This window comes from Paramisgurnus dabryanus, chromosome 8 (genome assembly GCF_030506205.2).
Source record: "Paramisgurnus dabryanus chromosome 8, PD_genome_1.1, whole genome shotgun sequence".
Taxonomy (NCBI): domain Eukaryota; kingdom Metazoa; phylum Chordata; class Actinopteri; order Cypriniformes; family Cobitidae; genus Paramisgurnus; species Paramisgurnus dabryanus.
This window is the reverse complement of record NC_133344.1, coordinates 19,973,236-20,045,108: the sequence shown is the minus strand read 5'-3', so window position 1 is coordinate 20,045,108 and position 71,873 is coordinate 19,973,236. Positions and strand designations below refer to the sequence as shown.

General features: G+C 38.9%; 3 protein-coding genes and 4 long non-coding RNA genes across 10 annotated transcripts; 3 read left to right on the top strand and 4 right to left on the bottom strand.

The window, feature by feature from the left end:
- Window positions 1–12,304: 12,304 nt before the first annotated feature.
- LOC135770436 (galectin-5-like) lies at window positions 12,305–15,065 on the top strand. The gene is made up of 4 exons (XM_065280129.2): window positions 12,305–12,423; window positions 13,485–13,573; window positions 14,238–14,391; window positions 14,687–15,065. The coding sequence occupies exons 1-4, from the start codon at window positions 12,418–12,420 to the stop codon at window positions 14,831–14,833; spliced, it is 396 nt and encodes a 131-aa protein (XP_065136201.1). The 5' UTR covers window positions 12,305–12,417; the 3' UTR covers window positions 14,834–15,065.
- A 956-nt stretch (window positions 15,066–16,021) lies between these two features.
- LOC135770435 (uncharacterized) lies at window positions 16,022–18,043 on the top strand. Of its 2 annotated transcripts, XR_012337157.1 has the most exons (5): window positions 16,022–16,583; window positions 17,125–17,218; window positions 17,317–17,450; window positions 17,533–17,636; window positions 17,747–18,043. It is a non-coding gene; the product is annotated as an uncharacterized lncRNA (long non-coding RNA). The 2 variants fall into 2 exon arrangements; XR_010542622.2 differs by having other exon boundaries at window positions 16,022–17,218.
- A 10,168-nt stretch (window positions 18,044–28,211) lies between these two features.
- On the bottom strand, window positions 28,212–30,514 carry LOC135770433 (uncharacterized). 2 transcript variants are annotated; one of them, XR_010542621.2, is made up of 5 exons: window positions 29,953–30,514; window positions 29,318–29,411; window positions 29,085–29,219; window positions 28,899–29,002; window positions 28,212–28,788 (listed from the first exon to the last, which is right to left on the bottom strand). It is a non-coding gene; the product is annotated as an uncharacterized lncRNA (long non-coding RNA). The 2 variants fall into 2 exon arrangements; XR_010542620.2 differs by having other exon boundaries at window positions 28,213–28,788; window positions 29,318–30,514.
- Window positions 30,515–47,555: 17,041 nt separating this feature from the next.
- LOC135770432 (galectin-5-like) lies at window positions 47,556–55,745 on the bottom strand. The gene is made up of 4 exons (XM_065280128.1): window positions 55,551–55,745; window positions 55,147–55,235; window positions 47,932–48,085; window positions 47,556–47,716 (listed from the first exon to the last, which is right to left on the bottom strand). Exons 1-4 carry the CDS (start codon window positions 55,554–55,556, stop codon window positions 47,570–47,572), a joined length of 396 nt encoding a protein of 131 aa, XP_065136200.1. The 5' UTR covers window positions 55,557–55,745; the 3' UTR covers window positions 47,556–47,569.
- LOC135770939 (uncharacterized) lies at window positions 49,108–52,703 on the top strand. Its single transcript, XR_010542803.2, has 2 exons — window positions 49,108–49,187; window positions 52,079–52,703. It is a non-coding gene; the product is annotated as an uncharacterized lncRNA (long non-coding RNA).
- Window positions 52,909–54,606, bottom strand: LOC135770938 (uncharacterized). Its single transcript, XR_010542802.2, has 3 exons — window positions 54,484–54,606; window positions 54,197–54,332; window positions 52,909–53,274 (listed from the first exon to the last, which is right to left on the bottom strand). It is a non-coding gene; the product is annotated as an uncharacterized lncRNA (long non-coding RNA).
- Window positions 55,746–64,813: 9,068 nt separating the features above from the next.
- LOC135770937 (galectin-9C-like) lies at window positions 64,814–71,501 on the bottom strand. 2 transcript variants are annotated; one of them, XM_065280878.1, is made up of 12 exons: window positions 71,335–71,501; window positions 70,571–70,659; window positions 70,113–70,320; window positions 69,578–69,694; window positions 68,510–68,539; window positions 68,338–68,364; window positions 68,169–68,195; window positions 67,942–67,971; window positions 66,944–66,973; window positions 66,191–66,279; window positions 65,949–66,105; window positions 64,814–65,451 (listed from the first exon to the last, which is right to left on the bottom strand). In XM_065280878.1, the coding sequence occupies exons 1-12, from the start codon at window positions 71,368–71,370 to the stop codon at window positions 65,305–65,307; spliced, it is 987 nt and encodes a 328-aa protein (XP_065136950.1). In that variant the 5' UTR covers window positions 71,371–71,501; the 3' UTR covers window positions 64,814–65,304. The 2 variants fall into 2 exon arrangements, with proteins under 2 accessions (XP_065136950.1, XP_065136951.1); XM_065280879.1 differs by lacking the exon at window positions 68,169–68,195.
- Window positions 71,502–71,873: the final 372 nt, after the last annotated feature.

Below are 71,873 nucleotides of genomic sequence, written 5' to 3'. Positions count from 1 at the left end.
TGGCAATCAATACACCCCCCCAAAAAATAAAACTATGGTTATAACTATGGTCATTTTTTGTAAGAAATATAAAGCTCTGAACCGCAGCATTTACACTTCTTTCTGTTTCTTTAAAAAGCTTGTGGTTTTCGCAGGTTGTGTGGTAATTGCCAGCTCCTCCAGCATAGAGGAAACAAACCATACCTATAAAGGGACTTATTTTTAAGTGTAGGGGTCTAGGGGTGGGACTTTAATTATTTCTATTTAAACCACTTGACACTGTGCAATACTAGTTACCCCAGGTGAAAAAGTAGTACTTTAATACAGTACAAAATTAGTGCGTGAAAAAGAACTCTTTTTGAAACTACAAATTCTTCTTTAAGCCGGGTACACACTAGGGGTGGGCAATACAGCCTCAAAATAATATGATGATATTTTAAGAATTTTTGCGGTAATGATATTTATGATGGTATAAAAAATTATGGAATAGAAATGGCATTTTCCATCCAATGAGCTGTCATTGATGACAGACCTAATTCGAAGTGTAAATCCATTGTCATAAGGCGGCCGAAGCATTAAATAGTAGTGACACAATCACACAGCATGAGTCAAATTTATACAAAGTACAAACTAGAGATAAAATGGTATGAAAATTTTACATCACTATGACACTACCACATATTTTCACAGATCCCGTAACTTGTCATTAGCTAACAATTTAAAATGTTTAAATATTAAAATGATTGTACATGTACATGCACTTTTGTTCGCATAAACATCAAATAAATAACATTAATTATGGCACATTTGGGGTCGTGAGATAAATGTTCAGATAAAACAAGTAAATAAATCTGATTTTCAACACAGGAGAAATCAGCAAGTCATCTGTGTCTATGTCTGTATGTTGTGAAAAATAGGGTGTACTTTAGGATCCAGTAGCGGACACAATGCAGTCGCTGAAGAAACAAACAGGGTAAAATGGAGCTTTAAACTCATCAGATTACATATTTTTATGGAAAATGAACAGAAAAGATGGATCTGTCTAATTAAATATTAATTAAACGTGCGTCAGAAAAATTAGAATGTGAACATTTGTGAATATTGTTTGGATTTAAATTCAGTCAGTAACGTAAGTTACTGATGGTACGCGGTGCGGTAAGAGCGTCTGAATCTGCTTGGAAGCACGTCGGGCCACTCCAATCGCAAATTGTAAATATTCAACATGTTGAATATTTACGATCAGAAATCCTGTTGTGTGGGGGAGCCCCAAGGACAAACGCACACACATGCTGTAGATTGTCATGTTAAACTAAACGATACCCAATCAGAAAGCGAGCAGTTGAAAGATAAAACCATAACAACTACATGGCGCAGCATGCACAGTCCAAAATGAACAGTATAAAAGCAGTCCATTGTATTAATGACATTTCTTTATGCCCGTATGTTTGTTTACTGTGAAGTCACTTTTGGACTCAGGAATTTCCCAGAATTTCAACCAAGGACTAAGTCCTTCGTTCGAGAAATATCCCATATACAGGAAAGGATGCATATTCACGCTCTAAAATCACCCAAAAACCTATGCGCGCAGCGCTGAAAGCACACCTTTTCACTGACGTAATGACGCAGTGACGTGGACTTGCTAGCCTGATCTATTTACGTGTTCTCCGCATGCTAAAGAGGAGCCTCGCCTAGCCTTTGAAGGGAGTGACTTAAAAGGACCAGTCCTGCCAAGGAAGTATCATTGACATTGAGAAAAAGCTTGTTTCTCAATATGCGTTCATCAGCAAACTTGCGTCCTTGTGACCTCGCACTACGTCATCATTAACCGTCGAAGTTCAATTCCAATTCTCAAGACCACAAGTACAGAGGACGCATGAAAATACCTGTATGTGTTCTGGATATCAAGGATGCATCAAGTGCAGACTTGCGCGCTGAAATCGTTTTACGTCCCAGAAGTGTCATGATTCTGCCCTCTTGTCCTTTGGTTAATCTAGTCTTGAGGCAGAATCATGACAGACCCATGTTTTGTGTGGGATCACGTGGTCTCAGTATAGTTTTTATTAGACCATGTGTTTCCCTTGTCCTGTCACTTTTACCCCGCTCCCTTGTCATCCTCTCATCCTGATTGTTTTATCATGGTCACCTGTCGTCCTCATTATTTTCTCCCCTATTTATAGTCCTTGTGATTTTGTGTTCATTGCGTGATCGTCTTGCCTTGTTCCTGTCTGTTGCTGTCATTATTCAGTATAGTTAAGTCAGGTACTGCCTGTATTCTCAAGTCAAGTTTGTATTCTATATTTTGCTTAGTGTTTATTCTAGTCCTGCTTTTGTTTTGTTACTTCAGTTTATTGTTCAGTCGCTCTTGCGTACTCTGCCTTGTTAAGTGCTGTTTTGCCCCCTTGTGGGTTTTGTTTTTCTGTTTTATGTAAATAAAGTTTTATCCTCTAAGAGTTATCCTCACCTGTGTCTGTGCTAATTTTTTTATAGGCACACATTATATTATTGTAAAATAACCCCAGATTATGGTTTTCTGTCATCTGATCTCGCTTAATAGATGAAATCCCCTTGAATTTCTCACCTTTCTTGCCCAGACCCCTCCCTTTAATTATTCTCACAGTTGTCCACACTCATACATGCTAAGTTTTTGAAGGTTATCCATTACGAAAATTAATCATGGTTTTATTACAAATTAAACTAAAAACTGTGGATACAAATCTTTTTACAGTAACCATAGTAAATGCTTTTACAATCAATACCCCCCCCAAAAAAACTATGGTTATTTTTTGTAAGGAATATAAAGCGCTGAACCGCAGCATTTACACTTCTTTCTGTTTCTTTAAAGCAGACATATCATGCTTTTAAATCTGTCCTTTTTACATATAAATCATCTATTTGTGGTCTATATAAAGCTAAACTGCAATGCTTGGGTCTGAATTCCTCATTATTATAGCCCCACAGGCCCCCTTTCTACCTCTTTTCTGATGTGCATCTGAGAGCAACTCGTTTTGGTACTGTCTTTTTAAATGCACGTCATACCCTGCCCCCTCTCCAGGTTGCAGAGGTGACACTCGGTTAAACTCCACCCCGTTCGGCCATTTTTGTAGTTTTATAGCAGAGATACGATTACAGAGATACGGCACAGAAACTTTTTATTTACTCGTTATTCACAAAATGTCAACAACGGAAGACTTGTCCATCCAGCCTTACATGTTCGCGCCAGAGTCGGAAATGGAGCGAGATGAAAATGAAGACGACGAACCTGCAGAACAACGTCTTCATATGGAGGTATCGCAATGTGGTGTTAATGCCGGCTGTCTTAATTCAGAATATTAACAATTATATAGTTGACTATCATTCTTAGTTAATTGTAAGTTGTTGTAATATGCTATAACTTAATCCCAGGGTTGATGACCACATGCGACATCCGCAGGCTGCAGCCTTCGGATTGAGAAACAGCACTGCTAAATGACCACCGTGTACTTTACTGTTTTTAAAGTTATTTACAGCTTACAGAAGTGCTTTGCTCGTCGTCTCCAAAGATAGAAGTAACTGACCCCTCAATCAGACGAAGTCTATCGGCAAATCCTACTTTATACTGGTGGAGGTTGGTGAAATAGTTATCCTTGAAGTGCTTCGCGCACTAAAAAATTACATTTCTGTGAAAAATAAAACTCAACCAGGCACAGGTTCAGCAACCGAACATTTTGATTTACTCTCTCGTAACTTCTGCATCCTTGAGCTTGGACTACAATATCGCAGCGAGAAATTGAAAATGGCGGATTGCTCGTAGTGTTGGGCTGGGAGTCGATGTCCTTATTTGGCAGTTCCGCTGCAAATACTGTGACGTAATTGTTCAAAAAACGTAATAGATAATAGAAAAATCAGAACAGGTTGGAAAATATGACCAAAACAGAATATAAAGATATCAACAAAGCACCTGAAGAGACTAATTTCAACTTTTATGTACTTCTTAACACTACAAATACACAACAAAATGCATTTAAGAGCTAAGAAAGTGGATTTAGCATGATATGTCTCCTTTAAAAAGCTTGTGGTTTTTTTATTGGCAGCTCCTCCTGCATAGAGGAAACAAACCATGCCTATAAATGGACTTATTTTTAAGTGTAGGGGTCTAGGGGTAGGACTTTAATTATTTCTATTTAAACCACTTGACATTGTGCATTACTAGTTACCCTAGGTAGAAAAGTAGTACTTTAATAATGTACTTTAAGTGAAAAATAGAACACTTTATGTACTAAAAATTCTTCTTTAAGCCGGATACACACCACAAGATTATCGGGCTGAATTTCGATCTTTACGGCAATCCTAGATAAAGTCCCAATCGTCTTTGTGGTTGCGCCGATTATCTTAACAGATTTTCATGTGGTGCGTTAAGAGCGTCTGAATCTGCTCGGAAGCACGTCGGGGCCACTGCAATCGCAAATTGTAAATATTCAACATGTTTATATATATTGTGAGAGAATTTGGGAGATTCATATCGAATTTATATTCTGTATTTGTTTTAATTCAATTCAATTCAATTTTATTTATATAGTGCTTTTCACAAGTGTTAATTGTTGCAAAGCAGCTTTACATGAGAAGATGTAGAGGAGAACACAGAAAATCAATAGATAGTATAAGAAGTAGAATATAGCGGCTAAGGTTAAAACCGTACAAGCGTGCATATTAATAATGTAACGTATACAGTAAATTGCTAAGATAAGCCAAAGTTGGCTGACTCTCCCTGGGACGAAAACCCCCCCTAGGAAAAAACCCAATGGGAAAAACTCCTAGAAGGACAAAAACCCTTGGGAGGAATTAATAGCTATTTATATATATATATAGATATGGTAGGGATAGGAGGCGGGTAAGCAGATTAAACTGGTTTAGCCGGTGGTCGTTGGTCGGGCATCGGCTGGTCGTCACGTTGAAGGACAGCCAGTAGATCAGTGGTGAGATGACCTTCACATTTTATTATCATATGGCTTTATATACTGAGTGTTTTCATATTTTCAAAGTTGAATATTAATATGTCTTCTGTCACCTGAATAGAACTGTTTTGCTTTTAAGTTTTGGTTTATCAAAAGGACACTGAGTGCACTGCCCTTTTGAACTAAGTTCATTACAAGTGCATCGTTAAGTTTCCAAGAAAAGTGCAGTTGCATTGAAACAAAAATAACTTGCTCTGTAGCAACGAAGAAAACCTAATTGCTGATTGGTGGAAACTAAAAGGTTGAAAACTAAAAACCTGACAATTGGTCAGCTCAAATTAGCAAAAGTGACAGACACAGAATTAGTACCTGATGCTACGGAAAACACAGAGTCTGTTTTTTAAAAAGGTGTTAAAAAACAGGAAATCTGTGCGTTGCAAGCTTGCAATGAAAGTATAAGAAAAGGAGTTGTGGTTTTGGAGAGGCAGTTCAGCTGTCATATCTCTTTGATGATCATCTGGCTGAGCCAGTATTGTGTTTATGCTGTCTAGATACAATTCTTTAAAAAAACAAATTATTTTACATATCTCTCTACTGCATCCATTATTCCATCTGGAAAATCCACGACAATATAGACTGTATGTGTATATATATGTTAACAGATAAGGAGATTAAACAGGTTTTGTCGGTGGTCGTTGGTCAGGCATCGTCTGGGCATCATGTTGAAGGATGGTCAGCAGATCAGTGGTGTGTTAACCTTCACGGCAGCCGGAACTGGATCCGTTTGTCTTAATGTCCTCGGGGTCGAGAACGAGACAGGGAGAAAAAACAAAATCCTCTTAGCGTAGGGGCCGTTCGCATGTAAAGCAAGTGTCACACAGTGTTGTGGTTTAATATCTGCTCGGTTCCAAACAGGCTACCTATTGCGGCATTAGTATATTACCTAGACGAGTTATGTGAATGCTTTGTTCCGTACAGGCTAACTATTGCGAGATAAGTACATTTACTACACAAATTATGTTAATGCTTGGTTAAAGAGAAAAGTCTTAAGTTAAGACCTAAAGTGATCGACTGTGTCTGATTCTCGTACATTGGTTGGCAAATCATTCCAGAGCTTAGGGGCTAAATAGGAAAAGGATCTACCACCTTTAGACAATTTTGATATTCTAGGGATAGTTAACCCTTGTGCATTGTTCTAATTCACTACCCTTTTGTGTTCTTAGTGGCCATAAATCTGTTAATCAACCTCAGGACTAATCAAAACTACCAAATGCTTCCCAAAATGTCATGATTTTAACCACAAGAATCAAGAATGCATGATAATAAGGTGTCATGGCTCTGCAATCAAAAAATTTTGTTATAATGTTGTTAGTGGCCATTTTTGGCCTCTACCAGCATGTAAGGGTAGTAAATTTGCCCACGGTATACTGTTACGTTTTTGAAAAAATTCAAAGAATTTTCTTAAAATATGTGTTAATATAAGATTTGTCACCAAAAATCATTCCATTTGCTGAAACACAGAGAAAGTTGTGGCCAAATTAAGACAAAAAAAAACAAAATTACCAAAAATGGCCCCAACAACACATAAGCGTTAAGAGACCAAAATTTTGCTACCGCAGTATACGTACTGGATTCTGATAGTAATTCTCTAAGATACGAGGGTGCTAGGCCATTTAAGGCTTTGTAGATGATTAGTAGAATTTTAAATTGTATGTGATATTTGACTGGTAGCCAGTGTAAAGATGCCAAAATTGGGCTTGTGTGGTCATACTTCTTAGAATGAGTAAGCACTCTTGCAGTGGAGTTTTGAATTAGTTGAAGCTTGTTTACCTGATTTGCATGGCATCCCCCGAGCAATGAGTTACAATAGTCTATCCTAGAGGTCATAAAAGCGTGAATAAGCTTCTCTGTGTCAGATGTAGACAGTATATGGCATATTTTTTAGATATTTCTAAGATGGTAGAACGCTGTGCGGCAGACTTTGGATATATGACTATCGAAGGATAAATTGCTGTCAAACACCACACCTAAGTTCTTAACACCTAAGATGGCACCACAGTGCAGCAATCTATGGGCAATTTGTAATCTGACATATTTTGTTTTGAGCGATTTGGTTCAATAATAAGTATCTCTTATTGGAGTTTAGCATAAGGAAGTTATGTGCCATCCAATCACTTATATCGCTAATACAGTCTGTTAGTTAACAGGACTGGTGTGTTTTGCTAGGATGAGAGGAGATGTAAAGCTGGGTATCATCTGCATAGCAGTGAAAACTTATGTTATGTTTCCTGATGATGTCTCCTAGAGGTTACATATATAACGAGAACAGGATAGAACCTAAAACTGATCCTTGCGGTACGCCATATTTAACCCGGGAGTGATATGACTCTTTCTCATCTACATAAACAAAATTATAGCGATTGGTTAGATACAATCTAAACCAGGCTAACGCCTGACCACTGATGCCAACATAGTTTTCTAGTCTATTGAGTAAGATTCTGTGATCTATTGTGTCAAAGGCTGCAATAAGGTCTAGTAATATAAGGATTGAGATTTCAACACGATCGAATGTTAATAGGAGGTCATTTGTAACTCTAAGCAGTGCTGTCCCTGTGCTATGGTGGGGCCTGAATCCTGATTGGAACTTTTCATATGTACTAATATTCACTAAGAATATGCATAGCTGACTTGCCACTACCTTTTCTAATATTTTAGAAAGAAAAGGGAGATTTGAGGTCTAAAGTTATTAAGATCTCCCTGGTCAAGATGTGGTTTTTAATGAGCGGTCTAATAACTAAGCTTGTTGAACATACCCTAGTTTTAGTGATGAGTTAAAGATAATTAATACTGGGTCTGACACTACATGTTATGGTTGTGGGGAACCCAAGTGCAGAGGTGGGTGAACACTAAAGACTTTATTAATTAACAAAAACAGAAAACAAAACCCACGAGGGGGCAAAACAACACTTGACTAGGGCTATGTTTACACGTGGGCGGTTATTTTCATAAACGGACATTTCAACCTCTCCGGTTTCAAAAATAATATCGTGCACACATGTCAGTTTTCAGAAAAGTGTTTATTTTCACGTACCCGTGCATATTTGCCGTCAAGAGACGCTCAAGCCCACGTAAGCCAATCACCGGCAGCGCTGGTGGTGACGTGAACTGGTTCTTCATGTTGGAGGGAGGAGTTGTTGCAGTAGGTGATTGATGACGTCAACGTACAGCGAGTTGAGGAATCACACGTAGAGGTCTAATTTCGAATCGCTCTCGCGGTACTTTGACATCATCCGTTGCAGCGCCGTATGAAGTCAAACACGTGTAAAATTGCTGACCTCAGAGCACTCGTCTCTGCTCCTCGACATAATGGACCAGCTGTATTTGCAAATACAAACACACGAAACGAGTTTGCACGAACATAAATGTGATCTTGGAAGCGTTCAGAGTAGCAGTCACATGTAAACATGGGTCGCACTTTTGACGTAGGTGCGAGCTCTGGCGCATACTCTGTGATGTTGCCTGCTTAAACATCCGTTTGTCTCACTTTACATGCAACCATGCAACCGAAGATTTTCAAGATCTCCACTCTGCCCGGAGTTCTTAGAAACAATCGGTTTCAGAGGGGAGTTCTCCGTTTGCATGTAAACGAGGGGCACAAACGAAGGTAAATCTCTCAGTTTTTAAAAATAACCATGTACGTGTAAACAGACCCTAGACTAGACAAAACTTCTTAACAGCATACTCACAGAAAACAATGCACAAGCACAGGACAATGAATACAAGAGCATTAAATAGGGGAACAAATCAAGAGGGGAGCAGGTGATAAGAATCAAACAATAATGAGGAGGATGACAAGGGAGCAGGGTAAAATAGACAAGACACAGGGAACACGTGGTCTAGTAGACCAATACTGAGACCACGTGAACCCACACAAAACATGTGTTTAACCCACACCTTAAACAAAGGACAAGATGGCAGAACCATGACACTACAGGAAATACTTCTTTAGGTAATTTTGTGGAAACTGGGTCTAATATACAGGATGATGATTTGGATGATGTTACTAATTTGGAGAGCTCTTCTATTGTAGTAGCCTTAAATGACTCAAGATGTTCGTATGTTAATCTAGTATTAAATGTACTACTGGGTTGAGTGGTGGCTGCTTGCGTAGCTACGATGTTTTCCCTAATAACCATAATTTTGTTAGTAAAGAAGTTCATGAGGTCGTTACTACTGTGTTGAAATGTAGTATCGGTTTCTGTTTGTTCTTTGTTTCTAGTCAGTTTCAGAACTCTGCTAAAGAGGAAATGCAGATTATTTTGATTTTCTCTGATGAGCTTTCTGAGATATATATAAATAGATATATATAAAAACAGCCAGATCTACCTGTCTGTAGGGTTGAACACTCTCTTTCCATGCTGCACGCCATACCTCTAACTTTGTGTTTCTATAATTCCGTTCCATTTTTCTAGCTACCTTTTAAGGGCTGCAGTATGATGGTCATAGCATGGAGCTGGCGTTTTTTCTTTAATTCTTTTTTTCCGAATGGGAACAACGGCTTCCAGCGTGCTAGAACAAATGTTGGTCAGGTTTTCTATTACAATATCCAGATCTTCATGGTTATCTGCTACATGTTTCATCTGGGACAGGTCCAGAAGAGTGCTAATAAAGCTATCCTTAGTGGTGGAAATTATTGTTCTGGCTAATCGGTAGCATGTTGTGGACCGAGTGGTCCTATCTAAAAGTATGGTGTACGAGACAAGGCTGTGGTCTGAAACAGCATCGCTCTGAGGTGATATTTTGATTTCATTAATATTGAGTCCAAGTATATTAATAAATCTAATGTGTGTTTATGGGTATGTCACGACTGGGTTACAGGAATCAGGAGTTAGGACGACAATGATCCAACAGTGAGTGTGATACAGGCAGGGGTATAAATACACAGACTAAATGACATACAGGTGTGATGAGGCAGGTAATTAATCAATGAATGTCAGGGTATGCATGGACCCTGACACATTTTGTTTATTGACACAGTCGAAATTTGTTGATACTCTGGTATCCGGTAAATTAAATAGGACTTGGTTTTGCAGCCATATAAAACGAAGAAGAGTATTTTTTGGCAGTAGGAACACATGGTTTTGGTGCACACATGGATTAAAAAGTGCTCCATGTCTATAGTTAAATATACTGCTGGATCTTCATTGTTTTTAATCTACTTTTATACCAGAGGTCCTGGACATCTTCTTCAGACACATGGCTTCATGGATTATATCAAATACCAACAATAAAAAAGTCAAAACCTGACCTGCTCTGCTAGAAATCTTATAATGGGTCATGGTAAAATCTTTCATCAAGACATTGGTTCAAAACAAACATCATAGTAAATAAAAATGGGACCCTGACACAAAATCAAGGTCCTGCCATAGCCATGCAAATGGAGGTAGCAAAGAGGATCAAATAAAGGGGTTCCCATATTTATGCCCAGTGAGTTTTAGAGAAAATGATTTAGTTCGTAAGGTAATTTCCCCTTCACTTTCAATTGTTTGACTTCAATGAAACATTATTTTTGTGATTTTTTTTATTAAAGCTTAAAAGAAGAAACATTATAGATTATTTTTTATAGCTTCCTTTGCTCATATTTACCAAGGGTGCCCAAACTTTCGAGCCCCATTGTATGTGCTTGTATATACAGTAGTAAGCCGTTTTGCACACCACATGCCAATAACTTTGTTTTACAAAGTTCTTTGTATCAAAACTTAATTTTATATCCTTAGTGCATTTTCAGTGCAACCTCTTAACCTAACAGTTTCATTCACAAAACTGCACATAGTTTTAATACAACTATGGTGAGATTTTACTACTTGCCAAGACAGCGGGAACGCACAACCTGCATCAACTTACACTCTGCTTGCACATACAAACCACATTAAAGTGATTGCTGGTTGCGTTCTAGTTTCACCAACAGTTTTTCTCAGGGATTTCTATTAGTTCTTGTTAAGGTGGTGCCTACACAACCATTAAATACAAAATAATAATCCAAATCACATTATTAAACACGGTTACTCAGAGACTTTAAAAATATGCATTTATTTAACCTTTTGCTTAAGTAAGTCTTGCAATAAGCTACCAGTGTCATGATTCTGCCATCTTGTCCTTTGTTTAATCTAGTCTTGTGGCGGGATCATGACAGACCCATGTTTTGTGTGGGATCACGTGGTCTCAGTATTGGTTTTACTAGACCACGTGTTCCCTGTGTCCTGTCACTTTTACCCCACTCCCTTGTCATCCTCATTCTTATTGTTTAACCCATGTCACCTGTTGTCCTCATTAGTTGTCCCCTATTTAAGGTCCTTGTGTTTGTTACTCTGTGCTTGTTTGTTTGTTTCCACCTGTAAGTCAAGTCACTGTCAAGTCAAGTCTAGGTCTTTGTATATTTAGTGTTAAGTCAAGTTTAGTGTTTAAAGGAACAGTATGTAGGATTGTGGCCAGAACTGGTATTGCAATAACAAAACTTGTGGCTAAAACTGGTACTGCAATCACCCAACTGGTGGCCAATACACAACATGACAACATAAACATCAGTTGAGGGCTGCAACTCCACTTTTTAAATGACAATATCCTGGCCAGACCACTGTTGTGAGTGATATACGTATTTGAAATGAAAATGATTTCTTAATGTCTATTGACATATCAGGGCCATTTTATGATTAATTGATATAAATTTCTTACATTCTGTTCCTTTAAGTGTAGTTTTGTGTCTTGCCCTGTTTAGTGTTCTCTCCTTCTGTTTAAGTTATCCTGTTTCTGTTGTTTTGCCCCCTCATGGGTTTTGTTTTCTGTTTTGTTAAAGTATTTCGTGAAGATCTGCTGTCTGCATTTGGGTTCTGTCCTTCCATTTCACACACCACCATAACAACCAGGGTCAAAGCAGTGGTTTCTTCGAAGTGCCTTACAAACACATCGGTCCAGCAGCATGCAATTTGTATTTTAATCATACAATGATTATTTTACCTCAATAAACTCGTTTTTGTTATTGTTTGAATCAAACATTTAAAATTAAAAACAATTTGATGCTTCACAGCCCTAGAAGACCAATTACGGTCCGGCACATGCACAATTAGCCGGGGCAAGCTTCGTCAATCCAGCATCAAAGTTTGTTCACAAAGTTACAAAGTGTAACTGGTTTTACAAATAGTAATCAATACACCCTCCCCCCACAAAAAAACCTGTGGTATAAAACTAAGGGATGAGAGCTCTGAACCGCAGCATTTACACTTTTTTTCAAAACCGTTTCTTTGAATAGCTTGTGGTTTCAGCAGAGTGTGTGAAAATTGGTTCCAGCATAGAGAAAACAAATGATGCCTATAGAAGGACTTAAAAAAAAAAAGATGTTTAGGGGTGGGACTTCAGTTATTTCTATTTAAACAACTAGACATTGCACATAGTCTCAACTGTGCATTGATCAGTCTTGTATACCCATCTATAGATTGTATGAAGTGGCAGAATGATTGTAAGTTACAAATATTTATTTGCTTAAAATCAGTTCTTTTTGTGGCTTTAAACTTCTAGACTGTTTTTACCAGGATGTTTATTTCCAAAGTGCTTCATGATAATGTTTAAGATACCTTTACGATATATATTTTATGTTCTAATTTTCTTAGCTCAGGCTCTTCTGAATGTGAGATATTTCTAGTGTCTTTTCTAATGCTTTTTATTTCACTTTCATAGCTGTGTTTCATAGTTTGAAAATATATTTTTTCTGCAACATGAGGTAAGTCGTGTTATAGTCACAAAAAATGTGATTAATTTATTCTTGTCCATGGCACGAAATTCAGCTTCTTTCTGTGTTTTTTTTTTCGTGTCACTAGAACAAATTTCTATAAATAAGTTTTGTGTCTGTGGTAGGGCTGTAACGATAAATTGCGTGTCCCATTAAAAATGCCTGTCTGAAACCGATTCTGAATCGCAGGGCTTTGATTCTGTGTTTCAGGCACAGCTTGTGCGTGTACTACGGCATTTGGTCAGTAGGAAGTCCTTTTCAATCTAAAATCATTATGAGTCGGAGTCGTTTATAACGTGCATTTAAAAAAGCAACACTCGTAAAAACAAAATCATTCAAAATATTCTTTATTATCATGAAAATACCTGAAACAATCTGAAGAACAGCGATATAAATATTCCTGTAGACATTTCCTGGAATAGCATTTGTAATGCTACTTCTTCTGTGGCACAAAGGGAGTTTCTGCACGAGAGCGCCCCCTGGCTTTGGGATGTGCCGGGATTTCAATGTAATTCATTAAAATTCATTCATTGAGAAAACGTGCATTTGCACAAATAAATCGTTACAGCCCTAGTCCGTGGCCCGACTTTCTTTTTCGACTGTTTATAGAAATTTGTGAGTGTGAGTGACACGAAAAAGACATTCCTGCTCAAGGCATGAAAAAAGCTGAATTCCATGCCATGGACACAAATAATCAAATTTTTCGCAACTATAACACAACTTTCCTTGAGAGCAGTATTTCTTACAGTAGATCTTAAATAATATTTTGAATTTTTTTAAACCATAATCAGCCAGTCCCTTACAGAAGCATTATCAACGGTGGACTGAAACCTGGAAAAAGCTTTACCGTCCGAGGAGTGGTCAGCTGCAACCCTCACAGGTGAAACAACATCAGACACTTGAGAGAATATATGAAGAGCTCAGATGCAAAAGCCTCTAAAAGCCACCTCTGTCAAAAAATAGATAATGATATTAACTGAATCTTCTTGGCACATACATACTGCATGCTTAAAAAATATTTTCAATTCAAATCCACTTAAACCACAGCCTCAGGCCATTCAGAAATACTGATTTGTTTCAAGAATCCATTCCAAAGTCCAACATGGATCACATTCAAACTTGGGTCCCTTGTGACTTAGACCTGAATTCAACCTGAATGTCGCAGTCACCTGCATCACAGTCACATGCATCATGTGTGGTTCAGTTTCTTCATTTTTGCTTTTTGAATGTTGACTTTCAACATTTGCAATGTTCAAGTTGCATCTTTATTGCTCTTGAAACGGTTTACTATGTCTTGTCTAAATACGTGGATACCAATAAAATGACTAAAGTCGCATTTGTAAAAATAAGGAATCTAAGTTATTGACTAATAATTTTTTTATTGCCATACGTGAAATTCTGAACCTAAACATAAGAACTTGGTTACAAGAAAACATGTCAGACGCATTTTTAGGTTTCTGCATCTGAAGTTTTCATATTTTCTGTTTTAAAATATTCTGCTTTTTTACATTGCATTGTCTGAGTTTTCATCTTTTTGCAATTAGGATTGCATTCAACTTCCGCCACCTTTTAGGGATTGCATTTCACTACAATCCACGTTTTGATGAGAATAAGGTAGTGTGCAACTCTTGGGATGGTCAGTGGGGTCCAGAGGAATATCCTGCAGGGATGCCATTTAAAGCAGGTCAACCCTTTGAGGTAAGCAAACTCGCATCTTTATATCATATTAAATGTAGTAGGACAATCTTACAAATTGCATTGTTTTTCATTAAGCAAAAGATGTATGAGATGTTCTCTCTCTCTCTCTCTCTCTCTCTCTCTCTCTCTCTCTCATATATATATAAACTACTCACAGTAAAATTGGGTTATAAATAAATAAATAAATAAATATATTTTTTATAATCCAATTTTACTATGAGTAGTCCAGCACAAGTGTTTTATGAGGTGTTTGTTTTTACATAATACAGCATATAATTTTTCTATGCTTTTTCAGATCTACATTTTTTGTACTGATCACTCCTTCAACGTGTGTGTGAATGGTGTACAAGTACACTCTTACAAGCATCGCTTTTGTTCATTGAATGGAATTGATGTTTTCGAAGTTACTGGAGATGTGCAGATAAATCATGTGGAGGCTTAGCGGAGATTTATTTTAAGGTTCAAGATCATCAAGTCAATGTAGAATATGTTTCTAATGCATTTGCATAGTAATTTAATTAATTACTTTGTCGTCTCTTGGTTTGTATACCAGTAAACTGCATTGACTGATTCTGAATTGACAGAAAAATAAACATAATGCAAAAAATTGTCTCGATTCTGGTAATATTAGCTTATATGTGCCTAATGGGGGTTTTGTTCAGATTGGGGGTGTTATAACAGTATTCTGTGATATATGTAGGGCTTTGCATTAACACCTGCCAACATCCACTAACCTGCCAAATGCAGTTAAAATTCAGGCTAAAGTCTCATCATTTAATTGTAAGATTTGGAGGTTCATTCAATCATTGATTTCACTTTTATTTCAATCTTTGGGATGACCTTACTCAGTCATTAAAGATTTCATTTATATTTTCACTGAATGTTCTTTATGTATGATGACTTTATAGAAAACCAAAAATAACAAAGACTATATCTGGGTTTTTACAGACATGGTTACTTTCAGTGTATACAGTGGGCTATGTTTTTTGTGTGTTTGACTTCATGAGGTGCTGCGCAGACTGATCAGCATCAAAGTACAAATAGAGAAGTTTGACATCAAACAGCTCCATATGCGTTGGGGTTAGAGTTGGGTTTGGGTAGGGATGTCATTTTATGTAAATCTAACCCTAAACCGAAGTGACAATGGTAAGAAAATAGGACAAAACAGTTGAGTAACCAAAACGTGATAATCACACGAAAACAGGAATTAATTATACGATCACGAAAAAATGCGGAAATTCGTAATAATATCACGAAAAAAGAATCAAAAAAATATGTGACTGTACGAAATTTCGTGAGACTGGGCTGCCATGTGCACTTAAAACCCTCTTGTGGAGACTCGCTGTGATTGATTTTAATGTTCAATAATGATACATTTTTTTTTAGATAAAATTATTAGAGGAATGCATTATTGCATCAAATTTTACCTAATGTGTGAACATGTGTGATTCCGCGCCCCCATGAACTCTTTGGCGTTGTACCAAGAAGATGAATCTAGAAATCTACAAATAAAACGTCGCGACTGTCACATTTTAAAACATACATTTTCTACACAGAGGATGTTAACTGCACATTACCGTACTGGGGTTTGGAAAAGTTGTGAGCGTTTCTTCAAGTTTTTAAGAGCACCTATTATGGGATACACGTTTTTAAACATCCTTTTGTGTGTAAGTGTGCATTAGTACATGCTAACGATATTCAAAAAGTACATACCTCAAAGAAAACGATGACGCGAGTTATCGTCTCTAACGTTCGAGGACTACAAAAAACACTCGGATTGTAGGCAACAGTTTACTTCCTGGGATTAGTGACGTAGATAAGACCAACATTATCATAGTTCAGCCCTCTCTGCTTTGCTTGGGTACGCCCTCAAAGACGAGGGTGGGGTGGGGAGCGCCGAGTCAGAAGAGAGCTAAAATGGCGGAGGTTGGGAGTCCCTGCTTTGACTCTGTTTGCAAACTCTTGTTTCATTGTTTAAGCGATTAAATCTCTCGAGTAGACGCTGTCTCTTTAGATGCGAGGGCAAAATAGCACTTTATGGACTTCCACAGAGGACATCATGTTTAATACGGTTCCGGAAAAATCCAGTCAGAAGTTGTTCACGGAGTTTTCACAATAACTGCTTCTCATGAACCGAAGCTGGACGTCTCCTCCTGAAAGTTGGATTACTGTGCACTTCTGGATCACAGACTGTAAGTATTCATGTTTATTATTTGCCTTTTACTGTACATTACGTAACCGGTAACCGGAGATTAACATAATGTGCGTGTAGAGCTAAGCTTGCAAGCTAATTGTTTTGTGTTGTAATACTGTATTTCATAAACAACGTACCATATTTACACACGTGTATGTTGAATTATGCAGGCTTTCGTTTTTTTTATCGATGTTGGTTTAGACATGTTTACAAACTTGCTAAGTTGCTAAGCTAAATACAAATGCCAGCTAACGTTAAACTGTTAACAGTAAAATTTGTTCTCATGATCAAACTCAAGAAACTCTAAGTACAGATGATTTGTTTAAAGTTATATGTATTTTACTGTTGTATTTACTTGAAGCTTTCTTAGATTTTGAAACGAAGTAAACACGTAATGTGTGTTGCTAATGTTGGGCCATGTAATATGTAATACATTTACGTTTTAATGAATAGTCTAACGATTTATAGTCGTTGTACTCTATTGTTATAATATGTATTTTTGACTGAATACATGTTTGTTTTATTTGTCTATATCCTAGATTCGCAGCTGGACACATCCTTCTACACTGTATGCAAACATGCAACATCATTACACACAGTACAAGGAGTCAGACTGGCATATGAGGAGCAAAGGTGTGTAACACAAATGATGTATTTAGCTAGTGAAACCACTACCAGTCTTAAATGTATAACTGATGATGACAAAGTTTTTTTTCTCTGCATAATAATAGGAACCCAGGCAGTAGCATCGTTTCACAATGTTTCCATCATCATCATCAGTGGATGCCTTTGCCGTCCGTAGCCTGAGATTTCAGATTTGCAGCAAAAAAAAAATGATTTTGTCATTTATTGGAATGCTGTGCAGGTATTTAAGTATTTTAGTAACTGTGTTAAATAAAGTAGTATTTACTTTTACAATAAATTAATTGCTTGTTTATATTTTACAGGTATTTGTACCTTGCAGCCATCCATTACAATGTCACCAAGCCGTAACAAAAGCAGGAGAGGGAAAGTACAAGGCTATGTTCCCAAAACACACAAATGACATACCGTAAGCAGTAATGTTTTATTTCAAATACATTCATAATTAAAAACTTAATGTATGAAGCAGGGAAATAAATTATCAAAACAAAAGATTTATTGACTGCAATATTTCTACAGTTATGTGGAGGATGTGATCAGGCTTGTGTTTGATGAGGTATTTGAAGATAAGCTGAAGGAAACCCCGATTCCAATGGACCTGGCATCACAGTTTGAGAGACCTTCAAAGGAGGACGTGATTGCATGCCATCTTCAGTGCAGGGGTCGTCGAAAGCCAAAATTGTGACCGATCTGATCAGGAAGCTCCAAGCGTATCTGGAGAACAACACACGACAGGATGATAACCTTATAGTGTCGTCTTAGATAGCACCAGCTGACAAAGCTTTGATATGCCATTTATCTGAATAGAGACAGAGCGCCGCGCGTCATAACCTGAAAACCACGCCCACCGGGGGGGAAAACAATCCAACCGTCTCCATTGACTTTGTATTGCGAGAAGCCGCCTCCTTGTCATTTCTGGCTTGTAACAAAAAACTGAATAATGCCTAAAAGCTGCTGTGTGACAATATGTACAGCTAACAAGCCAAAGAACCCAGAAATAAGTTTTTATAAGCTGTCGAGCCGTAAAACCCTGTCTTTAAGGAGAATAAAGTGGATCGCCGACTACGTTTCCCCCTATTGGACGCAGTTCTACTAATAGTATTACTATGAAAAGTTGCCTGTATCCATTTCTGTGTCTTTAAACGCTCGTTTTTTGGGGTCGACAGCTTATAAAAACTTATTTACAGATTAAACTTAAAAACAGATTAATACCTAAAAGCTGCTGTGTGACAAGGTGTACATCTAACAACCCCAAAAAACAAATACGTTTTTATAAGCTTTCAACTCCAAAAAAATGAGCGTTTAAAGACACAGAAATGGAAACAGGCAACTTTTCATAGTACTCCTATTAGTAAAACTGCGTCCAATAGGGGAAAACGTAGTCGGCGATCCACTTTATTCTCCTTAAAAGCTGGGTTTTACGGCTCGACAGCTTATAAAAACTTATCTCTGGGTTCTTTGGCTTGTTAGCTGTACATATTGTCACACAGCAGCTTTTAGGCATTATTCAGTTTTTTGTTACAAGCCAGAAATGACAAGGAGGCGGCTTCTCGCAATACAAAGTCAATGGAGACGGTTGGATTGTTTCCCCCCCCCCGGTGGGCGTGGTTTTCAAATTTGCATATCGGCGCTCTGTCTCTATAGATAGCTGTAAGAAATGAATTGAACAATTTTTGAAACAAGAGCACAATATGGTTACTAAAGTATGTTTATTTGTATATTGTTTAACATTTAAATATATATTTGTAATAAATAAAAAAACTTTTGACTGACTTTTATATTTTCTTTAAAGTTGCATCTTTTGTTCTTTTGGGTACTTTGTTACTATTATGATACTTTAGTGTTATTGGTTTAAAAATGTAATAAAACTTACTCTAGTCCTGCACCTCAAAGGCTTATAGTCGGTACAATAAATGTTCTGTGTGTAGGGATTTAGACAATTTGTGCAAAACCTGGATGATGAATCACGCAGGTAAGAGGCCCTGGAACATGTTGCATTCTCCTTAAAACCTAATAAGTAAAAACATAGCACTTATAAGTAAGCAGTTTTTCATAATAAACTTTACCATAGTGAAATAATGTAGAACATTCATTTCAATTAATACTTTTTTGCTACATTTGGTGTTTCCATATAGTTTGCACAGTAATATAGTATGTAACAGTCTTTTATAATAAAGTTTACAATAGTAAAATAATGTTAATAAGTGAAATAGTTTTATAATCATTTCAACAAATACTTTCTATGTGCTACATTTGGTGTTTCCATATAGTTTGCACAGTAATATAGTATGTAATCGGTCTTTTATAATAAAGTTTACTATAGTAAAATAATGTTAATAAGTGAAATAGTTTTATAATCATTTCAAATAAAACCTTCTATGTGCTACATTTGGTGTTTCCATATAGTTTGCAAAGTAATGTAGTACGTTATAATTACCTTTTGGATGTCTTTGCAACACATTTTCGTCTTCGTTTAGCATTCTGGCAGAGCTAAGGACACCTAAAAAAGTTAAATCCAATCGCGTTCATTGACAGAGATCGTTTACATCGTAACAGCCGTCTGAACTCTCTGGATCGAGCTTGAAGTGGTAAGGCAGTACAGACACCATCGTTTATAGAGAAATATAGCGCTTGTTTACGTTGCCTGTGACTCTCAGTCAGAACCGGAAAATCCACGCGTAGTCAGGGGCGTAACCTTTCAAACACACGCCGAACCCAGTTGACCAATAACAGTTGAGTAGTCATCTGACCAATCCGAATACACTAGACATTTTGGGAGGCGGAGACAGGAACTAAACCGAGCGTTTTCCAGACATGCAGAAATCGGTGAGGTATTTAAGCAATTTATAAGACTCACAGTGCATTAGTTCAAGTTTTAATAACATGTATGTACTATGGGATATTACAATAACGTGCTAACGTGCTAATTTATTAGCATAATTGGTGCTCTTTAATGTGTTATTTAAAAAGCAAGAGTTGATGAAGAAGAAACGCCACTGCCTCCATCTACCGAGCCCAGTTCTTCAGACTCATTAACCCACAAGAAGGCTAGTCAGGCGCTGGTGGCGCCGGCTACCGCTTGCTCCCTGGCGGCAGTTCCAGTGCTCTCTCCCGGTCAGTCTGACACAGGTTACCCGCCGATCTAACTGCAATTGATGAACCACCTTCACAACCCAATTTGCATCCATGAGTTACTACCCGCCTCAACAACCTTTTGTTTTTTTGAAAAAGAACTCTGTGACTCTTTGGACTATAATGAGATCATTTCTGTTTTCAACATCAAACCCAGGCGTTTGGGTCTTGTTTTGTAGAATTAAAACAACAAAGGTAGGCATGCTGTTTAACTAATTTCCTTATTTTTGCTCGTGAAGTGATTTAACTAAGTGGTGTGTTGTGTATAGATGTATGCCAGCCTTATAGGTTAAACTTACATTGTTTAATTTAAATGAGTTGCTATTTTTGGCACAAAAGCTTAATTTCCAACAGGCTGATTGCACTGTATATGGTTGATTTAACATAACTTAGGCAGTGTGTTGTTATTTATTTCAAACCGTGCTCTGCTGAGAGTTTTCGTTATTTCAATTTATTTTTAGCCTACTTTATTTCAGGTGAACTGTTTTTGCACTGCTGACTAGCCTGAATAAGCCTGGTTTGTCCAGCCTTTATTGAGCTCTGTTGGTTGAACATGTTTAGACAGTGTTTTATTATTGACTATTGAAAGTAAAGATGTCACTGTTTTTGCAGTTTGTCTATTCTTTTTTTCCACTCTAAGGTTTAATTATTATTTAAGTAATTTTATTCTGATAAACTATAGGCCCACTCACTTTTGCTCCGGCCCGCCCAAAATACAATTTCTGCCTTTTTCAGATTCAGACCCTTTTGCTGACACTCATATTTAACTCACATGCTGTCCATTTCTTCTGATCCTTCTTAAGATGGTTTTACTCATTGGTGTTTTTAATTAAACTGATTGGATTTGATCAGGCACGTGCAGAGGGGGGGGGGGGGGCGGCGGGTGCCCAAGCACCTGCCCCTTTACCCCTGGATGACCAAAGTGCCCTTTTTGACAAGGCATTTTTTTGTAATTAAATGCCCTTTTGTGAAGGCCTGCCCAATCTAACTATTAGTAAAATTAATAAAAAATAATTTAGACGCAAATAAAATTAGTCACATGATGACGTATTGACCTTTCATTGGACAATCTCATTAGGGACGATCATCACTAGCTAGCTCACAGCGCTAGTAGCAGGCAGCGCCCACACGAGCACGACACGGTGCGCAGTACAGGGAGGATCCCCCTCGAGCCGGCATTGAACCGATGCGATATGCTTGTTATATTATTATTATTTTACAAGAACAACGTGAGGAGAGCATGCACAGCTTTTGTTTATTGCTGTCTGTGTGTATTAACATCTCTACAACGTTAGATGCAAACAGGGCTCTCAAGTCTCACGCATTCGGCGGGAGACACACGCATTTCAGCCAGTTTACACGCCAGTGATGCCACACCTTGCATTTCTCACGCTGAAAATAAAACATTCTTCCCATATAAAAACAATGGATGAGGCAAAGGCAGGGACATTCTCTGCTGGGAGTTCATACAGGTAGCTGTCTCGAGTTTTTAGGTGTGCTCAACTTCACGCAGCAATGCAAGAACCGAAACGCATATGACATCAAAGTACCGCGAGAAATATTCGGGAAATCATACGGAGGAGTTTGATTTCAAATCGCTCTCGCGCTGTTCTAATGTCATCCACCTGTCACGCGGAGTTTGTTGGAGGAGCAAGATCCGATGAATACGGTAAAAAAAACTCGTTTAATTTTTGTATCATATTGAATTTACGATTCCTGGACTCGCCTTTGATAAAAGACAATGTGAGCTGATGTTGGGTAATATAGCCATACTCGTGCTAAATTATTAACTCAGTCAAAAACTCTCCAGCTTTGCAACCAGTTTTAGTTTACCTGAAAATAAAGAAAGTACTAGAGGCTTCATAAAATGAATGAAAGGAGAGATGAATGTCATTATTTTATTGCCGTGTCATCAAGGCATCAAAGTGTATATTTTAAATATGACAACAAAAACACAAGACTGTAAACGTAATAATATCTTAATGTCACAATGCAATAATATCATATAATTTCAAAACTGCATATACTGTTGACACACACAAACACAAAATGAAATGCACTGTAAGTCGTTTTGGATAAAAGTGGCTGCCAAATGCATAAATATATAGATATAAAACTCAGTCTATATAGATTTTTCTCTCTCACTCTATTTGCAAGGAAAATAAAGGAAAACGTTAGACTTAAAATCATCTTTCTATTCTGTATTACTTTATTATTTGTTTCAGTTGTGTGCTTGCGTGTCAGCGAGCAAAGTGCCCTTTTTATTTTTTGAGCACCTGCCTCTCCAATTGTCTCTGCACGGCCCTGGATTTGATAAGAAAAGGCACACACCTGCCCAGGAAGGAACTGCCCAAGGAGCTTAGAGACAGAATTGTGGCCAAGCCTCAGCATTATAGCTATTATGTAACACCACTGCTTTGCAGGGCTTATTGCTTTTATAAAACGGTTACTTCATATGCATAGCTGGATTTCATAAACCACAGCAAATAAGTTGCAATTATATTAGTACAAATATTACTCTTTCGCCAAACAAAGTAGTTCCTCAGAATCAAGTGTGGTTGCAACAGAGCGCAGTTTCCAAGCAACACAGACAGAGCAAAGACACAATGTAAATATGATTAAAGACTGTGGTGTTTATGTCACCAGCCAGGGGCTGGCTGCTAATTGTATAGCCACGCCCCTTCTCGACTTCCACCTCGAGGAGGTCCCCAAAACCAACCCAATGACCAGACAACAACGAGGACAGGTAAGTATAAAAATATTCTTTATTTATTTAAATATTTAAAATGTACTGGGATTTGGGGAAAGGGAAATTAAAACTAGTATCGGGCTCTGCCCTCCAGGGGGCCACGGCCGAGTGAGTGACAAGGGGGGGGAGGGAACGTTGAGGAACAGGCTCCCGCCTCTGGTTCCTTCTTCCCGTGGCGCCCTCCTCTTACTTCCTGGAGGCAGAACAAAAGTACAATGAGTGTTGGTATTGGTCTCTCCTGTCTGCGTACCTGTATTGTGCTTGTGGTACTCCACCGCTTGCACTCGCACCACTCCTGGTCGTCGACTCCCTCTCCTCTCCTTTCCTTCTCTCTCCACAGGCAGTGACCGGGACACAGAGGACACGATAATCTGACTGGAGGGCTCTCACCTCTTTTCTGGCCACAACCCTTGATGAATGCAGTTTCTCTCACGGCTCGTTCCCTTAATGCTCACTCCTGTTCTCTCTCTCTCCACAGACGACAGCTGGGACACAGGGACACAGTGAATCTGACTCCAAAAAGGCTCTCTCACCTCTTCGCTGACTACAGCTCTTGGTAAGTGCGGGTTTCTCGACGGTGGCTCCTCTCGGTCAGTATGCACGGCACACTCTTCGTCTCTGTTGAACAACAGTCTTAGCAGGTTAGTATGCACTTTACAAGGTGGCGAACTTACGACAGCTGACGTCCGCAGTGTGTCAGCTGGACAATAGTTCCTATATGACGCCGGGGACAAAACCCTCTCGGCGAGCTCGTTGGTCTGCAGAGGGGCGAGAACGTCACACCGTCACACCGGGTCGAGCGCTGCCCTTTCCTCAGTACCAGTTGGGCGATCGAACACTGGACAGGGGCGCCCTTTTGTAGAGACCTCGGGACGGCGAATCTCCTTCGCCTCTAGCTCTGCGACAATGAAAGTACACAAGTAAGGCAGCAATATTTATTTATCCAACGTCTTACTCACACACCGCCGCTCTACAGTTCTTCACCGCCACTCGATTAAGCCCGCCGAGTGTTTGGCGTAGAAATCACTCCAGGATGCCGCTCCGTTATTTCGACCTGAAGCACACTCACAGCATAATTATTTACAAGTTTTCTCTAGGACCGCTTGCCTCTTCGTCTTCCCTTAATGAAGGAGTGGAGGCGGGGATACGTCTGACAAGACACAGCAATTTCACTGCAATACACAGCATTACACAGCACCACTTCAAAGTGAAAATTTCTACATCCAAAGACTCACCCACCACGCTCAGTGCACACAAAAAGACGCCAGTCTTCCTTCACTTCGCTCTGGGTGGAATGCGGCGGTGATAACACGGCCTAGTGTTTTTTTCGTCACTGTAGCTGCTTCATAAAAGGATCCTTCGGCTCACCCACCACGCTGACTCAGGGGTAGGGCCGCCCTCTCTCTCTTGGAGGCACTCGAAAGAGTTACAAGTCAGACATATGCAATTCGTTCCAATAAAATAGTGTTTGGTTACTCACGGCTGCTGCACTTCCCTCGTCTCACGTTTCTCTACGTAATCCGCACTGTAAACACTCCAACTGCACTGGCAGGGCGGTTTTCAGTCGCCAAAAACACACTTTCCCACGGGTGTCTACTCACAGCAACACGTGTCTTCTTCCTTTGTTTCTCTTCTCTAGATGTCAGCGTTCGGTCGTTCTTCAACCCATAAGGTTTTCAATATCTCCATCAACATACATCCATCGCACAAAGCGAGAGAGAGGCAAGTATATCGATCGATCAGCGTATCGGGTGAGCACAACTCAGCCCTTCAATACACACCAACATCTTCTCTTTGGGGTGCTCCTTGTAAAAGATCCACGGCTTGCCTTCCTTTCGCCTCTTGTGGCTCCGTCCTCTTTCCGCGCGCTTCCTAGCGCAGCCCGGATCAACAGAGCCTTCGGGCTCTTCAAAAGGTGCGTGTCTTTGTTTTGCCTTTGGCAAAGGAGCTCCCCCGTGTCAATCGCCTCTCGTGTCCATCGCTTCTTTCTTTGTGTTCCCACAGAGCTATTTAAATGCTTCATCTTCCCGCAACCTCCAATCATACTTCGTTTCTCTAATTCGTTGCACCTGTAGCGAATTTGGCTCGTTTGTTGCTATGGAGAACCAGGAAGTAAACCGGTGCATTAAAAAAAATCTGTCCGGGCAGAACCTTTCTCCGCCACTTTCGGTTCCGCCCCATCATAGTCACCCGGTGACATCTATTTTCATAAATTAACATTCATCTAATGTATACATTTATATTTATATCGCGCAACTGTTGAAGAGTAGTCAAATATGTTTGAAAGCATGCTTAACTCTTTTAAATTAAAAAAAAGAACAGACCCATCCTACCTTTATTTGTTCTCTTTTTATCACCACTCAAATTCTGACCAAAAAGAGATAATTGCATTTTTGTGAAGGACTTTTGTTAGACATCAGATTCAGATGATTAAATCAGGTTCAGTGTTTCTGAGTGTTTTATAAGTTGTATAAGAGCTTCAGTTGATAATAGCAGAAATATGGATTGGTGTAAAAACTCCTCCGGGAAGCGCTTCTCTTAATTGATGAGATAACTCAACATGATGATGACACAGTGATACTTAAGCTATGTAATGCAGTCTGAACCGTGGGGTTACCGGGTATTTTATCACAGCTTACAGAACGTGTTTCAACCAATCAGAATGGGCCTATTTGTTTGTGGCACACGATGCGTCCAATCTAATGGGAATACAGACTGGATACAGAAGAATGTGGATAGCCGCTCTAAAAAGCCAGTGTAGTAGTGAGGCCAGGTACACAGAGACAGAGTGATAGAGAGAATTAATTAAAGTTGTATTATAACGTTAAATTATAGCAATTGTGTATTTTACATTATACAAAAATTGCATACCAATACACAAACCATTAAGAATTGCTAAATTGGGCTAAGAAAGAAGTCTGCCATATAAAGAGCTGGAGCCCAGAGGCGTTATCCCCATTCAAACTGAGGGTGCAAGTGCCCCTTGTTTTTTTTTTTGCCAAATGGATTTTGCATGCAACCTCAAAATCAAAGAAAAGAAAGTTCATTAATCTGTTTTTTGACTTTTAATCTGTTTAATATGCACAATATTATCAATTCTGTGCTGCATCCTTGTCACTTTTTGGAGATTTCCACCGTTTTGATAGTGTTTTGATCGTGTTACATTACTTTATTCTGGCAGCAGACATTAGTGTCTGAGCGCGCTCACAAGCTTTTTGCTGTTGCTGCTGCATTTTGATGAAGAATTAAAGAGCACCAATTATGCTAATAAATTAGCACGTTAGCACGTTATTGTAATATCCCATAGTACATACATGTTATTAAAACTTGAACTAATGCACTGTGAGTCTTATAAATTGCTTAAATACCTCACCGATTTCTGCATGTCTGGAAAACGCTCGGTTTAGTTCCTGTCTCCGCCTCCCAAAATGTCTAGTGTATTCGGATTGGTCAGATGACTACTCAACTGTTATTGGTCAACTGGGTTCGGCGTGTGTTTGAAAGGTTACGCCCCTGACTACGCGTGGATTTTCCGGTTCTGACTGAGAGTCACAGGCAACGTAAACAAGCGCTATATTTCTCTATAAACGATGGTGTCTGTACTGCCTTACCACTTCAAGCTCGATCCAGAGAGTTCAGACGGCTGTTACGATGTAAACGATCTCTGTCAATGAACGCGATTGGATTTAACTTTTTTAGGTGTCCTTAGCTCTGCCAGAATGCTAAACGAAGACGAAAATGTGTTGCAAAGACATCCAAAAGGTAATTATAACGTACTACATTACTTTGCAAACTATATGGAAACACCAAATGTAGCACATAGAAGGTTTTATTTGAAATGATTATAAAACTATTTCACTTATTAACATTATTTTACTATAGTAAACTTTATTATAAAAGACCGATTACATACTATATTACTGTGCAAACTATATGGAAACACCAAATGTAGCACATAGAAAGTATTTGTTGAAATGATTATAAAACTATTTCACTTATTAACATTATTTTACTATTGTAAACTTTATTATAAAAGACTGTTACATACTATATTACTGTGCAAACTATATGGAAACACCAAATGTAGCAAAAAAGTATTAATTGAAATGAATGTTCTACATTATTTCACTATGGTAAAGTTTATTATGAAAAACTGCTTACTTATAAGTGCTATGTTTTTACTTATTAGGTTTTAAGGAGAATGCAACATGTTCCAGGGCCTCTTACCTGCGTGATTCATCATCCAGGTTTTGCACAAATTGTCTAAATCCCTACACACAGAACATTTATTGTACCGACTATAAGCCTTTGAGGTGCAGGACTAGAGTAAGTTTTATTACATTTTTAAACCAATAACACTAAAGTATCATAATAGTAACAAAGTACCCAAAAGAACAAAAGATGTAACTTTAAAGAAAATATAAAAGTCAGTCAAAAGTTTTTTTATTTATTACAAATATATATTTAAATGTTAAACAATATACAAATAAACATACTTTAGTAACCATATTGTGCTCTTGTTTCAAAAATTGTTCAATTCATTTCTTACAGCTATCTATAGAGACAGAGCGCCGATATGCAAATTTGAAAACCACGCCCACCGGGGGGGGGGAAACAATCCAACCGTCTCCATTGACTTTGTATTGCGAGAAGCCGCCTCCTTGTCATTTCTGGCTTGTAACAAAAAACTGAATAATGCCTAAAAGCTGCTGTGTGACAATATGTACAGCTAACAAGCCAAAGAACCCAGAGATAAGTTTTTATAAGCTGTCGAGCCGTAAAACCCAGCTTTTAAGGAGAATAAAGTGGATCGCCGACTACGTTTTCCCCTATTTGACGCAGTTTTACTAATAGGAGTACTATGAAAAGTTGCCTGTTTCCATTTCTGTGTCTTTAAACGCTCATTTTTTTGGAGTTGAAAGCTTATAAAAACGTATTTGTTTTTTGGGGTTGTTAGATGTACACCTTGTCACACAGCAGCTTTTAGGTATTAATCTGTTTTTAAGTTTAATCTGTAAATAAGTTTTTATAAGCTGTCTACCCCAAAAAACGAGCGTTTAAAGACACAGAAATGGATACAGGCAACTTTTCATAGTAATACTATTAGTAGAACTGCGTCCAATAGGGGGAAACGTAGTCGGCGATCCACTTTATTCTCCTTAAAGACAGGGTTTTACGGCTCGACAGCTTATAAAAACTTATTTCTGGGTTCTTTGGCTTGTTAGCTGTACATATTGTCACACAGCAGCTTTTAGGCATTATTCAGTTTTTTGTTACAAGCCAGAAATGACAAGGAGGCGGCTTCTCGCAATACAAAGTCAATGGAGACGGTTGGATTGTTTTCCCCCCCGGTGGGCGTGGTTTTCAGGTTATGACGCGCGGCGCTCTGTCTCTATTCAGATAAATGGCATATCAAAGCTTTGTCAGCTGGTGCTATCTAAGACGACACTATAAGGTTATCATCCTGTCGTGTGTTGTTCTCCAGATACGCTTGGAGCTTCCTGATCAGATCGGTCACAATTTTGGCTTTCGACGACCCCTGCACTGAAGATGGCATGCAATCACGTCCTCCTTTGAAGGTCTCTCAAACTGTGATGCCAGGTCCATTGGAATCGGGGTTTCCTTCAGCTTATCTTCAAATACCTCATCAAACACAAGCCTGATCACATCCTCCACATAACTGTAGAAATATTGCAGTCAATAAATCTTTTGTTTTGATAATTTATTTCCCTGCTTCATACATTAAGTTTTTAATTATGAATGTATTTGAAATAAAACATTACTGCTTACGGTATGTCATTTGTGTGTTTTGGGAACATAGCCTTGTACTTTCCCTCTCCTGCTTTTGTTACGGCTTGGTGACATTGTAATGGATGGCTGCAAGGTACAAATACCTGTAAAATATAAACAAGCAATTAATTTATTGTAAAAGTAAATACTACTTTATTTAACACAGTTACTAAAATACTTAAATACCTGCACAGCATTCCAATAAATGACAAAATCATTTTTTTTTTTGCTGCAAATCTGAAATCTCAGGCTACGGACGGCAAAGGCATCCACTGATGATGATGATGGAAACATTGTGAAACGATGCTACTGCCTGGGTTCCTATTATTATGCAGAGAAAAAAAACTTTGTCATCATCAGTTATACATTTAAGACTGGTAGTGGTTTCACTAGCTAAATACATCATTTGTGTTACACACCTTTGCTCCTCATATGCCAGTCTGACTCCTTGTACTGTGTGTAATGATGTTGCATGTTTGCATACAGTGTAGAAGGATGTGTCCAGCTGCGAATCTAGGATATAGACAAATAAAACAAACATGTATTCAGTCAAAAATACATATTATAACAATAGAGTACAACGACTATAAATCGTTAGACTATTCATTAAAACGTAAATGTATTACATATTACATGGCCCAACATTAGCAACACACATTACGTGTTTACTTCGTTTCAAAATCTAAGAAAGCTTCAAGTAAATACAACAGTAAAATACATATAACTTTAAACAAATCATCTGTACTTAGAGTTTCTTGAGTTTGATCATGAGAACAAATTTTACTGTTAACAGTTTAACGTTAGCTGGCATTTGTATTTAGCTTAGCAACTTAGCAAGTTTGTAAACATGTCTAAACCAACATCGATAAAAAAAACGAAAGCCTGCATAATTCAACATACACGTGTGTAAATATGGTACGTTGTTTATGAAATACAGTATTACAACACAAAACAATTAGCTTGCAAGCTTAGCTCTACACGCACATTATGTTAATCTCCGGTTACCGGTTACGTAATGTACAGTAAAAGGCAAATAATAAACATGAATACTTACAGTCTGTGATCCAGAAGTGCACAGTAATCCAACTTTCAGGAGGAGACGTCCAGCTTCGGTTCATGAGAAGCAGTTATTGTGAAAACTCCGTGAACAACTTCTGACTGGATTTTTCCGGAACCGTATTAAACATGATGTCCTCTGTGGAAGTCCATAAAGTGCTATTTTGCCCTCGCATCTAAAGAGACAGCGTCTACTCGAGAGATTTAATCGCTTAAACAATGAAACAAGAGTTTGCAAACAGAGTCAAAGCAGGGACTCCCAACCTCCGCCATTTTAGCTCTCTTCTGACTCGGCGCTCCCCACCCCACCCTCGTCTTTGAGGGCGTACCCAAGCAAAGCAGAGAGGGCTGAACTATGATAATGTTGGTCTTATCTACGTCACTAATCCCAGGAAGTAAACTGTTGCCTACAATCCGAGTGTTTTTTGTAGTCCTCGAACGTTAGAGACGATAACTCGCGTCATCGTTTTCTTTGAGGTATGTACTTTTTGAATATCGTTAGCATGTACTAATGCACACTTACACACAAAAGGATGTTTAAAAACGTGTATCCCATAATAGGTGCTCTTAAAAGAAACATTAGCCATTATTGTGGCAATGTTAAAGGAGACATATCATGCTAAATCCACTTTCTTGGCTCTTAAATGCATTTTGTTGTATATTTGTAGTGTTTATAAGTACATAAAAGTTGAAATTAGTCTCTTCAGGTGCTTTGTTGATATCTTTATATTCTGTTTTGGTCATATTTTCCAACCGGTTCTGATTTTTCTATTATCTATTACGTTTTTTGAACAATTACGTCACAGTATTTGCAGCGGAACTGCTAAATAAGGACATCGACTTCCAGCCCAACACTATGAGCAATCCGCCATTTTATATTTCTCGCTGCGATATTGTAGTCCAAGCTCAAGGATGCAGAAGTTACGAGAGCGTAAGAAATGTACTCACATCTGTGGGTAAAGTCATTTTTGTGTGCCCGAGGCACTTTAAGGATAACTACTTCACCAATCTCCGCCAGTATAAAGAAGGATTTGCCGATAGACTTCGTCTGATTGAGGGGTCAATTACTTCTTTCTTTGGAGACGACGAGCAGAGCACTTCGGTAAGCAGTTTATAACTTAAAGTAAAAAAGTAAAGTACACGGTGGTCATGGTTTAGCAGTGCTGTTTCTCACTCCGAAGGCTGCAGCCTGCGGAGATCGCTTTTGGGCATCAAGCCTGGTTTTAGTTAACTGAGCATCACATTTGCAAGTCATGAGCATATTACAACAACTTACGATTAACTAAGAATAATAGTCAACTTTATAATTGTTAATATTCTGAAATAAGACTGTCTTGATGACGTATGCAGCCTAGATATGCGACCTCCGGAGGCTGCAGCCTCACACCATTGCGATACCTCCATATGAAGACGTTGTTCTGCAGGTTCGTCGTCTTCATTTTCCTCTCAGTCCGTTTCCGACTCTGGCGCGAACATATAAGGCTGGATGTCACGGTTTATGAATACATTGTTTCCTTCTGATTCACATGGCTGTGTTGTGTAGTGGTGTCTGTGTGTGTGGGTGTGATTGGCACTTACCTCCAGCGCACCTGATGATCATCATTCGCTCCAGCTGCAGCTCATCAACTCACCTATTTATACTCATTCAGTTCTCGTGTTCTTTGTCAGATCGTTCCGGTTGTCTAGCTGTTGGTGAGGTCTCGTGCTGTGTGTTCCTGTCTTCCGTGTTCCTGCTCTCGTGTTCGTGATCGTGTTTGGATTTGGATTTGGATATCACTCGGGAGTTTCACTGTCTTCACGCTGGCCACCTCAACTGCCTGTGTCACCCGCTCAGCTGCTCGCATTATTCATTTCACTCTGTTTTCAATAAAACTCTTAACTTGCATTTGCTTCCTCTCATGTTTCGTGACAGAACGATCTGACCAAGTCATGGAAGCAGCGAGTTCTAATATTACATCCATGGAGGAGTTCTTCAATCGCAGCAATAGACGAATGGAGTCTCAAGAACGTAATCTTTGTGAGACTGGTCGTGCTGTTCAGGCGTTGGTGGCACAGGTATCGGAGCTCACCCAACAATTTCAACAACTTCAGATGCCCACTGCGCCGCCCACACCGCCTGTTCAACCCATACCACCGGATAACAACACGTCCTCGGAGCCCCGCCTACCGATTCCCGAATCTTACGCTGGTGAGCCGAAATTTTGTAGAGCGTTTCTAACACGTTGCTCAATCCATTTCTCTTTGCAACCTAGAACCTTCAACAACGAACAGACCAAGGTGGCGTTTGTGTTAACCCTTTTGACGGGTAAGGCGGCGCTCTGGGGAACGGCGGTGTGGGAGAACCAGGATCCATGCTGCGCCTCATTCCAGACACTATCCGAAGAGATGAAGCGAGTCTTTGATCGGGCTCTCGCTGGTAGGGAAGCGGCTCGTCTACTGGCGGAGTTGAAGCAAGGAGAGAGGTCAGTTTCTGACTATTCGATTGAGTTCCGTACTCTTGCTGCTGAGTGTCATTGGAATGAGGAGGCGCAGTGGGACATGTTCCTGCATGGGTTGGCTGACCGCGTCCATCGGGAGATCTACACCACGGAGTTACCCACTACACTCAACGGACTCATTGAACTGGCCTTAAGAGTCGACTCCCGGTTGACTCGTTTGAATCGCAGAGTCAAACCCAGCTCCGGTATCAGCAGAACGGAGGAAGTTCGAGTCACTGGTGGAGACGTGGTCAGCCCTGTCTACGATCCCGAGCCCATGCAGGTGGGTCGAGCCCGACTCTCCCGGGAGGAAAAGGAGCGGCGGAGGTCCCAGGGCCTTTGTTTATATTGCGGTGGAACTGGTCACTTTGCCTATAACTGTCCCGTAAAAGGTCCAGCCCGGTAGTAAATTCGAGGCTACTATCGGGCGGGGTCTCAGCCGAAAAGTCCTCATCTACATCAACGTTCCTCCCGGTGAGACTGAGGTGGTCAGCACGTCATCACGATTGTCGAGCACTGGTGGATTCAGGGGCAGAAGGTAATTTCATGGACCGTTCATTTGCTGTCAAACACCAGATTCCCTTCAGACCTCTCTCACGTCAGATTTCAGTTCATGCACTCAACGGACAAGATCTTCCCACCATTTTTTCTGTCACTGAGGAAATCACACTCATCACCTCGGGCAATCACACTGAAGCTATCTCATTTTACATTCTGGATACACCTTTGGCTCCTGTTGTACTCGGACATCCCTGGCTAACATTACACAACCCCAAAGTGGACTGGCAGACTAATTCAGTGTGTGCTTGGAGTGTTAAGTGTCATGAGTCTTGTCTTGTTTCTGCTTGTTCGTCTGTGCCTCTGTCTGTGTTTCAGGAGGAGGCAGTGGATTTATCTAACGTGCCCGCGGAGTACCACGACCTGAAGGAAGTGTTCAGTAAGTCTCGTGCTGCTTCTCTCCCTCCGCACCGTCCCTATGACTGTGCTATTGAGTTAATGTCAGGTAAGTCTCCGCCTAAAGGCAAGTTATATTCACTTTCGATTCCCGAAAGGGAGGCTATGGAGAAATACATTTCTGATTCTCTAGCAAACAGGTTCATCCGCCCTTCCTCTTCTCCGGCGGGGGCGGGGTTCTTTTTTGTGGGGAAGAAGGATGGTACCCTACGACCTTGCATTGACTACCGAGGGTTGAACAACATCACGGTCAAGAATACTTATCCTTTACCGTTGATGTCTTCAGCTTTCGAGAGGTTGCAGGGAGCATCCGTCTTTACAAAATTGGACTTACGTAATGCTTATCATTTGGTCCGCATAAGGGAGGGGGATGAATGGAAAACTGCTTTTAACACCCCTCGCGACCATTTTGAATATTTGGTGATGCCTTTCGGATTATCAAATTCGCCAGCAGTTTTCCAGGCACTCGTCAATGATGTGTTGCGAGATATGGTTGACCAGTTCATATATGTCTACCTGGATGACATATTGATTTTTTCTTCATCTCTCCAGGAACATGTGCAACACGTCAGACGAGTGCTTCAGAGGTTGCTAGAGAATGGGCTTTTTGTCAAGGCGGAGAAATGCGAGTTCCACGCACAGTCGGTACCATTTTTGGGGTACATCATCTCTACTGAGGGAGTGCGTATGGATCCTGAAAGGGTTAAGGCTGTGGTAGATTGGCCAAGTCCAGATTCCCGTAAGGCCCTGCAGAGGTTTCTGGGGTTCGCTAATTTTTACCGGCGTTTTATTCGCAATTTCAGCCAGCTAGCCGCACCTCTGACTGCCTTGACCTCTCCACGAACTACGTTCAGGTGGTCAGACGCAGCTGAGGCTGCGTTTGCCAAACTGAAGGGTTGCTTTGTTTCAGCCCCCATTCTCATTTCCCCTGATCCTTCACGTCAGTTCGTGGTCGAGGTCGACGCGTCAGAGGTGGGGGTAGGAGCAGTGTTATCCCAACGCTCTTCCTCAGATGACAAGATGCACCCATGCGCGTTTTTTTCACATCGATTGTCTCCCGCGGAACGTAATTACGATATTGGTAATAGAGAGTTGCTGGCAGTCAAGTTAGCATTGGAGGAGTGGCGCCACTGGTTAGAAGGTTCCGGGGTACCTTTTATTGTCTGGACCGATCATAAGAACTTGGAATATATTAGAACTGCTAAAAGACTGAATTCCAGGCAGGCTCGGTGGGCACTTTTTTTCGGTCGTTTTGATTTTTCTCTCTCGTATCGTCCGGGTTCCAAAAACATCAAACCCGATTCTTTGTCACGCATTTTTGATCGTTCCGAATGCCTGTCTACTCCCGAGTGTATTTTACCAGAGAGGATAGTTATCTCTGCACTCGTATGGGAGGTCGAAGCGAGAGTCAAAGCGGCTCTAGAAGGGGTAACGCCTCCGGTCGGGTGTCCACCGAATCGCTTATTTGTGCCGGAGAGGTTAAGGTCCAATGTTATTCAGTGGGGTCATTGTTCCAATGTTGCTTGTCATCCCGGAGTAAGTCGAACCAGATTTTTGGTCAAGCAACGATTCTGGTGGCCACGTATGGCTCGGGACATTCACAGTTTTGTTTTGGCTTGTTCGGTTTGTGCCAGCGGTAAGACTTCCAATCGTCCTCCTGATGGGTTACTTCGACCGCTGCCTGTCCCTTCGAGACCCTGGTCCCATATCGCTCTAGATTTTGTTACCGCCCTCCCGCCCTCCCAGGGCAACACGGTTGTTTTGACCGTGGTGGACCGATTCTCGAAGGCGACTCATTTCATTCCCTTGCCCAAATTACCATCAGCCAAGGAGACAGCGGTGATTGTCGTAAACCACGTCTTTCGCTTACATGGCCTCCCGACAGACCTGGTTTCCGACAGGGGTCCCCAGTTCGTGTCCAAATTTTGGCGTGAGTTTTGTAGATTACTAGGGGCGACTGTTAGCCTTTCCTCTGGGTTTCATCCCCAGACCAATGGTCAAACCGAGAGAGCCAACCAAGATTTGGAGAGAGTGTTGCGATGTCTGGTTTCCAAGAATCCTTCATCCTGGAGTCAACAGCTCTCTATGGTGGAGTACGCCCACAATTCTTTACCGGTATCATCTACGGGCCTATCGCCGTTTCAGTGTAGTGTAGGCTACCAACCACCTGTTTTTCCCAGTCTGGAATCCGAAGCTACGGTCCCCTCTGCTCACGCGTTTGTTCAGAGGTGTCGTCGTACCTGGACTAGAACCCGTGAGGTTTTACTCCAGGTGCGGGAGCGCACCAAGGCCAAAGCCGATCGCCACCGGTCTAGGCCTCCGAGATACGTCGTTGGTCAAAGAGTGTGGCTTTCTACCAAGAATATTCCTCTCCGATCCGTTTCTAATAAGTTAGCTCCCAAATTCATTGGCCCGTTCAAGGTCACTAAAATCATTAATCCAGTGACTGTCCGCCTTAGTCTTCCTCCTGCGTACAGGAGAGTTCATCCCGCCTTCCATATTTCCAAAATTAAACCTGTGTTTTTGTCACGCCTTAATCCGCCTGCCCCGGTTCCCCCCCCCGCCTCGTCTCGTAGATGGGGAGACCACGTATTCGGTAAATCGTATTCTGGACTCTAGGCGGAGGGGACGCGGATTTCAGTACTTGGTGGATTGGGAAGGTTACGGTCCGGAGGAGAGAAGTTGGGTTCCTGCTCGGGACATATTGGATCACTCTCTTATCGAGGAATTCAATCGACAGGTAAAGGGGTCTGGGAACGCCAGGCGGCGTTCCTAAGAGGAGGGGTACTGTCACGGTTTATGAATACATTGTTTCCTTCTGATTCACATGGCTGTGTTGTGTAGTGGTGTCTGTGTGTGTGGGTGTGATTGGCACTTACCTCCAGCGCACCTGATGATCATCATTCGCTCCAGCTGCAGCTCATCAACTCACCTATTTATACTCATTCAGTTCTCGTGTTCTTTGTCAGATCGTTCCGGTTGTCTAGCTGTTGGTGAGGTCTCGTGCTGTGTGTTCCTGTCTTCCGTGTTCCTGCTCTCGTGTTCGTGATCGTGTTTGGATTTGGATTTGGATATCACTCGGGAGTTTCACTGTCTTCACGCTGGCCACCTCAACTGCCTGTGTCACCCGCTCAGCTGCTCGCATTATTCATTTCACTCTGTTTTCAATAAAACTCTTAACTTGCATTTGCTTCCTCTCATGTTTCGTGACAGAACGATCTGACCAAGTCATGGAAGCAGCGAGTTCTAATATTACATCCATGGAGGAGTTCTTCAATCGCAGCAATAGACGAATGGAGTCTCAAGAACGTAATCTTTGTGAGACTGGTCGTGCTGTTCAGGCGTTGGTGGCACAGGTATCGGAGCTCACCCAACAATTTCAACAACTTCAGATGCCCACTGCGCCGCCCACACCGCCTGTTCAACCCATACCACCGGATAACAACACGTCCTCGGAGCCCCGCCTACCGATTCCCGAATCTTACGCTGGTGAGCCGAAATTTTGTAGAGCGTTTCTAACACGTTGCTCAATCCATTTCTCTTTGCAACCTAGAACCTTCAACAACGAACAGACCAAGGTGGCGTTTGTGTTAACCCTTTTGACGGGTAAGGCGGCGCTCTGGGGAACGGCGGTGTGGGAGAACCAGGATCCATGCTGCGCCTCATTCCAGACACTATCCGAAGAGATGAAGCGAGTCTTTGATCGGGCTCTCGCTGGTAGGGAAGCGGCTCGTCTACTGGCGGAGTTGAAGCAAGGAGAGAGGTCAGTTTCTGACTATTCGATTGAGTTCCGTACTCTTGCTGCTGAGTGTCATTGGAATGAGGAGGCGCAGTGGGACATGTTCCTGCATGGGTTGGCTGACCGCGTCCATCGGGAGATCTACACCACGGAGTTACCCACTACACTCAACGGACTCATTGAACTGGCCTTAAGAGTCGACTCCCGGTTGACTCGTTTGAATCGCAGAGTCAAACCCAGCTCCGGTATCAGCAGAACGGAGGAAGTTCGAGTCACTGGTGGAGACGTGGTCAGCCCTGTCTACGATCCCGAGCCCATGCAGGTGGGTCGAGCCCGACTCTCCCGGGAGGAAAAGGAGCGGCGGAGGTCCCAGGGCCTTTGTTTATATTGCGGTGGAACTGGTCACTTTGCCTATAACTGTCCCGTAAAAGGTCCAGCCCGGTAGTAAATTCGAGGCTACTATCGGGCGGGGTCTCAGCCGAAAAGTCCTCATCTACATCAACGTTCCTCCCGGTGAGACTGAGGTGGTCAGCACGTCATCACGATTGTCGAGCACTGGTGGATTCAGGGGCAGAAGGTAATTTCATGGACCGTTCATTTGCTGTCAAACACCAGATTCCCTTCAGACCTCTCTCACGTCAGATTTCAGTTCATGCACTCAACGGACAAGATCTTCCCACCATTTTTTCTGTCACTGAGGAAATCACACTCATCACCTCGGGCAATCACACTGAAGCTATCTCATTTTACATTCTGGATACACCTTTGGCTCCTGTTGTACTCGGACATCCCTGGCTAACATTACACAACCCCAAAGTGGACTGGCAGACTAATTCAGTGTGTGCTTGGAGTGTTAAGTGTCATGAGTCTTGTCTTGTTTCTGCTTGTTCGTCTGTGCCTCTGTCTGTGTTTCAGGAGGAGGCAGTGGATTTATCTAACGTGCCCGCGGAGTACCACGACCTGAAGGAAGTGTTCAGTAAGTCTCGTGCTGCTTCTCTCCCTCCGCACCGTCCCTATGACTGTGCTATTGAGTTAATGTCAGGTAAGTCTCCGCCTAAAGGCAAGTTATATTCACTTTCGATTCCTGAAAGGGAGGCTATGGAGAAATACATTTCTGATTCTCTAGCAAACAGGTTCATCCGCCCTTCCTCTTCTCCGGCGGGGGCGGGGTTCTTTTTTGTGGGGAAGAAGGATGGTACCCTACGACCTTGCATTGACTACCGAGGGTTGAACAACATCACGGTCAAGAATACTTATCCTTTACCGTTGATGTCTTCAGCTTTCGAGAGGTTGCAGGGAGCATCCGTCTTTACAAAATTGGACTTACGTAATGCTTATCATTTGGTCCGCATAAGGGAGGGGGATGAATGGAAAACTGCTTTTAACACCCCTCGCGACCATTTTGAATATTTGGTGATGCCTTTCGGATTATCAAATTCGCCAGCAGTTTTCCAGGCACTCGTCAATGATGTGTTGCGAGATATGGTTGACCAGTTCATATATGTCTACCTGGATGACATATTGATTTTTTCTTCATCTCTCCAGGAACATGTGCAACACGTCAGACGAGTGCTTCAGAGGTTGCTAGAGAATGGGCTTTTTGTCAAGGCGGAGAAATGCGAGTTCCACGCACAGTCGGTACCATTTTTGGGGTACATCATCTCTACTGAGGGAGTGCGTATGGATCCTGAAAGGGTTAAGGCTGTGGTAGATTGGCCAAGTCCAGATTCCCGTAAGGCCCTGCAGAGGTTTCTGGGGTTCGCTAATTTTTACCGGCGTTTTATTCGCAATTTCAGCCAGCTAGCCGCACCTCTGACTGCCTTGACCTCTCCACGAACTACGTTCAGGTGGTCAGACGCAGCTGAGGCTGCGTTTGCCAAACTGAAGGGTTGCTTTGTTTCAGCCCCCATTCTCATTTCCCCTGATCCTTCACGTCAGTTCGTGGTCGAGGTCGACGCGTCAGAGGTGGGGGTAGGAGCAGTGTTATCCCAACGCTCTTCCTCAGATGACAAGATGCACCCATGCGCGTTTTTTTCACATCGATTGTCTCCCGCGGAACGTAATTACGATATTGGTAATAGAGAGTTGCTGGCAGTCAAGTTAGCATTGGAGGAGTGGCGCCACTGGTTAGAAGGTTCCGGGGTACCTTTTATTGTCTGGACCGATCATAAGAACTTGGAATATATTAGAACTGCTAAAAGACTGAATTCCAGGCAGGCTCGGTGGGCACTTTTTTTCGGTCGTTTTGATTTTTCTCTCTCGTATCGTCCGGGTTCCAAAAACATCAAACCCGATTCTTTGTCACGCATTTTTGATCGTTCCGAATGCCTGTCTACTCCCGAGTGTATTTTACCAGAGAGGATAGTTATCTCTGCACTCGTATGGGAGGTCGAAGCGAGAGTCAAAGCGGCTCTAGAAGGGGTAACGCCTCCGGTCGGGTGTCCACCGAATCGCTTATTTGTGCCGGAGAGGTTAAGGTCCAATGTTATTCAGTGGGGTCATTGTTCCAATGTTGCTTGTCATCCCGGAGTAAGTCGAACCAGATTTTTGGTCAAGCAACGATTCTGGTGGCCACCACAGTTTTGTTTTGGCTTGTTCGGTTTGTGCCAGCGGTAAGACTTCCAATCGTCCTCCTGATGGGTTACTTCGACCGCTGCCTGTCCCTTCGAGACCCTGGTCCCATATCGCTCTAGATTTTGTTACCGCCCTCCCGCCCTCCCAGGGCAACACGGTTGTTTTGACCGTGGTGGACCGATTCTCGAAGGCGACTCATTTCATTCCCTTGCCCAAATTACCATCAGCCAAGGAGACAGCGGTGATTGTCGTAAACCACGTCTTTCGCTTACATGGCCTCCCGACAGACCTGGTTTCCGACAGGGGTCCCCAGTTCGTGTCCAAATTTTGGCGTGAGTTTTGTAGATTACTAGGGGCGACTGTTAGCCTTTCCTCTGGGTTTCATCCCCAGACCAATGGTCAAACCGAGAGAGCCAACCAAGATTTGGAGAGAGTGTTGCGATGTCTGGTTTCCAAGAATCCTTCATCCTGGAGTCAACAGCTCTCTATGGTGGAGTACGCCCACAATTCTTTACCGGTATCATCTACGGGCCTATCGCCGTTTCAGTGTAGTGTAGGCTACCAACCACCTGTTTTTCCCAGTCTGGAATCCGAAGCTACGGTCCCCTCTGCTCACGCGTTTGTTCAGAGGTGTCGTCGTACCTGGACTAGAACCCGTGAGGTTTTACTCCAGGTGCGGGAGCGCACCAAGGCCAAAGCCGATCGCCACCGGTCTAGGCCTCCGAGATACGTCGTTGGTCAAAGAGTGTGGCTTTCTACCAAGAATATTCCTCTCCGATCCGTTTCTAATAAGTTAGCTCCCAAATTCATTGGCCCGTTCAAGGTCACTAAAATCATTAATCCAGTGACTGTCCGCCTTAGTCTTCCTCCTGCGTACAGGAGAGTTCATCCCGCCTTCCATATTTCCAAAATTAAACCTGTGTTTTTGTCACGCCTTAATCCGCCTGCCCCGGTTCCCCCCCCGCCTCGTCTCGTAGATGGGGAGACCACGTATTCGGTAAATCGTATTCTGGACTCTAGGCGGAGGGGACGCGGATTTCAGTACTTGGTGGATTGGGAAGGTTACGGTCCGGAGGAGAGAAGTTGGGTTCCTGCTCGGGACATATTGGATCACTCTCTTATCGAGGAATTCAATCGACAGGTAAAGGGGTCTGGGAACGCCAGGCGGCGTTCCTAAGAGGAGGGGTACTGTCACGGTTTATGAATACATTGTTTCCTTCTGATTCACATGGCTGTGTTGTGTAGTGGTGTCTGTGTGTGTGGGTGTGATTGGCACTTACCTCCAGCGCACCTGATGATCATCATTCGCTCCAGCTGCAGCTCATCAACTCACCTATTTATACTCATTCAGTTCTCGTGTTCTTTGTCAGATCGTTCCGGTTGTCTAGCTGTTGGTGAGGTCTCGTGCTGTGTGTTCCTGTCTTCCGTGTTCCTGCTCTCGTGTTCGTGATCGTGTTTGGATTTGGATATCACTCGGGAGTTTCACTGTCTTCACGCTGGCCACCTCAACTGCCTGTGTCACCCGCTCAGCTGCTCGCATTATTCATTTCACTCTGTTTTCAATAAAACTCTTAACTTGCATTTGCTTCCTCTCATGTTTCGTGACACTGGATGGACAAGTCTTCCGTTGTTGACATTTTGTGAATAACGAGTAAATAAAAAGTTTCTGTGCAGCTAGATAATCGTATCTCTGCTATAAAACTACAAAAATGGCCGAACGGGGTGGAGTTTAACCGAGTGTCACCTCTGCAACCTGGAGAGGGGGCAGGGTATGACGTGCATTTAAAAAGACAGTACCAAAACGAGTTGCTCTCAGATGCACATCAGAAAAGGGGTAGAAAAGCGGCCTGTGGGGCTATAATAATGAGGAATTCAGACCCAAGCATTGCAGTTTCGCTTTACATAGACCACAAATAGATGATTTATATGTAAAAAGGACAGATTTAAAAGCATGATATGTCTGCTTTAATATTAGCTAAAAAAGCTGTTAGCAAAGTTAGCTGGCAGACTGACAGAGCCCGCCGGCCGCCGCCCCCCACAGAGTCTATAGGTGTGTTCGAGATCATTTGGCGCTGCGCAGACCGATCGGCGAGGTTTGCCGCTTGCAGTCGAGGGAGGAACTGGAGACGGAGCCGTCAAGCCGGACACCTGCTGCTTGCCGTAGTGACGTGTGCGCCGTGTTTCCGTGTTTTTAATCGCAAATGAAGTGAATTAAAAGCTGAATTTCATAAAAACAAACCTTTTAATAAAAAGTTGCAACCAGAAACATTTTATATCGAATATTTTAATTGCTGCTTATACTGTATACCCGAAAATAACGGGAAACAAGCCTATATTATTAAAATACCAATAGAGTTTGTTATATTCATTTTTATTTTATTACACGACACAATATAACATATTTAGGCATATTAAAGTGTTTTTCCTGTTTTAAAACATGAATTTATAATGTTTATAAGTGGAACTAAAGGTTGGATTAAACTTGAAACGCACGTGATCGTTGTCATCAATGAGGCGACCAATCCCGTAAAGCTGTTACGTCATCACAACTCCGGGCAGCCGCTCTGGAGAAGCTGCACCGGCTGAGCTAGCCGGCTACTCTCGAAATGCTCTCGCGGTACTTAAAAATCATATGACACAGTCACGTGCCTGCAGCGCCAGCTGAAGTCGGACAAAAATACTAACTGGAATGCACTGCTTCAAGTCAGCCGCCGATCGGTCTGCGCAGCGCCGCATGAAGTCGAACACACCTTACCTGTCAGAACTATGAAGGTATATTTGGTGCAAAACAACTGCACACCTGTGACAGTGGAATTTGTATTTGTAGAGATTATCCACACATGTGTATCAGTAAACTTGAAGTCACAGAGGACGAGATGCAAACTTGTAGATTTTTTTTCTTTCCCTCAAATACAACAAAACAGTTACACATTCACAAATCCTTCAGTGCAGCTGCACAAATCCCATTTTACAAATCACAGATTAAGAAACTCACAAGTTCAAATTTTTTGCTACAATTGATGCAGAAAATATGGTGCATAACCTACTTGAACGCCTGCATCAAATAATGTGAAGTCACACACAAATTTTGTACATTTGCAAAATCAGTTTGTGCATCTGTGCGATGAGACTTGCATGTGTGTACAATTTATTTTTCACAATTTTTTTTAATTTTTTTAATATTTTCTAGCCCAAACACAAGTACATAAATACAACTGCTTGAATCTGCTGCTACGAGTTTAAAACACTCTTTTTCATGTGCTCTCTCTCTTCTTCACCAAATATCTCGAGATAAATGGTGCGAAAGTGATTTGTATACCTGTAGGCTTTGGCGAGCACTGTTCAGCACTGCCCACCAGGTGGCGCCTGACACTCACTGAAGCAGAGTTTATTAATTACCACCAATGTTTCAGCAAAGTAAATCACCTTTATCAAGGTATTATTTTCACCAAGTGGAGAACAATATAAATGGGAGTGCTAATTATACACACATGAAGGTAATTACATACAATATTCCAATGATTCATTAGTAAACAAAATATAAGTTCCATAAATTTCAAACCATCAATATAAGTAGATTAAAAAATACAAAAAGCAAATACACACATTTTAACTTTAAATAAGATATCAAATGATGTAAGTCTCATTCATTTTTAATATCATAATACCTATAAAAACAACCCAAATCAAAATCTACTTTTAAACCATGTGTGCCAATGTTCACATTTAATATACCTAAAAGGCCTCCTGTCTAAGTAAAAATTGGTCAAACTCACCTCACCTCACCTTCTAGATGGAAATCCCCTCTCAATTCCTATATACAATAATGAAGTAATAGGATGATTAAGTTCAACAAAATGCAGTGCTAATGGCAGGTTCATATTTCTGCATATTATTGCACTCTGATGTTTTGCGATGTGTGTTTTATACTCTCTATTTGTTTTTCCTACATATGACTTACCACAGTGACATGTTATCAAATAAATAAGCTTGTATTTGGGGGTGAATCCCAAAGATATTTCCATATCATTAAGATTCTTAATAAAATCATTTGGTCCCTTATATATTATTTTTAGACTTTATATATTACATTTGACCTTAAGGAAGACTTTTCTTCAATGTTAACGCATGATAACTGTCACAGGAAGGCAAGACATGGCAAGATGAGTGGATCCAAATGCAGTTTTTAAGTGTATTAAATCCAAAAAAGGTACAGGAGCACAGGCAAGAACACGAACAGTAACACATGACAGGAAACAACCAACATAAAACAACGGCTGACAAACAGGCAATCAACAGGCAGGGTAATTAACTCTTTCCCCGCCAGCGTTTTTAAAAAAAGTTGCCAGCCAGCGCCAGCGTTTTTCATGATTTTCACCAAAGTTTAATGCCTTCCAGAAAATGTTCTTCTTTAAATATATAAACATACAATATACCAAATGAAAGAACAGACCCTCTGCTTTCAAAAAAAAAAAAACGTTGCATCCTACCTTGAGTGGTTCTTTTGCAATTAGCTTTTGAATATGGGTAGGTTTCTGCAAAAACACCACATTTTGAGCAAAAAGCAGAGATAATTCCATTTTTGTGACGGACTTTTCATAGAGATCCCATTCAGAGCGATCTTTAAAACAGACACGGACATGCAACCGCTTGCCATAGGGCAATACTTCAGGGTTTAAAAAGTTGCGGAAGGGCGCCACCTGGTGGATAATAGCGGTATTGCGGAAAGACGGAAAATCTCGTCATTGGCGGGGAAGCGTTTTCTCTTAATTGACGAGATATCTCGTCAATGGCGGGGAAAGAGTTAAACGTGACAAGAACCAATGACAGAACAGAAACAATTAATTACTATGGAAACAGATGGGCAGTGGGTGGAGTATGAATTAATGTCCATGGCAACAAAAAAGGGGGCGGGGCAACAAAGGAACAAGAGGGAAATAGGACAGACACAGACAGGGCTCTTGACCTTGGCCGTACCCACCATTGAGGTCCGGACTGTTTTAGTGAGTATCATAGTAAACTACTGATTATGTCTTAATATGTCTTCCGAATGTAAACATTTTATTACATTCTGTCTTAAAGTCTAAAAAACAGTACCTGTTGAAGTCATTAAAGTTACTTAAATAACAAAAGAAGAGAAAAGCACTCACTGGTCCTGACTGTAACTTCGTAAAAAAAGATTAATCCATGTTTAATTTTAAATAAATATATTTTTTTGCCAACAATCCTTAATGTTGAGCTCTGCTCTTTGAAGTAAGTTGGTTTATTGTTGGTTTATTATGCAAGTTCAGCCTTGCATTATGTTTGTATCTTACAGTTAGTATAATGCATGTAATGAATTCAGGGCAAGAAGAATATTTATCTAATATGGGGTAATGTGAAGTATTATAATAATTACATATCGTTTTCTTTCATGGGATATGGACCCCCTAAAGTAGCCTTGGCCACCCCATTTATAAAATTCTAGTTCTGCCACTGCAATATTGATGTTGTATTTCAGCATATTAAGTGTATAATAAGTGTGTGCATATTGTGAATGAATTTAATAAACAAATTCTTGATAGCCTTTGGTTAATTCACTAAACTGATCCTATATTCAGTTAGCCTATGTTTACTTAACTGACAGTGCCCAGGATGGTAACATAATTATTTCAATGTCTTACTAATAAACAACACAAGTCTTGCGCATACTGACATGGTTTGAAATCTATAGTTATTCGATTCTTTGGTTTTCTGATGTGTTATAATTCATATATGTAGAGCAGAGAAATAAGAATTTTTTTCCTGGCGTGCATGCCCTAAAAAAATACATATAGACCTCGGTATTTGTAAAATCCTGCGTACGGCCCTGCTCACGACAATAAGAATCCACTCTCAATAGTGTATTACGAGCTGTAGGTTTTTTAATCGGATCCCTATATAAACAATTACGAGCTATCCACAAGTCTAAAAAGCTGATTTGATTTGGGTTAGCATCCAAAGTAAATGTTAAGAAATCAGAACAACTGTTTATATAATAATAAAAAGAATTTAGTTGTTCAGTAACCCGATTCAATAATCATCCAAATTAGTATATTAGAAGAAAAAGCATGATTTAAATATAAATCACATATTTTTCTTCAAAAAAAGGTTATTTTGCAAAAGAAATCACAAACGTTCTTTCCATGGCCCCACTTCCTGTTTGAATTAAAAATTAGTCTGAAAAATCAAATAATTTGTTTTATGATATTAAAAATGAATGGGACTTACATCATTTGGTATTTTATTTAAATGTAGGCCTATGTGTGTATTTGCTGCTTGTATTTTTTAATCTACTTATATTGATGGTTTGAAATTTATGAAACTTATATTTTGTTTACTAATGAATAATTGGAATATTGTATGTAATTACCTTCATGTGTGTATAATTAGCACTCCCATTTATATTGTTCTCCACTTGGTGAAAATAATACCTTGATAAAGGTGATTTACTTTGCTGAAACATTGGTGGTAATTAATAAACTCTGCTTCAGTGAGTTTCTGGGGCGCCACCTGGTGGGCAGTGCTGAACAGTGCTCGCCAAAGCCTACAGGTATACAAATCACTTTCGCACCATTTATCTCGAGATATTTGGTGCAGAAGAGAGAGCACATGAAAAAGAGTGTTTGAAACTCGTAGCAGCAGATTTAAGCAGTTGTATTTATGTACTTGTGTTTGGGCTAGAAAATATTAAAAAAATAAAAAAATATTTGTGAAAAATAAATTGTACACACATGCAAGTCTCATCGCACAGATGCACAAACTGATTTTGCAAATGTACAAAATTTGTGTGTGACTTCACATTATTTGATGCAGGCGTTCAAGTAGGTTATGCACCATATTTACTGCATCAATTGTAGCAAAAAATGTGAACTTGTGAGTTTCTTAATCTGTGATTTGTAAAATGTGATTTGTGCAGCTGCACTGAAGGATTTGTGAATGTGTAACTGTTGTGTTGTATTTGAGGGAAAGAAAAAAAATCTACAAGTTTGCATCTCGTCCTCTGCGACTTCAAGTTTACTGATACACATGTGTGGATAATCTCTACAAATACAAATTCCACTGTCACAGGTGTGGAGTTGTTTTGCACCAAATATACCTTCATACAGAACTCCTAGCAACCAAGCAACCAATTACGTTTCGGAGGCTTCCTACAACTTTCTTCAACAATTCCATTTTATTTAGAAAGCAAATTAAACACACACCAGTCAACAATAAATCCGGTTTATAGTAATATATTTTCTTAAATACATTTGAATAATAAAAATAAACTAAAAATGTATTTTGGTTAAACTTGCCTGGGCGGGCCAGGGAGTTATGTGGGCGGGCCAGTGCCGCCCTGGCCCATTACTGGCTACGCCCCTGGTCTGAATACTTATGACCATGTGATATTTCCATTTTTATTTTATTTTATTTCCAAAATTTTCCACATGTCTGTTTTTTTCTGTCAAGATGGAGTGTATTAATGAGAAACAAAATGAACTTTTTTGATTTTAGCAAATAGCTGCAATGAATCAAAGAGTGAAAAATGTAAAGGGGTCTGAATACTTTCAGTACCCACTGTAGCTCCTGACAACAGCCTCAGGGTGTCAGAAGCGATCCATTAAGTATCCATCATTAGCAGGCCTGGTCAAAACCATTGAAATCGAGACCAAGACCATAGTTTTGAGACCAAGAAAATAACAAGACGCTTTTGCATAATGTTTATTTTATTTTTCTGTAATATTCAGAATCAGTCAATGCAGTGTACTGGTATACAGTACAAACCAAGAGGAGACAAAGTAATCAATAAAATTACCAAGCAAATGCATTATAACATATTTCTACATTGACTAAAATAGATGAAAACTTCACTAAGCATCCACATGATCTATCTGCAATTCTCCAGTAACTTCAAAAACATCGATGTCATTCAATGACAAAAAGCGATGCTTGAAAGAGCAAACATGTTGACCATTCACAAACACGTTGAAGGAATCATCAGTACAAAAAATGTAGATCTGAAAAAACATAGAAAAATAACATGCAATATTGTTTCAAGGCAACCACGTGATTAAACTCTTGTGCTGGGACTACTCTAATAGTATAAATATATAATTTAAATAATTTATCATTTAAAATAAATATATACATATATACAAAAAACTACTCAATTTTTAGGATGTCCTACTACATTCAATATAGACACTGTCCATTGATATAAAGGTTTTCTTACCTCAAAGGCTTGACCTTCTTTAAATGGCATCCCTGCAGGAAATTCCTCTGTACCCCACAGACCATCCCAACTGTTGCACACTACCTTATTCTCATCAAAACGGATATTGTAGTGAAATGCAATCCCGTATGAGTGGCGCAGGTTGAATGCAATCCTAATTGCAAACAGATGAAAAGTCAGACAACGCAATGAGAAAAATAAAAAGCAGAATATTTTTAAACAGAAGATATGAAGACTTCAGATGCAAAAACCTTAAAGAGATGCAAAAACCAGTAACTTGTAATTTGACTGTCTTTCGCTGCAACCCCTCTTAGTGCTTACAAGCTTTTTTAGCTAAAACCTCCCCATCAAATCCACTTCTTTAGACAAAACATAATAATCAATTAAGATGCAACTAGAAACTTTGGAAATGATAAAAGTCTGCATGCAAAAGCTAAAAACCGAACCCACATAGGGGAAACAGTGATGCATGTGACTGCCACATTCGGGTTGTATTCCTGTCTAAGTACTCACAAGTGACCTAAGTTTGAATGTGGTCCATGTTGGACATTGGAATGGATTCTTTCAACAAATCTGTATTTCTGAATGGCCTGAGGTTGTGGATTAAGTGGATTCGAAGCAAAAGTATTTGTTAAGCATACAGTAGGCTTTATGCCAAAACGTTCGGTTAATACCATTATTATGGGGTGAAAATACTGCCAAAACTTCACACACACACAAAACGTGTTTTACTCGCGCCCAACGATTCACAAACAAACTCAGTGTGGTTTGCAAATACAAAACATCATTCACAAACTAATGCATTTTGTTCCGCAAATAAGAAACGTACCTATCAAACAAATGCAGTATGTTTTACATATACAAAGAAAAGTATTTCTTTTATGACAAAAATATCCTCCAAATACAAACTAAAATCTTTCAAGTACGAAAAAAAATCCTCCAAGTACAAACTAAAATCTTTCATGTACAAAAGAATCCTTCAAGTATAAAAAAAAAAAATCCTACAAGTACAAAACAAAATTCTACAAGTACGAAAACCTGTCACGTGACTTTTGGCACTAATTTTCCGCCTTGCTGATCCACACACACGCCTTCAGATCCACACACATGCTTGTAAAATGGGATGTAATTCGCACTCCACAACAGCAGGTGGCGCTGTTACCGACTTGCTTGCCGCCGCCACGGACATGGAAAGAGAAGAGAAGAAGAAACGCTAGCGTGAGGAGGGTGTTTTGAACACGATGAGCGGTCAACAGGTGAGTTTGCAGTCGTTGGTGAAAAATCAAATGTTAACTTAACTCCAGACATACCTGTCGTGGGTAGAGTTATATATTTAAGCAATGTCGCTCGAGTAGGAGTGTGATATTGGTTTATATTGTCACGGCTGTGATTAGTCCAGAGGCACGAGGCCGATATTGCTTTATACAATAGTTCGACGGCACACGTTTGAAAAAAGAAACTAAAAAACAACAACGGAGTTATTTTATAAGCCTCTTTGTTTGGGAACTACTTTCTTCCACCGCGGATTTGAAGGCCAGAATGACATGTAACACTTTTGGCTGTTTTGAATCTCATAAGTCATAATAATTCAATAGAGCGAATAGCCGTTTCTTAATATTACCATTTGGTCATAAAGTGTAGTTTTAAGATTAACGTTAGTTCAGGGAGAATATATATGTATAATATTCAAATCTGCAGTTGATTAGTAAAGAGCGCCTTTTTTGGTGTCATGAAACTATTACTTGTTTTCTAATTCATATTTAGTGTCTGTTGTGTTGTCATTTTGGCGCGAGGTAAAATTGAATAAAACTTTATTTATATACTATTGCTTTTCCATTTAATCTTAACGCAGTACGAGCACTCGCTTTATTATTGGACTTTGTTCTTGTCAGTACTACATAAAACAGTTTTTTTATAAGTGTCAGAGAGATGTTTTTTGCATGCTTCTTATAAATATATCAGTGGCGATATCTCACAATGTGTTTTAATAGTCACGTGAAAATAAATTATTACGTGTCCCAATGTAAAAGCTGCAGAAAAAAATGTAAAAGCTGCAGTGCTTACCTGCAGTTCCACGGTGTTTTTGCGTCCTGAGGAGAGAGATCGCCCCAGAGAAAATTATTGACTTTATTGTATGTTAAACACTTAAAGAAAAATGCCTCTTTTTACCTCAACTTAGATGAATGCCTATCTTTTTCAATGCATGCACTTTTAGGGCCCTATTTTAACGATCTAAGCGCATTGTCTAAAGCGCACAGCGCAACGTCTAAATGGGCGTGTCCGAATCCACTTTTGCTAATTTAACGACGGGAAAAATCATTTTTGCGCCGAGCGCATGGTCGAAAAGGGAAGGTCCTATTGTAATGGGAGTAATTTGGGCGTAACGTGCAGTAAACCAATGAGAGTCACAGCTTTCATTCCCTTTAAAAGCAAGTTGCGCTGGCGCTATGTCTAATCCCTATTTAGATGACGGACTTTGTAAACTGAAAAACTAAGCGGAGGTAGAAGATCCCCAGTTTAAGATTAATGTTAAATAATTGTGTTGTTTTTCCCTTATATTGAAATTGTTATTTTTTTATTAAAACCTTTAAAACCTGTTATCTTTTAGTCATGGAAGTAAAAAGCAGGCTTGTAATTACTGTCTACAATAGGGCTGGGCAAAAAAAAATCGATTAATCGTTTTTTTTTTAAATCGATTTTTTTTTTCATATTTATTTTTTTAAGGAATGCGACTTTCATCTTGCATCAAAATTGTATTGTATTTAACATAATTGTATGCATTTGAAAATTAGAGATGGGTTCTGTTTTAATGTACCCAAGTGTACCTAAAATAAAAGAGGTTAATAGCTCTTCATTTCTTTTTATTAATTACCCACTTGTAAACTTATGTTCACTGTTTTTTTTTTTTAAATAAATATAGTATTTGTATTAAATCTATATTCATTGAGTTGAATCGAGAATTGAGTATAAAAACCGCCCAGAGAATCTAAAAGCGAACCGAGAATCGAAATTGAATCGATTTGATAGCTTGTGAATCGAAATCAAATCGATCTGGAACATCTGAATCGATACCCAGCCCTAGTCTACAAAGTGTAAAACTGGAAGTGGATGCAAAGATAGGCCTACATTTAAATAGCTTCACTGTTATTGAGCCTAGGCCTACTGCTTCCAAAATCACACAATACACATCTAAGCAACATGCTACACTTACACACATTGTGTTTCTCCATTTTATTGTTTTTCGTTCTTAATTGAAATTCAAAAGAACGAATGGTCCACGGACCAATATAGCTATTAACATTAGCACTCAACACATCTCTCCCAACTCTTTCTCATCAGAGCCCCACAACAATGAACCATTCACCAATCACAGGTGCTCATCACACACCCCGTTGCCATGGCAACTGTACTGACTAACAGGCTTCACAGCCTCTGACAGCGCCACCCATCAGTACAACCTAACTGAACACAAACAACTACAGTGATTACACAGCCCATTACAATATTGCTGAGATGTTGGTTAGTAATTATATCTAAGTTAGTGTGAACAGATAAAATGTGTGCATACTAATGTGTTGAGTGTTTCATTTGGATTTGAATTTGTGAGCTTTAAATGATCAGTTCTCTTACTTAGTAGATGGTATTTATTTAGCTGAAAATTGCTTTAATATAAAATATAAAATTGGCTTATATCTCACAACCCTTATAGAGTCTTTTAATACTCAAAACTATTCACAAAAGTCAGAGTGCCATACTGTTTATCAAAAGAACCTGGCGAGTGCAGGTTTTCCAGATACAAATATGTTCAGCCAGCCTTCTGTTGATAACCTGAAATGAGATCATTCCAGAAATCTAAAACAATGGCTGATAGCATATCTGAAAAAAAAACACTGTCCAGGTTCTTCATTTTTATATTGCATAAATGCAACTGTATGGCTCTTAAGCTTGTTTAGAACATTTTCTATAAAACTGAGTTGTATCTGTAATGATAAAATCTAGTGTTTGCATCAGCTACATAGCTAATACTTGTCAGGTAAAATCTTGGTTGGTGGTGTTCTTCAATAAAACGATTTTACAACCATCAGCAATGTGTATAAAATAACGCATTCTCTATCATTTTGAGCATTTATACTTTTCTATTTTGTAGCATCCAGTGATGAACTGAAGGCACTCATGAAGTTCTGGGTTGGATGGGAGGCTCCTACAACTACTCTCACGTTAGAGGTGACTGACTGTAGTCTGCCAAAGTCTTCCACGTGCTTCGAGACCCTCCGTCTTCCTGTCCGCTACAAAGACTTCACTGTATTTAAGGAAGAACTGATTGCCTGCCTTCAAACATGTGACACTGGATTTGGATTGGTGTAATGGCAATGCTAAAATGTAGCTTCTTTCAAAGGGGCAGTTCTCATTCATGTTTTTGTTCAGTGTTGGATATCAAATTAAGACTACGCCCCTTTACCTCCACAAACAGTGTGCAAATGTATTCAAAGAATTCAATGAATGTCTTCATCTGCCTTTATCTTTGAGTCCTTCTATGTTTTCCCATCACTCTAAAATCTGATGCAGGTCTTTAGTCTTTTTAATCATCTTTCTGACACCTTCAAAACCTTTTATTTCAACATTTCCCCCAATGTGACCATGTTGCATTGTCTCCTGGGTTGTTTGTTGTTGTCAGTTAAACTTAAGTTTCTGTATTTTTGTTGTTGTTGTTCAAACCCTCAAGATGTTTTAAGATTGTATTGTATTCACACTACAATAAAAAGAAAACAATCTTCATGTCTTTGAGTTGAACATTTAGAGAGCTGAAAGTTTTAGTCCGCTGCTAGCACTGCTTGAGGAAAGCTTTAAACAGTTAAAACGTATTTCTTGCATCACTCGTCTTTAATGTTAAAGGGTTAAGTGTGGCAAACTCTAAATACATAAGTTCATTCACAGTAGCCTTATGTTAACTAAAATGAAAATATGACAGTGCTCTCATTACAAAACTGATTCAGAAATATTTATTGTGGTTTTAGTGTGAAAAGAAACGATAGAGATGTTAATAAGTGTCCCAAATGTATGTGTATGTAGAGAATGTGTGTATTTGTGTTACAATTGCACAAAATCAGCTCCTTCGCCTAGTAGGTTTTACTGTAAGCCTAGTAATTGCTGGACATACTGGACGGTAAGTAGGTAGATGTCTGAGCCATGTGATTGGGAGTGTCCCAGGGGATTTATATCTCTCCTTAGTGCTGCCATTTGTTCATCACTCAGTACATTGCCCATCTCAGGAACAGTGACACCATGTTGTGGCTCCTCAGGCAGGCCACTGTCCTCCCAGTCCAAATGTGGTAGGTACAATCCCTGAAAAAAAAAAAAACGTAAAGTGTTTATGTAGAGCAGTGGTTCTCAAACATTTTTACTTGAAGGTGCTGGACCACATTTGATATCATTTTGAAACAAACGCAAGAAATAAACAATATTTATTCTGAGACTGAATAACATTGACAAAGTCATGTATGTTCAAATTAATTTTAGTGGGATGCATTTTTGGTAAAATTTATATAGAAATTTGTGGAAAAATTGTCAATATTATAGAAAGTCTTAAAATTTATAGAAAAAGTCGGAATTAAAAAGGTGTGTGTGTAAAAATAAAAGCCCCCTTGAATCTCTGTCAAGGACCACTGGGGACCCCACTTTGAGAACCACTGATGTAAAGCATAAAACCCATTGGCAATTTTATTCTTAAAACTGATTGAAAATACTTTAATTCGATTAAAATCTTCACACATACGTCATGCGTACAGTACTTTTCAGCAAGGGTTAAACAATGGAGCAGATTTTGTCCCAATTTTCAGCTTAAAAATAATGCAACACCCATGTGCGCTGAGAGTTTGCTGGTGTGAGCCTTGATGGCCAAGCAATGTTAGACAGGCCTTAGTAATTAAGTTATTGATCATTTAAAGTTAACTGAGCATTAATGGTGGAGCATATCACTTCAGTATGAAAAACAAGCAATGTACATCACTGCATCTCATTTGTAACAGCTATGTGTGTGTGCGCCAGTGGAACGCACTGAAAGGGTATGCACAGTAATAATAAAAGCACCACGAATTCAACAAATCATCTAAATTAGATTAACATAAGACTCAGACCATGCTCATACAAAGAAAGACAACTATGTTGACCTTGCTTCATAGTACATTACTCTCTTCAGATAAGTGCTTTTCAGGACTGACAAACTTAAAACATAGAAGCACAAAATGGCCCAGACATTCCCTTTTACCTCTGCATTTTCTGGTTCTGCCATAGCATGCTGAATGTTCCCCATCTCCCACAGCTGATTTGGTGTTAGGTTACCCTCAGTTCTAAGTGGGTGATTATCCCATCCACTGGTGAAGACATCAAGACTAGCTTGTAGTCTGGGCAGAAATGCATAATGACAACTGAAGAGGTGTGTGACGTTTGACAGATCAAGCAAACTATCAAGCAAAATATATATCTCACACTACCCACGACAGACATTACTGGAGTTTAGTTACCATTTTTCACCAACAACGACTGCAAACTCACCTGTTGGCAGCTCATCGTGTTCAAAACACCCTCCTCACGCTAGCGTTTCTTCTTCTCTTCTCTTTCCATGTCCGTGGCGGCGGCAAGCAAGTCGGTAACAGCGCCACCTGCTGTTGTGGAGTGCGAATTACATCCCATTTTACAAGCATGTGTGTGGATCTGAAGGCGTGTGTGTGGATCAGCAAGGCGGAAAATTAGTGCCAAAAGTCACGTGACAGGTTTTCGTACTTGTAGAATTTTGTTTTGTACTTGTAGGATTTTTTTTTATACTTGAAGGATTCTTTTGTACTTGAACGATTTTAGTTTGTACTTGGAGGATTTTTTTTCGTACTTGAAAGATTTTTAGTTTGTATTTGGAGGATATTTTTGTCATAAAAGAAATACTTTTCTTTGTATATGTAAAACATACTGCATTTGTTTGATAGGTACGTTTCTTATTTGCGGAACAAAATGCATTAGTTTGTGAATGATGTTTTGTATTTGCAAACCACACTGAGTTTGTTTGTGAATCGTTGGGCGCGAGTAAAACACGTTTTGTGTGTGTGTGAAGTTTTGGCAGTATTTTCACCCCATACATTATCTCTTTAATGATGGAGGTGATGCTAAGAGGCCTTTGCATCTGAGCTCTTCATATATTCTCTCCAGTGTCTGATGTTGTTTAACCTGTGAGGGTTGTGGGTGACCATTCCTCGGACGGTAAAGCTTTTTCCAGGTTTCAGTCCACCATTGATAATGCTTCTGTAAGGGACTGGCTGATTATGGTTAAAAAATGTAAAATATTATTTAAGATCTACTGTAAAAAATATATATATTTTCAAGTTGTGAAATTTAAAAAAGTGAAAAAAAACTTGTCATACTTATAAAATAACACTAGAAATATTGGCATTCACAAGAGCCTGAGCTAAGAAGTCAGAACATAAAATTATAAAGATAATCTGAAACATTAAGCACTTTGGAAATAAACATCCCTACTTGGTCAGTTAGGTAAAAACTAGAAATTTAAAGTCTAGAAATTTAAAGCCACATAAAGAACAGTTTTTTTAAATAAATAAATATTTGTAACTTACAATCATTCTGTCACTTAGTCTTTAGCTGGGTATACAAGACCGATCAATGCACAGTTTAAACTAATGCACAATGTCCAGTTGCTTAAATAGAAATAATCGAAGTCCCACCCCTAGACCAAACTCCTTTTATAGGCATCAAATCTGTCCACATAATTCCACAGAAATCAACATTTCAATCAAATAGTCAGTGGGTCACTATAGGAAAATTCAAAAAATCCTTTCTCATGAAAACATAAGTTAAACACCTAACAGCCACCAAAACCCCCCACATTTCAATTATTTATTAATCATGTGGAATGTAGATGTGTAATAAATGCACACCTAACCGACTGTTATTGCAGAATAAACCAGGGTATAAGGTCTACTGAGTATAATATATTATGTGCCTTTTCTGGAAATAATGCATTATAAAGGTTGTCAAACCAACATTAATTTCCTTGTTTTTGCACTAATAAAACCTAGCTCATCTGTCATAAAGTAACTTTTGGTAAACTCTTTTGGTTCCTCTATGCTGGATGAGCTGCCAATCTCCATCCAATCTGCTGAAACCACAAACTAGAAAATGATCTTTAGTAACTGAGAATTTCCAAAAATATGAAATTGCTGAGGTGCAGTGAAACCAAAGAGAAGTGAATATGTGCATACATGAAGATGTATATTGTATTATTTATTTTTCTGGGCCCTAAGAAGTGGCCATCTTAAAGGGTCATGGTTCTCATAAGCTCCTAAGTTCATCATGTTTTTTTTATCTCATGCTGCGGTTCAGAGCTTACATTCCTTGTAAAATAACCAGTTTTATTTTTTAGGGGTGTATTGATTACCATTTGTAAAACCATTTACTATGGTTACTGTAGAAAACCCATGGTGAATTTGTAAGCACATTTTTTGTTTAATCTGCATAAAACCATGTTGAATTTTCATGAAGGTTAACCTTTTAAAACGTAGCTGGGACGTGAGAAGGATGGAAGGGAGTGGGTTGAGCAAGAAAGATTAGAAATTCAAGGGGAGTTCATCTATTAAGCAAGATCAGATGACTGAAAAACATAATCTGGAGAAAAATAATCATGGTTTTATTACAGTAACCGCAGTTTAAATATGAGATTTTCAGTAAAATGTACCATTGTTTCACTTCATGATTTGTAGTAAAACTATGGCAAAACAAATAGTATATCAATCCTCCAAAAAACATAGTCAGCATAGTTTTACCATCATAAAATCATGATTAATTTTAATATATTATTGTAGTTAGATAAGACAGCCTTGTGTGGCAATACCTCATGAAAATTAACATTGGTTTGCAGCCAACATAATGGTGATATCAAGTAAAACGGGCCATTTAAGGTTAAATGCATTCTCCATCATATTTCCTTCCTAAAAAATAAAATGGTTGCAATCCCTTGTCACAACTGTATTCAATGCATTTGAAAATATCTCTGCACAAGTATGCATAACAAAACTTCAAATGAAGATAGTATGAGGAAAATACATATAAAAAGGCTGCAACAAATCAAGCATTATGCTTACACATGATACATGTTCTTATAAGTTTTACGTGCTCATATATCTCGGTATCAGAATCAATATCACCAAACTTGGCCTCCAAAATCTGTATCATATCGTAAATAAAATAAAGCACAAGTGCATGGAATTAATGTTGTTAAATCTTAAAAATTATTTGATAAAATGTGTCCTATTGCATAAAACACTCAAATTATAACACAGCAATTTTGCAGGGGCGGGTCTAGAGAATTTTTCATGGGGGGGCCGGACTGGGGCACAGACTTAGAGAGGGGTGGCACATTTAAATACATATAAACAGTGAATTAGTGTAACTTGCCCTACATTGAAGGTAACAATACTGTATACTGTATCCTGATACATTCAGTACATTTAAACCTCCTGATGTGTTTTTGTTTTAACCTCCCTCTGGTCTCTGCATGTAATACACATACCTTGGTTTGCAGAAAAGTCAGTGGACTACTGCTGCGTCTTCCTCTCTTCCTTCTCCTCATGCCTTTCTGCTTCTATCTCTCTTTTTTTCTTCAAAATGAAGAAATTCTGAATTTTTTGAGACCTTTTCATTGGTCCTATTGCCTGTATCTGACTGTCTGTCTGTCCCTAAAGAAATAATAATGCATTTTTCTCAGTTACTTTGTCAAGTCATAAACTAATTTATTTCCTAAAGTTGAATGTTGTCCGCATATCATCTTAATAAAGATATTACATTTGGTAGGGATGTTAACCGATGACCGTTTGACCGATGGTTGACCGTATCAACGTTAACCGGTCAAAGTTGTCGGTTGTCGGTTAAAAAAAGGGATCTGTAAATTAGGCTATTATAGACAGTGGACTAAACCCTACTACAGTTAGTCATCTCTTTCTTTCCAAGATCTTTTTGTGTGAAGTGAACAAATCCCTCACACTCAGTTTTTCATAACTGGTCTGTTTGTACTTTATAAACCAATAAACAAACATTTGGCGCGAGGTCACTGCTTTTGGTTTCGCATGTTCACAAGGTTTGCGAAAAGTAAATGCTACAGGCTATTTTTTGATAAATTCCTTTATTCGAATAGTAAATAAAATACAGTAATACAATAATTAAAATTAAAGTCTCTCCTGGTTGTGTTCCAAATTATTAACATTTATGTCTTTTAGGCTAACAGTAAAGTGCAGAGTAAGTTTTGTTTCTGTAAATCCTCAGCCATGATTTTTACCACTTTATTAAGTTTTGGTTTGTAGAAAGCATTTCTTTGAAGTGAATTTCGTTTTGTATAAATTGTATCTTAATTTTAATAAATGTTTAATCAACCAAATGCATGTATTTATTAAATAAAAAGCAAATATAGCAGAGTATATAATTACCGGTCCGTGCATGAAGGCGCCGGCACTGCGCGTTCACTTGCATTGCATTGTTAATTTAGGTATGATGACAAAATTTTCAAAAACCCCAAAACTCTAAATTTATCACATGACTAGACAGAGCAGACATTACCATTTGCAAAGAAACAAGGATTGTAAAAATCTGTTGAGTATTGAGAAAGTTATGATATTTTTAATATTAGAAATCAGGGGAAAAAGTTATATATGGATGTCTATGGAATGTGTGTGACCGAAATGCTGCTTATTCACAAGTTTTTGCTTGTAACTCTCTCATTTTATCAGATATTTGCATGAAATTTTAACAGAAGGTAGAATTTTGTTAGTACTTTCAAAATAAATTATAAACATTTACTGTTTTAGTTGGAATGGGCATCAAACTTTAGTTGGAATGTGCATCAGACCCATGGTAACTATGGTTTTTAGAACGATTCCTGCAGTGGACGTTCTGACAGAGCGTTCACTGTAGTCTATTAATAGATACGTGACTACCAAATTTCCGCGGTTTATTTAAATACCTTCTCCACCATAGACTCAGACTACAATGTTTCAGGACCAAGATAAAAGATATTTATTTGGGTCCATCTACCTTTCATTAGAGACCAGAGCTTAGTGGAAGCACACCGCCCGGTTGAAACTGACACAAATGTTTAAACAGTTGCTGTGAATCAAAAACACCTCCGAGTTGAAAGTTAAAAATATCAAACGCTTCCGGTGGTCGGACTTGACCTATTTATTGTCGTATTTAGTAAAAACATACTACAACCTTGCGGCGAAAAGTGGATATTGCATGACACACATTTAAAAGTACTGCGTGGGCTGAAACAGATTCTTCGACCCAGAATTTCGACGCGCGTGCCCGCGATGTCAGCATTGCTAGTTAATTAGAACACACCTCATCATAAATAAATAAAACTCAGCGTAGGCCTATATGCCTCATACAAGCATTAAATATCTTTGCTGCATTTGTTCTAGAACAAAAACAGTGCGAGACCTGCTTTGGCCGGTGCTTTTACACATTCTGAAGGTGCCCGTTTAATCCATTGGTTTTATCGTGTTGCAGTCTATTAGGCAACATTCCGCATAAGATGGGTTTAGATTTGGAAATACATTACATCTATATTTCAGTGGTAACAGAAAAGGTGATGATGATCATCCTATGTCTTTAATATTACTACCCCAAACTAAAGCGCAGTCTCTTGCTGAGCTGTCATTTTATTAAATGAGCCGCGGCAATTTTCAAATGAGCTTCACAAACGCCTTTATTTTCAAGCAGTGGTGTCAAAAGTATTCATATTCATTACTCAAGTAGAAGTATAGATACTAGGGTTAAAAAAGACTTTTGTAGAAGTTGAAGTATCAACTCAAGCTTTTTACTCAAGTAAAAGTGAAAAAGTACTGGTTTCAAAACTACTTAAAGTATAAAAGTAAAAGTAATGTAAGGAAAAAATTTCATTACGGAAAAAAGCCTAGGCCGCACCACAGGGGCCTTTTGTGCACTACCCTATCTCCTCTAAAACATGTTTCTAAGGCCATAATAACTATAGTGTTATATTAAAAATGTTAATGTTAAACAATTTGGGATGCACTAGGGCCAAGGGTAGGCAACATCAGTCCTGGAGTGCCGATGTCCTGCAGATTTTAGCTCCAACCCTTATAAAACCTTGGCTACCTGTAGTTTCAGGTGACTTTATAAACCTTTATTAGTTTGTTCAGGTCTGCTTGATTAGACCTGGAGCTAAACACTGCAGGACATCGGCACTCCATGTTGCCTACCCCTGCAATAGACTATCTGTTTCAACCACATACGGTATATGCACATTAAAAATGAACGCATTTTAATACAATGCAAACAAATACATTAAAGCAGTGGTTCTCAAACTGGGGGCCGCGAGATGGTGCCAGGGGCCCCAGTTTTATAATATTTTATGAAATACATTACTTTATTATAAATTCTGTGTAATTAAACCTCAAAAAATAAGGCTACTAAACAAAAGCAATACATTGTATAATTTAATATGTTTTGTTTAATTCAAATTGTAAGTTTTAGAATGTTTATGTCATACATTTTCTTTGGGGGGTCGTGAAGGAATCCACTGTACACAAGGGAGGCGCGAAAAAAAAAGGTTTGATAACCACTGCATTAAAGAACCACATATGTGTACTACTGAGCATTAACATGTCTTCCATAGAGAGGAAGATATGATGACTAGTTGCCTATAAATATTGTAATGGTGCAAAAAGTCAAACTTCAGAGCAGGGCCGCTGCTGGCAAAACTTCTACAGTGGTGCCCTCTTTAGTTAAAAAACAACAAAATCTCACACAACTATAGTATGTGTGAGAATAGAAATATGCTAGTATTGTTTTCATTTAAAATTTTATTTTGACAGCAACACAAACTACAATTATACAAATATGCAATTATATATTATAGCCTATATTCCTGTATCTGTACTTGTGTAGCTAATGGACTTTAGTATACTTTACTTTAGTCAGTATAAATCCAAGCAATTAAGGAGAATTACTAAATATCTTTCTTGTAAGTAAATTCAAAAAGTCAGGTTTAAGGAAACAGCTGATGTATATTAACAAAAGCAAAAGTTGGTATGTATGGTTATGTGTTTGATTGATTTAACACTCAAGCATTCAGCTAAGTAGGTTTTGTTAATGCAAATACAATTTAGGGTAGTTATAAGCATATACAAAACAACAGATGTCTTTAGCATAGATATATTTGCCATGCTTCAAAACGCAAAGCAGCACAATGTCATTTAAGTTGAACAACTGAAGTTATATGATATAAATTGGTATTGTTACACTATTTAAATCACACAGATGAGTTGGTGTCAGCAGACAGCTATATATTTACACAGGCTTGTGAATGTGAACTGACCTGAAAGTGATGCGCGAGTTTTATTTCGTACTTTTCCATTTGAAGACAGAATGCCGCGTTCTGTTACTGTACAAACGGATGGCGGATGATATCAAAGCATCGCGAGAGCAAACTGCTCCGCATGCTTTCTAATCGCTCTCGCGGTTCTTTTATGTTTCTCTGTGCAGCAGCATCGAACAAACTTTTGATCATCTGCACTCAGCTGGGGGGCGGGGATTGCGTTCAAACCAATAGGGTGTCGGAATGGTGTATGTTTATACTTCTCATCCAACCACAATCGTATTCATCTGGATGATGCAATTTATCAAGATAGGTTTTTTTAACGATGACAAGCCGGAATGAAAAAAGCAAACAAGCCGAAATAATAGAAGTAACGAGGCGATTTTTAAAATGTAAGGAGTAGAAAGTACAGATAATTGCGTGAAAATGTAAGGAGTAGAAGTAAAAAGTCGTCTGAAAAATAATTACTCCAGTAAAGTATAGGGAATGTGGAGTTGACGTCACGCCGTGTGGCATTATGAGTAATCCGCCATATTTGCAGGATCGCCTCCTATCCCGCTGTATTTGAGTTAGTGTGTTGGAGGTTGTTTTTGTATTTTCTGTCGAGATTTTAATAAACTTCGATATGTTTGGTCAGTACTGCTCGATCAAGAACTGCCACAGCAGGTCACACGATCGTTCAGGGAGGAAACTGAACAACGGAATACGTTTTTGAATACTTTTATTTGGGGGAAGCCGGTGGAGGAGCTGACGAAAAGACGCCGGATCGCGTGGTTTGCCTGCCGCAATCAGGAGAAAAAACTTTTACTTTTCAAAAAAATCCCTGCATCAGCGAGAGTGTGTTGCTGCATTTTCAGTCATTCAGTAATTTGTGATTAATAAAAGCAGAACCACTTAAATTGTCTTGTTTTTATGCTAACACTGTCAAACTAACTTGTAAATGTAAATTATGTAACGTTATTCATTCATTTTCTGATCAACATAACCACAAGAGTTATAAAAATAAATCTTTAGACAATTTTGACGATTATAACAAATATTTTTTATTAAATGCAACTGCTCAAACCCACTGCTTGTGACTTTGAAATAACATAACGTTAGCTGAATATTTAGCATTTTGTTTGTTTTAATAACTTGGCCAAGAACAGAAGTGCCATTTTATGAACATGTGTTGATTCATTGCACAGAATAAAACGGATTTTTTTTATAGATTCATTAAGATACGTATACATTGTAAGTAAATGGCATATATCTTTTAGCTGGTTTGCCAACCGTCATAAAACTCCGAAAGAAGAATGTCATCTTAATATGAGCTTGAAGGGATTTATAGCTCTTAAACTCCTGCAAAGTGTATGCACTCAATCCAAAAACAAGGTAATAATAACAGATATGTGAGCGGAGGTAGTGCGTCTGGATCCGTAATCCAGTCATGGGCTGCTAAATCCTATGGATCTGTTGTTTATTTGTCCAAATAAAGTTTTTTGGCAGTAGCACTTAGTTTCTCTCGATAGGGTCCCTTCTCTTTTTCTTTCAAACTCCTAAATTTCTTCGGTTCTTCTTCAAGTTTACCTAGTTTTAGCTTAACACACCCACAATTAAATGGCATAGCGGTCGGCGGTGCCTCTAAACATGGCGCCCACGTCCCATAATGCAACACTGCGGTGACGTACATTAACAATCCCTATAGATACCCAAAATAGCTACTTAAGTAAGGTAACGAAGTATTTGTACTTCGTTACTTGACACCTCTGTTTTCAAGTTCAACGCGATCACCTAGTACCTAAACTATTTCGAAACTAAGCACGGCGCCGTTTGCGGGACTCATGTTTCGCGCTGTAGGGGATTTAAAAAGTATTGTGAGGTCTGTGTGTGTGTGTGAGCCGGAAGCAGAGCGCAGAGAGATGCGAGTTGCGAAATTGCAGGCGCGGCTCGAAATGGCTGTTTATTTTAAATAGCATAGCATATTTTAAACTAATAGGCCTATCAGTTAACCGGTTTCAACCGGCCAATGAGGCTCGGTGGCCGGTCAAGAAAATTTTTTGTTTTCGCCATCCCTAACATTTGGTTGTATTAAATGGCATATTGCACAGAGCCCCAGTGAGTTAATGTATAGAAAAAAATCATGTTTATGTTGTTTTCTTTAAATATGCTTCTGAGGCTGTGGTCTGTTGCATTTGAACAACAAACTCTTAATTTTCAAAATTCAGAGTAAGTTTGGAGTCGACAAATCCAGATAAATCCAAACTGGTTTAGATCAGGATCAGATGTTGGACAATGCTTGGTTTAAACTTTGTGTTTTATCTAGAGTTTGCAAAGCCTGTGCACCTGAAAGTGAAACCTGCTTCATGCAACAGAAAATGTAGGCTACTTAACAAAAGGAAAACAGTTAATAGCAATGAAAGTTTAGAGGCTGAGGAAATTCTAGACGTTTATTCATAGTCGTATGACATGTTAATGTTTTTGCATGCGCCGAATCAACGCAAAGCTCTCTCCGTGTGTCGACTATTGAGGGCACTTGTCGTCTTAAATAAACCCATGCACACACAGACGGCGCAGCTTAAACAGTCACTCCACATAAAAACGTTACGTTGTTTTTCATTGATCTATTCCATACACTATGAGATACAATAGCGCAACTCTCCCTAAAGTTTACACATCAATATTTGAAGGATATAGGGAGGATTACGTCTGATTGGAACGGGACCGGACACATTCAACCTGTCTTTGCATACAGCTACTCACTTAGTGCCTTTTTAGTGTTAAATTGCTTAAAAGCACTTGAAGGTTAACATTTTAAAACACGTGTAAATTATAAACTATCCCTGTTTAATCCGCGATCGAATCGCATGCGGGTTGAAACGTGGGTTCTGATCCGTATGGATAAACTGCGATCTAACACACCACTATTTATTACAAACGCAAAGGCAAACGTGACTTTATATATTCTTAATGTACCGTTAGGTTGTCTTCAACTTTAGTAATGAGCATTCTCGACAGTAACAGAGAGGAGCTAGCTCTAACTTACTAATCGCAGGTTTCCACATTTAAGGAAACATATCAAAACTCAGCTCACTCACCTATGACTTTGTTGTCCTTTTTCACTATCTGCATAAAACTCCTTTCTCCGTCCTCTGTGTTTTTCCTTGTTTTTCCTTGCTTTTTATTGGTGCCACCACCGTTCGTTACTATAAGTGTGCGCCTACTAATTGACTCCGATAACAACATGTCACGGTAGAGTGGTTCCTCGGGTCTAGACAATTTTTCATAGGCGGAGCCTCCACAAAAATTTATATTTTAATATTTTAAGCTAATAAAAAAATGTAATATAAATAAATCAAAGCCCTGTAAAATATGAAGTTTTATTTTAAGAAAAGCAAAACCACTAGTACATAATTAATACTGACGAGACTGATGGTGTGGGAGGGGGGGCACTTGGGGTGGCCAATCAAATTGTGGGGGTGGCCCGTGCCCCCCCTGGCCCCGCCCCTGCAATTTTGTCTAAATTATTTAATTGGTATAACAACCTTACAACTTTTTAAGATCACTACATTAACAAAAACCCACATTGATCCTCTAATGGAAATACTGAATAAATTGTTATTGCCTTCCCGGCTCCTTGGAAAAAGCTGAGAATATTGTTTACAGGTGCAAATGCTTACACTTTACAGACACAATTTTGTATAAAATGTATCTATTTTATTTAAATAAGAGTGCCCTTGATGACCTTAACTGTTGAAGGTGAACATTATTTAGATGAATAATCACTGACAAAATCCAGTTTACTTTGAGCTATGAGGAAAACAAAGAAGAGTTGACTTTTATAATATAAACAGACCACTATATATAATACTGCAACTTGGTGATGTTTCAGTCTATAATTATAATGAATAGTTTTGGGGTATTGCATTTCACAGTAAAAACATCTTGTCCATTCTTTTGCTAAAAATATGGTTTATGGGGATTTATTAAAAAGGAAATCCTTGTTAAACCTGCACTAAAGTTAACTGTACATCCCCACAAACCTCCAAAATATCAATCTCATGCAGATTTGTGTAACGGTGATTGAAAGTGTGTGCTTGTTGGCCATTGACAAACACATTGTAATGATGGGGATTGCAAGTGATGGTGACCTGAAACATACAAAACACAATATAATTGATTTTTCTCAAGATCACAAGATGGACCGGTATCACACACAGGTCATGGATTACAAGTACTAGGCCTTAGTTTAAATATATTTATATTTTATAAATGTGAAACATTACTGTTGCATTTGTATAAATTATAATGAAACCCCATCCCTAACCCCAACTTTATAGGAGCAAAAGCAAACAAAAGTGTGGTCTTATGTATTAATACTTAGCCACCTCAAATAACATGAATGAATTGCCATTAGATTGCATTGGATATATGGCAGGGCACTTTTTTCAGTTAAGACAGCTCAAACATACATTTTAGTCTGGGACTAGGTTTAAGCCTTGTCTATGAAACCGAGTCGATAAATCTTAACAGAAATCATAAAGACCCAGAGTTTTTTCGAACATGTAACAAGGCAATATAAAAAATATCTGACCATTTAAATAAAAAATGATCTGTTCAGAAATAACAAAAATGTTTATTTGTCTACCTGAAAAGGTTGTCCTCTTTGGAATGGCATGCCTCCAAACCGTTCCTCTGCATCCCACTTCTCCATCTTATGACTGTTTCGAACAACCACATTCTCATCAAATCGGGGATTGTAGTGCAATGCAATCCCGGTTCTGTGACACAGGTTAAACGCTACTCTGATAGAGAAAAGCCAAAGTTCAGTAATCTTCATTTTTACACCTTAAGGATGACAGATTATTGAAAATGTCAATAGTGTCAAACCTCTTGGCATTAGGGTTAATAATTCCTTGGATGAGAATGTTTTTGCCAGGATATAATCCACCGTTGATTATCGTTTTGTATGGGATCGTCTACACATGGGTTAAAAAAATGTAAGGATATTTTTTAAACAGTAAAGTGCACAGTCTACAAATACATAAAGCAGAACATGTTTATATTGTAAGATTGCATATGAACTATCGTTCATTTATACTGAAATTCAAATGATTTCATGAAACTAAATTTTGTGAAATTCCTGTAACAAAATCATGGTGATGATAAAACATTTTATTTGTCAGCATAGATTTATAAGATAAAAGAATTAATAGAGGAAACCTCACTTATATAACCCATAGGACATAAAAATATGATCCCAGAAGAGAAGTTTCATAATCTGAGAGAACTCAAAAGGGGAATAAACACAGGGTGATAAAGTGACTTTCTCCAGCAGTGATAAAAATTAACCTTAAAATACAAGTGATCAACAGCCTGAGGTTAATGTAATGTCAAGAAGCTTAGATGAGTTAAGCTTAAATACTACACCAAAATTTTATAATTTAATATATAAAATATTTTGTTTATCTTTTTATCAGGTATCGCACTCCAGTTTTTTAATGTTTGTACAGTGCAAGAATTGAAGAACTGCTAAATTCTGCATTTGTTTAAGCATAATATGTCTGAATATATTTATGTATTCATAGTTGAGCTGATTCATGTGAATGTGATGTAACTTTCTGTGATGTGAAATTTTCTTACATAGCCGACTGCAGATGGGTATGAAGGAAACTGAAAGGAGAGAGAGAGAGAAAAAAACTTTTTATTACTTCTGTTCTGTATAAAAGAAAACCACACTGTGATCACACAACACTGACTGAAACTATGACACCAAAACACTGACTGAAACTATGACACCAAAACAGCAGCATACAGTGTGGCAGTTTTATAAATGCTGACAAGTAAAAGTGAGTAATAAAGCAGGATATTATAAATGATGACATGTGGTAAAGTTAATCTGTATCATGAGACCCGGTTTACTCAATGTCATTGTGTAGAAGTCTGTCCTTACCACTTCAAACATGAAATGTAAAATTGCATTTCATTATATAACCACACTGCAAAAGATGATGTGTTAATCCCGTATGTGTTAAAATAAATGAAAGGGTCAAAACAAGTTGTGATGAAAACAGTGATGGGAGTAACGCATTACAAAGTAATTCTGTTACTGTAATTCCACTACTTTTAGCGGTAATGAGCATGTAACGAAGTATTTTTTTTAAATCAAGTAACACAGTAACAATTACTGAAATTTGAATGAGTTGGTTACTCGTTTTGCTCTATTTTGTGATCAATGAACACTTGCAGACAAGACATTTCTGATCTAATGTTGCAGGACCGTGGTGGGCGGCACAATGAATAATAACATAGGAGATGTGTTAGTATAGGGACAACACATTTAATGTGTTTCAGTAATTGTAACTGCGTTACTTGATTTAAAAAAAAAAAAATTGTTATATGCGCATTACCGCTAAAAGTAGTGGAATTACAATAACGTAATTACTTTGTAATCACTGTTTTTAACACAACTTGTGTTGGCCCTTTCATTTATTTTACCATGAAATAACGCCTTGAATGACATGACACACAATGTGTAAAAAATGAACACATCATTTTTTTGCAGTGCATGCATGTATAACCAACGACTGTAGGACTTTATGGTTGTGGTTGTTGTCACATTAACATTTTACATGACTTACCCCACATACAGGAGGTATGGCATGCTGAGGCTGTAAAAAATGAACTTAATTGTTTATTTTGTTTAAACTAAAAATGTCAACTCTTTATTTTTGTTTTAAATGATTAGCCAGGCATGACAAATAACCTTGAAAAGATAACATATAAAGTGGCTTCAAAAGATGTTGCAAAACATTCATGGTACTACTTAACAGTGACAGCACTACAGAAATATTATGATAGTACTTACCGGGAAACCTGGCTGTGGAGGAAAAGCCTGCCAAGAAAAAGTTGACCATATTACTTGAATGGGCCAAATATTCACAAATAACCTTGAGAAAAGAATGCATACTGTATAAAGTGGCTTTAAAAGATAATCTCAACAGCACTACATAAGCAATGTATGTGATAGTACTTACAGGAAAACCTGGCTGTGGAGGAAAAGCCTGTCAAGAAAATGTTGATCATATTACTGAAGTGCACAAAATAAACACAAAAACATTGAAAGGATAACATAAAGTGGCTTTAAAGAGGCTGCAAGACATACACAGTCTTATCATCTCAACAGTACAAAAACAAAGTGATACTTACAGGAAAACCAGGCTGTGGAGGTAAGAAGGGCTGCCAAGAAAGAAGTCGACCATATTACTAAAATGCACTAAATATATAATTTCATACACATCATTGTGATAAAACAGTAGGCCAACTATGAAACTTAAAAATTAAAGAATATATATTTTATATAAAATATCAAACAAAAAGATGTTAAGCATTGTTTTTAAACAAATGGTTCTTTGAGGAATTAAAAATGTTTTTATGCCATCCCTGTGAAGAACCTTTTAAGCAAAAGTGTATCCTTGAGACCATTTGTTTTGCTCATAAAAGTGAACTTGACCTCTTGAGAGTTGTTAAGCTTATACAATGAAATTAATATATTAAATTTGGCTTGAATTTCCAGTATCAAAGTATTAAAAAGAATTAAGTTTTCCAAAAAGTTTTGATAGCACAGTGTTTAATATAAAATCTTGTAATACCAAATACATTTTAGCACACCATAAGGGGGTTTCCCAAACAGGACTTAGGCATGCAGTATAAAATGAATGTCTGGGCGGTCTTAACTAAAACAACTTGTGCACTGCTTACATATCTTAAAATATATCAATGACCTTTATTTCCTGTAGATGCACACTTGTAATGATTTTTTGTAATGCATGTTTGTTAAAACTGCTTAAAGGTCCAGTATGGGTGTTTAGCGGCATCTAGTTGTGAGATTGCGAATTGCGACCAAACTCAACTTCGAAACACAATAAGAAGCTATGGTAGCTGCTACAGGACTAACATCATCTGAGACAACAGAGAGACAAAACGCGCTTTGCAGGTCAGTTTGTCCTTTAAGGCTACTGTAGAAACATAATGGGGACTTCCATGTAAGGAGACCTGTGGTGTATGTAGATAAAAACGGCTCATTCTAAGGTAATGAAATCAATACAATTAATTTTGAAGGTCTTTATACTTCACTGATAATATAGTTATGTAAATTATATTGCATTTCTTACACATTGCACCTTTAAAAGTATAATCAAGGCCTAGTCCTAAACCCTGTCTGGGAAACGGCCCACATATCACTATAATGCAGTAGCATCATTGTTTTGTTCTTACAGGATTCTGAAAGACAACAGAATTCAACTCCACCATTCCACCCACTGAGATGGTGTCAACTTGAGTGTATGAAATACGATGTTTGAAGTCCATGAAGTGTCTCCCATTAGTGCTTATCTATATAGAAAACAAACAATATCATTCACTTATTTATATCAGTAAAGTAAAACAGCCCTCGAACAGGTGATTTACATTAAAGCATTTTGTAATTTAAAGCAAATTACAGTGCAATTTACACTCAGAAACATACAAATGCTGTCACTGGAATAGAACTTTATAAAAATCTCCTAATATGTACAATTTAGATGCAGACATGTTTACATTTGGTACCAATATGTACCTTTGAGGTACTAAGTAGTAATATGCACCCTTTGGGACAAAGAGAGTGTATTTACTTTTTATATGTAAAAAAATCAAACTCATGACCCATGACCAGTTAACGCAATGATCTCCCCAATGAGCAACACTATTGATTCATCATCATCATGCATTATCTTTTGCAACAGAAAAGCAGATCTGAAAGCAAGTGAATGACCTTGTATGTGTCCTGGGTGACAAGGATCTGGAGGGTGAACGGATGACCTAAGGCGAAAGGAGATTCATACTTGCGTTCCTCTGAACCCCAGCAACCTTTCTGACAGGTGTTGTGCACCACATACACAGAGCCTCGCTCATATCGTGGATTAAAATGCAGAGCAATATCTGATGCAGAATGAGAACCACAATGGAGGTTCACATGAAATCTACAGAACATAGAGAGAAAACTGAGCTATGAACTCATGGCAAATGAAAAACAATGGGAATGGGAAAGTATATGTAAATGTGTTTAAAGGTGCAGTGTTTTAGAAGGATCTCTTGATAAAAAGGTATATAATATACATAACTATGTGGTGTACAAAGACCTTACATAATGAACGGTATTGTTTTTGTTACCTTACAATTAGCCGTTTTTATCTACATATACCATGGGTTCCCTTACATAGAAATACTCACCTGTTAGCACATGGCAAAACCCGTCCACTTATGATAATACTCTTCCCATTCTGCAAGCCTCCCTGGATTGAACCAGTAAATGGGATTTTCTGTATTGGAGATTCAAATACCATCCAAAACACATTAGTATATGTGTACAATTCCTGTTGTTTATTTAAAGACAATCAAAATATGTACACTTTCAAACCAATTTTTAAGTTTATTTAATCGTGGTTGGGTTTGTCCACTTTTTGAAGCAACCCAGTATTTATATGGGTATTTGAAAATAAGCATTTGATTTTTGAATGTGGTTTAACATTTTGAGAATTGTTTCCATAAATACTGTACATAAATAGAAAAGCTTTATTTTGTTAAAGTCTAACCACTAATACCGTAAAGTCCTGATACTGCAGAAACAAAGATACAAAAGCTGTCACTGTGCAGTACCCTTTAAAAAGTCCTAATATGTACCATTTGAGAACAGATATGTGTTTTGAAAGGGTAATACTGCCCCAGTAAAAGCTTTTTGTACACTGTTAAAAAGTTACAACAGCTTGGTTATGCAAGTCAATTAGACTTATAGTTTTGACTTGTGATAAGTTGACATAACAAGTTAAAACTTAATTTGTTAAGTTTAAAGTTTTTTACAGTGTTTCTGAGTGTACTGAGAACTCAGTAAAAGATTAATAAAAATATATTAGAAGTCCTCTGCTGATTTAATAGTTAAATGTTGCATCATTGAAAAAAATATTTTAATAAAGACAAAAAAACTACAGGTTTCTTACCGGGTTGTAAAACGGCTGTTGTTGATTAAATGCCATTCTGACAGTTCTTACAGTATGTAGACCTTCAGCTACTGCTATTTAAGACTGATCACCAAATTTCTAAGTGATGATATGATGAAAAGAGAACAAGGTAATAATTAAAGAGGAACCATCCACAGACGGCTTCAGGTTCCTCCATAAAACCAGGAAACTATAGACCTTTTACGCACTTCCGCATTTTTCGAATGGAAATACGTCAACAAAGTGTATGGCAACTTCCTGTTATCGTAGCGGCAGATACGAAAAATAGCAGAGTCAACGAGTCGCCGTTTCTGTAGTGTTCAAGGCTGTTTGTCTTCCAACCAGAAACAGCCCTACCTTTATAATAGTTTATAATAGTATATAATAGTAACAGTAAGTGAAAAAAAGTGCAGCAGCAAGAAGAGTGAACACGCAAGAACGGGAAACTTTTGCCAACCGGCATTCTGTCTATATTAAAACCTCCAGTTTGTGAGGCTCCTCACTCTCTCTCATTGACCTGAAGCATCTACCTCTCACTA

Excerpts from the sequence above, each read along its gene's own strand:
- LOC135770436 (XM_065280129.2), top strand. Across the intron at positions 13,574-14,237 it reads GTCAGCTGCAACCCTCACAG|GATTGCATTCAACTTCCGCC; the intron begins GTGAAACAACAT and ends TTTTGCAATTAG. Across the intron at positions 14,392-14,686 it reads AAGCAGGTCAACCCTTTGAG|ATCTACATTTTTTGTACTGA; the intron begins GTAAGCAAACTC and ends ATGCTTTTTCAG.
- LOC135770432 (XM_065280128.1), bottom strand. Across the intron at positions 48,086-55,146 it reads GTCACCCACAACCCTCACAG|GATTGCATTCAACCTGCGCC; the intron begins GTTAAACAACAT and ends GTTTGCAATTAG. Across the intron at positions 47,717-47,931 it reads AAGAAGGTCAAGCCTTTGAG|ATCTACATTTTTTGTACTGA; the intron begins GTAAGAAAACCT and ends ATGTTTTTTCAG.
- LOC135770937 (XM_065280878.1), bottom strand. The coding sequence starts at position 71,370 with ATGGCATTTAATCAACAACAGCCGTTTTACAACCCG. Across the intron at positions 70,660-71,334 it reads AACAGCCGTTTTACAACCCG|AAAATCCCATTTACTGGTTC; the intron begins GTAAGAAACCTG and ends TCTCCAATACAG. Across the intron at positions 66,974-67,941 it reads CCATACCTCCTGTATGTGGG|TTTCCTTCATACCCATCTGC; the intron begins GTAAGTCATGTA and ends CTCTCCTTTCAG.